This window comes from Oncorhynchus mykiss, chromosome 1 (assembly GCF_057628025.1).
Source record: "Oncorhynchus mykiss isolate SJ-2025 chromosome 1, ASM5762802v1, whole genome shotgun sequence".
Classification (NCBI taxonomy): domain Eukaryota; kingdom Metazoa; phylum Chordata; class Actinopteri; order Salmoniformes; family Salmonidae; genus Oncorhynchus; species Oncorhynchus mykiss.
In genome coordinates, this window is record NC_143022.1 from 80,831,769 (window position 1) to 80,903,857 (window position 72,089).

The 72,089-nt window shown below is 43.4% G+C and overlaps 3 protein-coding genes across 5 annotated transcripts; 2 read left to right on the top strand and 1 right to left on the bottom strand.

Annotated features, from left to right (window-relative positions):
• Positions 1-19,094: 19,094 nt before the first annotated feature.
• Positions 19,095-36,196, bottom strand: tbc1d12a (TBC1 domain family, member 12a). The gene is made up of 13 exons (XM_021612662.3): positions 34,001-36,196; positions 31,326-31,458; positions 29,381-29,502; positions 29,044-29,126; positions 25,989-26,106; positions 25,322-25,428; positions 24,996-25,076; positions 24,754-24,848; positions 22,919-22,990; positions 22,602-22,730; positions 22,146-22,255; positions 21,709-21,967; positions 19,095-20,853 (listed from the first exon to the last, which is right to left on the bottom strand). Exons 1-13 carry the CDS (start codon positions 35,452-35,454, stop codon positions 20,785-20,787), a joined length of 2,832 nt encoding a protein of 943 aa, XP_021468337.3. The 5' UTR covers positions 35,455-36,196; the 3' UTR covers positions 19,095-20,784.
• Positions 36,197-48,229: 12,033 nt separating this feature from the next.
• Positions 48,230-49,683, top strand: LOC110522259 (dopamine receptor D1.S). Its single transcript, XM_036976388.2, has one exon. The coding sequence runs from the start codon at positions 48,230-48,232 to the stop codon at positions 49,565-49,567; it is 1,338 nt and encodes a 445-aa protein (XP_036832283.2). The 3' UTR covers positions 49,568-49,683.
• An 8,334-nt stretch (positions 49,684-58,017) lies between these two features.
• Positions 58,018-59,962, top strand: LOC110529971 (fibroblast growth factor-binding protein 2). 3 transcript variants are annotated; one of them, XM_090183664.1, is made up of 3 exons: positions 58,115-58,213; positions 58,291-58,459; positions 58,922-59,962. In XM_090183664.1, the coding sequence occupies exon 3, from the start codon at positions 59,029-59,031 to the stop codon at positions 59,653-59,655; it is 627 nt and encodes a 208-aa protein (XP_090039790.1). In that variant the 5' UTR covers positions 58,115-58,213; positions 58,291-58,459; positions 58,922-59,028; the 3' UTR covers positions 59,656-59,962. The 3 variants fall into 3 exon arrangements, with proteins under 3 accessions (XP_021468349.2, XP_090039790.1, XP_021468359.2); XM_021612684.3 differs by having other exon boundaries at positions 58,116-58,213; positions 58,291-58,340; XM_021612674.3 differs by lacking the exon at positions 58,291-58,459 and having other exon boundaries at positions 58,018-58,213.
• Positions 59,963-72,089: the final 12,127 nt, after the last annotated feature.

The following is a 72,089-nucleotide window of genomic DNA, read 5'->3' on the forward strand; positions in this document are numbered from 1 at the left end:
CAGATTTGGTTCAGTAATACCATAGGCGTATGGCTCTGCATATAGGTTGCAACCTTATCCTTAACCTTATTCTTACAGAGGCGCACAGATGAAAGAGGAACTCTAAATCCGCAGGAAGGCATAAACATTTTTATCAATATCAAAAGTTTTAATTTGAATGATACGGATGGGCGTATCTGTGTGCTTTGTGTCAAGTAAGCTAATCAGTATTACTATTATCCAGCTCAGATTCACAGTAATTATATCTATCTGAAGGCCAGGTCCTTGCCCAAAATATGTGGGCCTTGTTCTAGGTCAGCTACAGGTCAAGATTTAAACAGTCTCCATTTTGCAAAATACTTTTTTGGCTCCGAGTTAGAATTCTTAGCAAACAGATTATTCAATTAAAGCAGGCTGCTTAAGATGTAGTAAAAACATAAAACTATAAATTCATAAATGCAATTAAAGACAAAAAAAGTGTCTGAAAACATTACAGCTGATCATTCCTTTGAGGTTGATTTTGCGTGGCTTTAAGTCACAACACTGAATATGCAATATTTCAATGTTACCAGAAACTGAGTAATGCTCAAAACCTGTACTCAAAATACACCTAAATGTTATTACTGTAATTGTGATATTATTATTATTGTGATATTTAAGGATGATAGTCTAATCATAAAGCCATGCGAATCAGCATGTATCATAAGGATTTTCTCTTTCACTAGTACACAGATTTAGACTATGGCAACAAATAATCAAGTTCTAATAAGAGGGACTCGACCTTATTCACTGAGGCCAGCCCCTTATTCTCCCAGCCAGGTGTACCAATGTCTATATCTAAAGGATGGAGTCATATATGGAGTTGCATTATGGTTGTTGTTAACCCCTACTCCTTCAGACATACAGGAGACAGTGGCGGTCCTACCCAGCAGGCAGAGGGGAACATTACCTTGTCCCGACCTTGTTCCGCCCTTGTGGCCTAGACAGACAAATCCCCAAAGATTACATGTATAAAGCAAGAGGGTGTGTGCTTGGTTCAAAAGTACACCACCACACAAGATCACAAGAGTGTGAGGCCTACTGTCAAAGCAGTGTTTTTCAGCTGGGGTTTAATCACATATTTCCTTGATTGGTTCATTCTTGGCTCATCCATTCTCTACACTTCACCAACAGGATGCTCTCCGAAAAATGCAGGGAAAACACTGTTCCAAAACTATTTATATTAAACTGTGAATGACAAGACTTGAAAACTCATGGAGCCTACTGGCTCAGTAGCTAAACTAAATACAATTTAAAATGCCAAAGGTCCACTAGGGGCTCTTCAACAGGCTTACAGCACTGAACTACGTGCTGCCCTGGCCTGAATGGGCTGGATGCTGTGAGAGCGGTATGCTTGGCCCCTCTCAGCCAGTCAGAGATGGTTGTGAACTCTGGGGGAATCCGAGACTGATTAGGCCATGTCCCGGCGCCGTCATTAGCGCACAGTGGAGACTCAGCTTAATGGAGAGACACATCGTCGCTAATTGCCTCAATTTGGATGAAGCCTTGTGACAGCTCTATGGTGAAGAAGGGCACACACAAGGTCAATTGTCTTGCGATGGAATACTAAACTCATTTCTGATGTGTTATGACTGACCAAGCAGACGCTTATGAAGAAGGAAGGGTCATTATTTTAGAGTTCAGAGTGTACTTCACAACAGAAGGCTCTTTCCCCCTCAACGAACCATTTTAATTTATCAAATCATATCATTTCAACTTCCGTAATCTTGATGTCAAGTTTGTCAATTTGACTCTATACACATGAATTGTTTATGAACAAGTAACATACAGATAAAGTACAAGACAAGCAGTTGACGAGTTCACGATCAAACAAAAATACCACCAAATTCAACAAATGGAATAATAATGGTTCCTTTATACAAAAGATTATTGCCACCCAAGACATTTTTATAAATAAAGAACACCAAACTTAACCTCTAATACTACATATATATATATATATATATATATATATATATATATATATATATATGTAGTATTAGAGGTTAAGTTTGGTGTTCTTTATTTATAAAAATAATATATATATACAGTTGAAGTCGGAAGTTTACAAATACCTTAGCCAAATACATTTATGTCAGCTTTGCACACTGTTTTATATACAGTTGAAGCCGGAAGTTTACATACACTTAGGTTGGAGTCATGAAAACTCATTTTTCAACCACTTCACAGATTTCTTGTTAACAAACTATAGCTTTGGCAAGTCGGTTAGAACATCTACTTTGGCAATAATTTTTCCAACAATTGTTTACAGACAGATAATTTCAATTACAATTCACTGTATCACAATTCCAGTGGGTCAGAAATGTATATAAACTAAGTTGACTGTGCCTTTAAACAGCTTGGAAAATTCCAGAAAATGATGTCATGGCTTTTGAAGCTTCTGACTATTTGACATAATTTGAGACAATTGGAGGTGTACCTGTGGATGTATTTCAAGGCCTACCTTCAAACTCTGTGCCTCTTTGCTTGACATCATAGGAAAATCTAAAGAAATCAGCCAAGACCTCAGAAAAATTGTAGACCTCCTCAAGTCTGGTTCATCCTTGGGAGCAATTTCCAAATGCCTGAAGGTACCATGTTCATCTGTACAAACAATAGTACGCAGGTATAAACACCATGGGACCACACAGTCGTCATACCGCTCAGGAAGGAGACTCATTCTGTCTCCTAGAGATGAACGTACTTTGGTACGAAAAGTGCAAATCAATCCCAGAACAACAGCAAAGGACCTTGTGAAGATGCTGGAGGAAACAGGTACAAAAGTATCTATATCCACAGTAAAACGAGAACTATATTGACATAACTTGAAAGGCCGCTCAGCAAGGCAGAAGCCACTGCTCCAAAACTGCCATAAAAAAGCCAGACTTTGGTTTACACCTGCACATGGGGACAAAGATCATACTTTTTGGAGAAATGTCCTCTGGTCTGATGAAACAAAAATGGAATTGTTTGGCCGTAATGACCATCGTTATGTTTGGAGGAAAAAGGGGGAGGCTTGCAAGCCGAAGAACACCATCCCAACCGTGAAGCACGGGGGTGGCAGCATCATGTTGTGGGGGTGCTTTGCTGCAGGAGGGACTGATGCACTTCACAAAATAGATGGCATCATGAGGAGGAAATTGATGTGGATATATTGAAGCAACATCTCAAGACATCAGTCAGGAAATTAAAGCTTGGTCGCAAATGGGTCTTCCAAATGGACAATGACCCTAAGCATACTTCCAAAGTTGATGCAAAATGGCTTAAGGACAACAAAGTCAAGGTCTTGGAGTGGCCATCTCAAAGCCCTGACCTCAGTTCTATAGAAAAGTTGTGGGCAGAACTGAAAAAGCATGTGTGAGCAAGGAGGCCTACAAACCTGACTCAGTTACAACAACTCTGTCAGGAGGAATGGGCCAAAATTCACCCAACTTATTGTGGGAAGCTTGTGGAAGGCTACCCAAAATCTCTACTATTATTCTGACATTTCACATTCTTAAAATGAAGTGGTGATCCTAACTGACTTAAGACACGGATTATTTTTTACTAGGATTAAATGTCAGTAATTGTGAAAAACTTAGTTTAAATGTATTTGGCTAAGGTGTATGTACACCTCCAACTTCAACTGTATATATACACTGCTCAAAAAATTAAAGGGAACACTTAAACAACACAATGTAACTCCAAGTCAATCACACTTCTGTGAAATCAAACTGTCCACTTAGGAAGCAACACTGATTGACAATAAATTTCACATGCTGTTGTGCAAATGGAATAGACAACAGGTGGAAATTATAGGCAATTAGCAAGACACCCCCAATAAAGGAGTGGTTCTGCAGGTGGTGACCACAGACCACTTCTCAGTTCCTATGCTTCCTGGCTGATGTTTTGGTCACTTTTGAATGCTGGCGGTGCTTTCACTCTAGTGGTAGCATGAGATGGAGTCTACAACCCACACAAGTGGCTCAGATAGTGCAGCTCATCCAGGATGGCACATCAATGCGAGCTGTGGCAAGAAGGTGTGCAGCGTAGTGTCCAGAGCATGGAGGCGCTACCAGGAGACAGGCCAGTACATCAGGAGACATGGAGGAGGCCGTAGGAGGGCAACAACCCAGCAGCAGGACCGCTACCTCCGCCTTTGTGCAAGGAGGAGCAGGAGGAGCACTGCCAGAGCCCTGCAAAATGACCTCCAGCAGGCCACAAATGTGCATGTGTCTGCTCAAACGGTCAGAAACAGACTCCATGAGGGTGGTATGAGGGCCCGGCGTCCACAGGTGGGGGTTGTGCTTACAGCCCAACACCGTGCAGGACGTTTGGCATTTGCCAGAGAACACCAAGATTGGCAAATTCGCCACTGGCGCCCTGTGCTCTTCACAGATGAAAGCAGGTTCACACCGAGCACATGTGACAGAGTCTGGAGACGCCGTGGAGAACGTTCTGCTGCCTGCAACATCATCCAGCATGACCGGTTTGGCAGTGGGTCAGTCATGGTGTGGGGGTGGCATTTCTTTGGGGGGCCGCACAGCCCTCCATGTGCTCGCCAGAGGTAGCCTGACTGTCATTAGGTACCAAGATTAGATCCTCAGACCCCTTGTGAGACCATATGCTGGTGCGGTTGGCCCTGGGTTCCTCCTAATGCAAGACAATGCTAGACCTCATGTGGCTGGAGTGTGTCAGCAGTTCCTGCAAGAGGATGCTATGGACTGGCCCGCCCGTTCCCCAGACCTGAATCCAATTGAGCACATCTGGGACATCATGTCTCGCTCCATCCACCAACGCCATGTTGCACCACAGACTGTCCAGGAGTTGGCGGATGCTTTAGTCCAGGTCTGGGAGGAGATCCCTCAGGAGACCATCCGCCACCTCATCAGGAGCATGCCCAGGCATTGTAGGGAGGTCATACAGGCACGTGGAGGCCACACACACTACTGAGCGTCATTTTGATTTGTTTAAATGACATTACATCAAAGTTGGATCAGCCTGTAGTGTGGTTTTCCACTTTAATTTTGAGTGTGACTCCAAATCCAGACCTCCATGGGTTGATACATTTGATTTCCATTGATAATTTTTGTGTGATTTTGTTGTCAGCACATTCAACTATGTAAAGAAAAAAGTATTTAATAAGAATATTTCATTCATTCAGATCGAGAATGTGTTATTTTAGTGTTCCCTTTATTTTTTTGAGCAGTGTATATTAATATATATATATATATATATATATATATATATATATATATAGTGCATTCGGAAAATTTACAGACCCCTTGACTTTTTTCACATTCTCAAAAATGTATATAAAAAAAACAATCCTCATCAACCTACGCACAATACCCCATAATGACAAAGAATAAAACAGGTTTTTACATTTTTGCAAATGTATTAAAAATAAAAAACAGAAACACTTTATTTATATACATTTCCAGACTCTTTGCTATGGCACTTGAAATTGAGATCAGGTGCATCTTGTTTCCATTGATCATATTTGAGATGTTTTTACAACTTGATTGGAGTCCACCTGTGGTAAATTCAATTGATTGATTTGAAAAGTCACACACCTGCAAATATAAGGTCCCACAGTTGACAGTGCATGTCAGAGCAAAAACCAAGCCATGAGGTCGAAGGAATTGTCCGTAGAACTCCAAGACAGGATTGTGTCGAGGCACAGATCTGGGAAGTGTACCAAAACATTTCTGCAACATCGAAGGTCCCGTAGAACACAGTGGCCTCCATCATTCTTAAATTGAAGAAGTTTGGAAACACCAAGACTCCTCCTAGAGCTGGCCGCCTGGCCAAACTGAGCAATCGTAAGAGAAGGGCTCATGAAGCCCTGCTTGGAGTTTGCCAAAAGGCACCTAAAGACTCTCAGACCACGAGAAACATGATTCTCTGGTCACCTTCCAACAGGACAATGACCCTAAGCACACAGCCAAGACAACGCAGGAGTGACTTCGGGACAAGTCTTTGAATGTCCTTGAGTGGCCCAGCCAGAGTCCGGACTTGAGCCCAATCAAACATCTCTTGAGAGGTCTGAAAATAGCTGTACAGCGACAGTCCCATCCAACCTGACAGAGCTTTAAGAGGATCTGCAGAAAAGAATGGGAGAAACTCCCAAAATACAGGTGTGCCAAGCTTGTAGCATCATACCAAAGAAGACTCGAGACTGTAATCGCTGCCAAAGATGCTTCAACAAAGTACTGAGTAAAGGGTCTGAATACTTGTGTAAATGTGATATTTCATGTTTTAATTTGTAATATATTTGCAACAATTTCTAAAAACCTATTTTTGCTTTGTCATTAGGTGTTATTGTGTGTAGTTTTATGAGGGGATAAAACGATTTAATCAATTTTAGAATAAGTCTGTAACCTAACAAAATGTGAAAAATGTCAAGGGGTCTGAATACTTTCTAAATGCACTGTATATACGCAGTGCCTTCATGAAATATTCATACCCATTTACTTTTTTCACATTTTGTTACATTACAGACTTATTCTAAAATTGATTAAATATTTTTTTCCTCATGAAACTACACACATTTTGTTGTGTTACTTGAATTCAAAATGTATCAATGCCTTATAATGACAAAGTGAAAATATGATTTGAGAAATGTTTTGCAAATGGATTGAAAATGAAAATGAAAAATCGAATTTAAATAAGTATTCATACCCCTGAGTCAGTACTTTGTGGATGCACCTTTGGCAGTGGTTACAGCTGTGAGTCTTTCAGAACTTTCCACACCTGGACTGTGCAACATTTGCCCATTATTATTTTCAAAATTCTTTAAGCTCTGTCAAATTGGGTGTTGATCATTGCTATTCAACCATTTTCAGGTCTTGCCATATATTTTCAAGTAGATTTAAGTCAACACTGGAACTCAGCCACTCAGGAACATTCACTGTCTTTTTGGTAAGCAACTCCAATTGTAGATTTGGCCTTGTGTTTTAGGTTATCGTCCTGCTGTAAGGTGAATTAATCTCCCAGTCTCTGGTGGAAAGCAGCAGGTTTTCCTGCATGATTTTGCCTGTGCTTAGGTCAATTCCATTTATTCTTTATCCAGAAAAACTCCCCAGTCCTTATTAACGATTACAAGCATACCGATAACATGATGCAGCCACCCCTATGCTTGAAAGTATTGAGAGTGGTGCTCAGTAATGTGTTGTATTGGATTGGCCCCAAACTAAACACTTTTTATTGCCTTGCCACATTTTTTGTAGTATTACTTTGGTGCCTTGTTGCAAACAGGATGCATGTTTTGGAACATTTGTAGTCTGTACAGGCTTCCTTCTATTCACTCTGTAAATTAGGTTAGTATTGCAGAGTAACTACAATGTTGTTGATCCATCCTCAGTTTTCTCCTATCACAGCCATTCAACTCTATAACTGTTCAAAAATCACCATTTGCCTCACGGTGAGGTGCCCTTTGCGAGGCATTTGAAAATCTCCCTGTTCTTTGTTGTTTAATCGGTGTTTGAAATCCACTGCTCGACTGAGGGGCCTTACAGAAAATTGTATGTGTGGGGTACAGAGATGAGGTAGTCATTCAAAAATCCTGTTAAAAACTATTATTGCAATCACACTGAGTCCATGCAACTTATTATGTTACTTGTTAAGCACATTTTTACTCCTGAACTTATTTAGGCTTGCCATAAAAAAGGGGTTGAATACTTACTGACTCAAGACATTTCAGCTTTAAATGTTTAATTTGCTAAATAAACAAAAAACATGATTCCACTTTGACATTTTGGGGTATTGTGTGTAGGCCAGTGTCAACGCATCTACATTTAAAACATTTTAAATTCAGGCTGTAACACAACAAAATGTGGACAAAGTCAAGGGGTGTGAATACTTTCTGAAGGCACTACTGTCAGGTGCGTGAATGAGGACCCAAAAGCGAATTAACAAAACAGAGTTTCTTTAATGACGAAACACACGTAGGCTCAGATGGACAGGCAGATTCCGACAGGACAGGACAAGGTTAGATGAACAGGCAGATTCCGACAGGACAGGACAAGGTTGCAGCAAACACGACGATAGTCTGGTTCAGGCATGAGTAACACAAACGAGAATCCGACAAAGACAGGAGCAGAAACAGAGAGAGATATAGAGACCTAATCAGAGGGAAAAAGGGAACAGGTGGGAAAAGGGGTGAACGAGGTAGTTAAGAAGACAAGGAACAGCTGGGGGAAAGAGGGGAAGAAAAGGTAACCTAATACGACCAGCAGAGGGAGACAGGGTGAAGAGAAAGAACAGGAACAGGACACAACATGACAATACATGACAGTACCCCCCCACTCACCGAGCGCCTCCTGGCGCACTCGAGGAGGAAACCTGGCGGCAACAGAGGAAATCATCGATCAGCGAACGGTCCAGCACGTCCCGAGAGGGAACCCAACTCCTCTCCTCAGGACCGTACCCCTCCCAATCCACTAGGTACTGGTGACCACGGCCCCGAGGACGCATGTCCAAAATCTTACGGACCCTGTAGATAGGTGCGCCCTCGACAAGGATTGGGGGGGGGGGGGGGGAAGACGAGCGGGGGCGCGAAGAACGGGCTTAACACAGGAGACATGGAAGACCGGGTGGACGCGACGAAGATATCGCGGAAGAAGAAGTCGCACTGCGACAGGATTAATGATCCGAGAAATACGGAACAGACCAATGAACCGCGGGTTCAACTTGCGAGAAGCTGTCTTAAGGGGAAGGTTCTGAGTGGAGAGCCAAACTCTCTGACCGCGACAATATCTAGGACTCTTAGTTCTACGCTTATTAGCAGCTCTCACAGTCTGCGCCCTATAACGGCAAAGTGCAGACCTGACCCTCTTCCAGGTGCGCTCGCAACGTTGGACAAAAGCCTGAGCGGAGGGGACGCTGGACTCGGCGAACTGAGATGAGAACAGCGGAGGCTGGTACCCGAGGCTACTCTGAAAAGGAGACAGCCCGGTCGCAGACGAAGGAAGCGAGTTGTGGGCGTATTCTGCCCAGGGGAGCTGTTCTGACCAAGACGCAGGGTTGCGAAAAGAAAGACTGCGTAAGATGCGACCAATAGTCTGATTGGCCCGTTCTGCTTGACCGTTAGACTGGGGGTGAAAGCCGGAAGAGAGACTGACGGAAGCCCCAATCAAACGGCAAAACTCCCTCCAAAATTGAGACGTGAATTGCGGACCTCTGTCCGAAACGACGTCTGACGGAAGGCCATGAATTCTGAAAACATTCTCGATGATGATTTGTGCCGTCTCTTTAGCAGAAGGAAGCTTAGCAAGGGGAATAAAATGAGCCGCCTTAGAGAACCTATCGACAACCGTAAGAATAACAGTCTTCCCCGCTGACGAAGGCAGTCCGGTGACAAAATCTAAGGCGATGTGAGACCATGGTCGAGAGGGAATGGGAAGCGGCCTGAGACGGCCGGCAGGAGGGGAGTTACCGGACTTAGTCTGCGCGCAGACCGAACAAGCAGCCACAAAACGACGCGTGTCATGCTCCCGGGTGGGCCACCAAAAACGCTGGCGAATGGAAGCAAGCGTACCCCGAACGCCAGGGTGGCCGGCTAACTTGGCAGAGTGAGCCCACTGAAGAACGGCCAGACGAGTAGGAACGGGAACGAAAAGAAGGTTCCTAGGACAAGCGCGCGGCGACGGAGTGTGAGTGAGTGCTTGCTTTACCTGCCTCTCAATTCCCCAGACAGTCAACCCGACAACACGCCCCTCAGGGAGAATCCCCTCGGGGTCAGTGGAGGCTACTGAAGAACTGAAGAGACGAGATAAAGCATCAGGCTTGGTGTTCTTAGAGCCCGGACGATAAGAAATCACAAACTCGAAACGAGCAAAAAACAGCGCCCAGCGCGCCTGACGTGCATTAAGTCGTTTGGCAGAACGGATGTACTCAAGGTTCCTATGGTCAGTCCAAACGACAAAAGGAACGGTCGCCCCCTCCAACCACTGTCGCCATTCGCCTAGGGCTAAGCGGATGGCGAGCAGTTCGCGGTTTCCCACATCATAGTTACGTTCCGACGGCGACAGGCGATGAGAAAAATACGCGCAAGGGTGGACCTTGTCGTCAGAGAGGGAGCGCTGAGAAAGAATGGCTCCCACGCCCACCTCTGACGCGTCAACCTCGACAACGAACTGTCTAGAGACGTCAGGTGTAACAAGGATAGGTGCGGATGTAAAACGATTCTTGAGGAGATCAAAAGCTCCCTGGGCGGAAACGGACCACTTAAAGCACGTCTTGACAGAAGTAAGGGCTGTGAGAGGAGCTGCCACCTGACCGAAATTACGGATGAAACGACGATAGAAGTTCGCGAAGCCGAGAAAGCGCTGCAGCTCGACGCGTGACTTAGGGACGGGCCAATCAATGACAGCTTGGACCTTAGCGGGATCCATCTTAATGCCTTCAGCGGAAATAACAGAACCGAGAAATGTGACGGAGGAGGCATGAAAAGTGCACTTCTCAGCCTTCACAAAAAGACAATTCTCTAAAAGGCGCTGGAGGACACGTCGAACGTGCTGAACATGAATCTGGAGTGACGGTGAAAAAATCAGGATATCGTCAAGGTAAACGAAAACAAAGATGTTCAGCATGTCTCTCAGGACATCATTGACTAATGCCTGAAAGACAGCTGGAGCGTTAGCGAGGCCGAAAGGAAGAACCCGGTATTCAAAGTGCCCTAACGGAGTGTTAAACGCCGTCTTCCACTCGTCCCCCTCCCTGATGCGCACGAGATGGTAAGCGTTACGAAGGTCCAACTTAGTGAAAAACCTGGCTCCCTGCAGGATCTCGAAGGCTGAAGACATAAGAGGAAGCGGATAACGATTCTTCACTGTTATGTCATTCAGCCCTCGATAATCTATGCAGGGGCGCAGGGACCCGTCCTTCTTCTTAACAAAAAAAAACCCCGCTCCGGCGGGAGAGGAGGAGGGGACTATGGTACCGGCGGCAAGAGCTACAGACAAATAATCTTCGAGAGCCTTACGTTCGGGAGCCGACAGAGAGTATAGTCTACCCCGGGGGGGAGTGGTTCCCGGAAGGAGATCAATACTACAATCATACGACCGGTGTGGAGGAAGAGAGGTGGCCCTGGACCGACTGAACACCGTGCGCAGATCGTGATATTCCTCCGGCACCCCTGTCAAATCACCAGGCTCCTCCTGTGAAGAAGAGACAGAGGAAACAGGAGGGATAGCAGACATTAAACATTTCACATGACAAGAGACGTTCCAGGAGAGGATAGAATTACTAGACCAATTAATAGAAGGATTATGACAAACTAGCCAGGGATGGCCCAAAACAACAGGTGTAAAAGGTGAACGAAAAATTAAAAAAGAAATGGTTTCGCTATGATTACCAGAGACAGTGAGGGTTAAAGGTAGCGTCTCACGCTGAATCCTGGGGAGAGGACTACCATCCAAGGCGAACAAGGCCGTGGGCTCCCTTAACTGTCTGAGAGGAATGTCATGTTCCCGAGCCCAGGTCTCGTCCATAAAACAGCCCTCCGCCCCAGAGTCTATCAAGGCACTGCAGGAAGCTGACGAACCGGTCCAGCGTAGATGGACCGACAAGGTAGTGCAGGATCTTGAAGGAGAGACAGGAGTAGTAGCGCTCACCAGTAGCCCTCCGCTTACTGATGAGCTCTGGCTTTTACTGGACATGAAGTGACAAAATGACCAGCGGAACCGCAATAGAGACAGAGGCGGTTGGTGATTCTCCGTTCCCTCTCTTTAGTCGAGATGCGGATACCTCCCAGCTGCATAGGCTCAGCACCCGAGCCGGCAGAGGAAGATGGTAGTGATGCGGAGAGGGGGGCAACGGAGAACGCAAGCTCCTTTCCACGAGCTCGGTGACGAAGATCAACCCGTCGCTCAATGCGAATAGCGAGTTCAATCAAGGAATCCATGCTGGAAGGAACCTCCCGGGAGAGAATCTCATCCTTTACCTCTGCGCGGAGACCCTCCAGAAAACGAGCGAGCAAAGCCGGCTCGTTCCAGCCACTGGAGGCAGCAAGAGTGCGAAACTCAATAGAGTAGTCTGTTATGGATCGATTACCTTGACATAGGGAAGACAGGACCCTGGAAGCCTCCTCCCCAAAAACAGATCGATCAAAAACCCGTATCATCTCCTCCTTAAAGTCCTGATACTGGTTAATACACTCAGCCCTTGCCTCCCAGATTGCCGTGCCCCACTCACGAGCCCGTCCAGTAAGGAGGGATATGACGTAGGCGATACGAGCAGTGCTCCTGGAGTACGTGTTGGGCTGGAGAGAAAACACAATATCACACTGGGTGAGGAACGAGCGGCATTCAGTGGGCTCCCCAGAGTAACACGGCGGGTTATTGATTCTGGGCTCCGGAGATTCGAAAGCCCTGGAAGTGGCCGGTGGATCGAGGCGGAGATGGTGAACCTGTTCTGTGAGGTTGGAGACTTGGGTGGCCAGGGTCTCAACGGCATGTCGAGCAGCAGACAATTCCTGCTCGTGTCTGCCTAGCATCGCTCCCTGGATCTCGACGGCTGAGTGGAGAGGATCCGAAGTCGCTGGGTCCATTCTTGGTCGGATTCTTCTGTCAGGTGCGTGAATGAGGACCCAAAAGCGAATTAACAAACAGAGTTTCTTTAATGATGAACACACGTGGGCTCAGATGGACAGGTAGATTCCGACAGGACAGGACAAGGTTGCAGCAAACACGATGATAGTCTGGTTCAGGCATGAGACACACAAACAAGAATCCGACAAAGACAGGAGCAGAAACAGAGAGAGATATAGGGACCTAATCAGAGGGAAAAAGGGAACAGGTGGGAAAAGGGGTGAATGAGGTAGTCAGAGAAGACAAGGAACAGCTGGGGGAAAGAGGGACAGAAACGGTAACCTAGTACGACCAGCAGAGGGAGACAGGGTGAAAGGAAAGGACAGAAACAAGACACAACATGACAATACATGACACCAGCCCTGGATGGGACAAATACGCTTATTTTTCTCCCAGAAATGAGGTGGAAAGGACCAGGGATAAGCTGTTTTCGCGTGAGGAGCACTGAGGACCATGGAATGAGTGGATCTGACAACAGAGAGGAGGGCTGTATGTTTTTCTCTTCGGAGACACCAGTGGTGGCACGTTCAACCGCTGAACCTGCTGGCCAATCACCTCCTCCCGTTTGGCCTGTCACCCTACATCAGCAAGGTCAGAGGGCTAGGCGCCTCGCAATTAATGAGGCGGCACTGTCTCAGCTACGTAACAAACTCAACTAACTCCACTAAAAGTTCATGTCACATAAAACTACATGTAAAGCAATGTAAAGTGTATCTAACCATGCCCTCTGTTTAAAAAAAAAAAACTTTGATCGGTATCTATAACATGGACGGAAAAAAATAAGATCAGTTTTATTAGACAAATAAGCACACAATTCCCCGTTGTAACTGTTCACCCTTGTAATCAGATCATGCTTCATGAGGAGTCAGGAACAAAGGGATGCAAATTCAAATTAAATCTGCAACGGGGTACTTGGCCGTTTGATCGCTGGGCCCTTTCATGCACTTTAATCACTCCTGACAGCCCTTTCTAACAGATTCTGTGACAAACTTCTCAATTTTACTTGGGATTTTTGAACTTTACTTGCTCCTCCGGGTCTGTCAAACAATTCAAATCAATGACCCAATTGACCAGTGGGTCCCTTGTTGATAACCTCAATGAGCTCTATGTGCCATTCATTGTGTGAGGGAAAATGCTGATAGCCTTTTCTGGTAATTAAACATTCATTTCCCGCTGAATACAAACACTGGGTGGCTGATTCACATCAAATGTGGGGACCTCCACTGCACTGTAGCAGAGCAGAGCCGCAGGTGCAGGGGGGACCGCGCGACCCCAGACTTTCCCACATACTGGACAACTCATTAGGTCATCGTAATAAGGAAGCACATTTTGTTTTATCAAAAAAATCTCATTATTTCTTCAACAAAGACGCACAGTGACCTAATTGATGCCGTAGCTGCCCCCTTGTTATCTGAATATCCTTTATATAATGCCTGTCTAATTGCAACTTTGAGCTAACTACTTCCGCGCCATTCTGTGCACATATTTTACCCGTGCAAGTGTAAGGGGAGCTAAAGAGAACTGGCCTGGACCTCACCCACTCCTTTCCCCATGATATATGTGCGAGTGAAGCAGAAACTCTGCCATGTTTTGCAGCTCAGTGGTGCATTCTGTATTCCACAATAAAGTATATGTATCTGAATACCAATTTTGTGAAGGAAATTATTTCTAAATTATGGATTTAAGGGGTTGCAACTGTTTACTTTCTAAAATCGTTGATACTTCCACCCGACAACGCCCCACCACTACGCCTTGTTCTCTGTCGGTAGTCTGCCGCTGTGCGTGTCAGCGTGATTTCGGCAGGACCCCTCTCTCTCTCCCCTGGTAATATGAATGCTAATCCTGTGGAGGCCTTGGCTGGTCAGCTCCATCCTTGAGTAGGGGGTCAGTGGGGGGCCGAGGGGGCAAGTGGACTCGTGGATGGGGAGGAATCTAATAGCACCTCTCTAGTAGGGGCTCAGGATATTAAAGCAGGAGGATTAAGAGGGTTAGACAGGGCACAGTGCCCCCCACCCTCAGCGTGAGAGGTATGCTGAGCTCTCAAGTCTCACATGGTTACCATTCAGATTAGGGAAAGACTGCTAAAAAGCGAGGATGAGAAGGTGGAGAGGAGAGGGGAGGGGAGGCTGCTCTGACCTATGGACCCTACAACAACCATCTCATCATCTGCTCTCTGATTCACACCAGTCAGTCCGTCGAAGCCCAGAGCTGGCGCAGTGAGCTGTTTGTCTGACAGGGCACAAAGAAGACTGATGGAACACGTAAAGACACCGGGCTATAACAGAGGACACACACAGAACTCCCCTATTAATAATGAATTGCATTGAAAAAAAAATGCATAGAAAATTCATGGTTGCACCAACTCTGGGGTTCAAACTTGAATGTGTGTGTCTGGTTGGTATGACAGAGAGTGAAGGATAAGCTGATTAAAGCCTTTAAAGCGGCAGGTCTGAGTGCTGCTCGGCCGACGCCTCCTCTTAAGCCTCTGACTCTCATTCAGCCTCATGCTCCCGAGCACAGAGGAAAGACATGCACCATCTCTGAATCATCTTCCTATTGATCTCCCATCAGAGTAAAGAGGGGCATCCATGACAACTGAAACACACAAACACATAGCAACCCTGTCTCATTTTCTTCAACCATTAACGTCAGCGCTGACTACCAGCTTTGCGATGGTGTCAACAACAGCTTTAATGGCAGTGACATATTCCTGCATTTGTGCGTCACACTGTGGATTGGTGTATAGTATGTATCAAGTTTCTCAATTAAACTGCGTGTTGGTATTAGAAAATGTCACATAGAACATAATAAAACAGGAAAGTGATACCCATGAATGATTCACGTAATAGAAATCATTGAACAAATTACACATGCAAAACCCTTCTCATAACAAGTGACACAGTTAAGTAATAGCCTAGTCAATGTAATGTCTAGAGCCCAAATTGTGACATAATAAAATACCAATTATAGCAGTGCAAGGATCTTTGATTCAACAGAAAATTGAGAATCAGGTTCTCATACTATTCCACATTAGCCACATGGGTGGTTCCAAGAACAGACTTTAATTTTCAGTCATGGACGTCAATTTGTCTGGTCCAACTGTCTTTAACAAACACCTTGATGTCAACTCAAAGGCCTTGACTGGGGATCACCTCCACTCTCGGAGTTGATGTCCAACTTCAAAGTAATAAGCTGAAAGGCAAAACCTCTCAACCATGAGATACGACAATAAAGATGATCAGTGCACAAGTCAGACCACACACATCTATATGAAGCCTGAGGAGGAGGAAAAGCCATTCCATTATGGGGGGCATCAGCCAATATACAGTTGAACTCAGAAGTTTACATACACTTAGGTGGGAGTCATTAAAACTCGTTTTTCAACCACTCCACACGTTTCTTGTTAACAAACTATAGTTTTGGCAAGTCGGTTAGGACATCTACTTTGTGCACGACACAAGTAATTTTTCTAACAATTGTTTACCGACAGATTATTTCACTTATAATTCACTGTATCACAATTCCAGTGGGTCAGAAGTTTACATACACTAAGTTGACTGTGCCTTTAAACAGCTTGGAAAATTCCAGAAAATGATGTCATGGCTTTAGAAACTTCTGATAGGCTAATTGACATCATTTGAGACAATTGGAGGTGTACCTGTGGATGTATTTCAAGGCCTACCTTCAAACTCAGGGCCTCTTTGCTTGACATCATAGGAAAATCAAAAGAAATCAGCCAAGACCTCAGAAAAAATTGTAGACCTCCACAAGTCTGGTTCATCCTTGGGAGCAACTTCTAAACGCCTGAAGGTACCACGTTCATCTGTACAAACAATAGTACGCAAGTATAAACACCATGGACCACGCAGCCGTCATAGATTAATGTACTTTGGTGCGAAAAGTGCAAATGAATACCAGAACAACAGCAAAGAACCTTGTGAAGATGCTGGAGGAAACAGGTACAAATGTATCTATATCAGTAAAACAAGTAAAACAAGTCCTATATCGACATAACCTGAAAGGCTGCTCAGCAAGGAAGAAGCCACTGCTACAAAACTGACATAAAAAAAAGCCAGACTACGGTTTGCAACTGCATATGGGGACAAAGATCGTACTTTCTGGAGAAATGTCCTCTGCCTGATGAAACAAAAATAGAACTGTTTGGCCATAATGACCATCGTTATGTTTGGAGGAAAAAGGGAGGCTTGCAAGCCGAAGAACACCATCCCAACCGTGAAGTACGGGGGTGGCAGCATCATGTTGTGGGGGTGCTTTGCTGCAGGAGGGACTGATGCACTTCACAAAATAGATGACATCATGAGGAGGAAATTGATGTGGATATATTGAAGCAACATCTCAAGGCAGGAAGTTAAAGCTTGGTCACAAATGGGTCTTCCAAATGGACAATGACCTCAAGCATACTTCCAAAGTTGAAAGAAAAATGGCTTAAGGACAACAATGCCCTGACCTCAATCCTATAGAACATTTGTGGGCAGAACTGAAAAAGTGTGTGCGAGCAAGGAGGCCTACAAACCTAACTCAGTTGCACCAGCTCTGTCAAGAGGAATGGGCCAAAATTCCCCCAACTTATGGTGGGAAGCTTGTGGAAGGCTACCCGAAACATTTTACCCAAGTTAAACTATTTAAAGGCAATGCTACCAAATACTAATTGAGTGCATGTAAACTTATGACCCACTGGGAATGTGATAAAATAAATTAAAGCTGAAATAAATCACTTTACTATTATTCTGAGAATTCACATTAAAATAAAGTGGTGATCCTAACTGACCAAAGACAGGGAATTGTTTTACTAGGGTTAAATGTCAGGAATTGTGAAAAACTAAGTTTAAATGTATTTGGCTAAGGTGTATGTAAACCTCCGACTTCAACTGTACCTATCTTACAGTATAGCTTATGGTAGGTACATGAGTCCTGACTGCCTGGAAAGACCAACTAAGGACATCTACACACCATATATGCATTGTATACACACACCATATATATATATATACACACACACACACACACATACATACGCCATATACAAAACCAAAACACATTTATATCAACAACAGATTGGTAGGTCAGAGGTAGAAAAGAGAGCAGCAGTGTGTGTGTGTGTGCGTGCGAGCGAGAAAGAGAGAGGAGGCAAGAGGGAGACTAATTAATGGTCAACATTCTCCTTCCTGTCCCCAGGGGTTGGGTGGATCACTCATCTCCAGGCTCTCCCCAGGGAAGAGCAGGGAAGGGGGCTGTGGCTTTGCCCCCCTACCCTACCCAGTCTACCCCATATCACTGGATCCCTCACTGGAGACATATCCCCTAACAGCTCCAAGTGAGCGTATGACTGTTACTGTAAGAAGTAGAAAGAGACAAGAAAGGCATCCTGCATGTGGCAAACATTACATTGTACGTGGTATCACTTTATTTTCAGAGTAGTCTACACCTTTGCCAATTACATTTACTCAACCAAAAACATACACGATAACATACAGTACAGTATCTTCAGAAAGTATTCATACCCCTTGAGTTATTATACATTTTGCTGTGTTACAGCATCAATTCAAAATGGATTAAATGTATATTATTTCTCACCCATCTACACACAATACCCCACAATTACTACAATGTTGATCCATCCTCACTTTTCTCCTATCACAACCATTAAATTCTAACGGTTTTAAAAACCATTTGCCTCATGGTGAAATTCCTGAGCGGTTTTCTTCCTCCCCGGCAACTGAGTTTGGAAGAACGTCTGTATCTTTGTAGTGACTGGGTGTATCCACCATCCAATTAATAACTTCACCATGCTCAAAGGGATATTCAATGTCTGTTTTTAATAACCCATCTACCAATAGGTCCCCTTCTTTGCGAGGCAATGGAAAACCTTCTTGGTCTTTGTGGTTGAAATTCACTGCTCTACTGAGGGACCATACAGTATGTGTGGGCTACAGAGGTGAGGTAGTCGTTAGAACATCATGCTAAACACTATTGTTTCACACAAGTGAGTCCATGAAACTTGTGACTTGAGCAAATATTTACTCCTGAATTTATTTTGGCTTGCCATAACAAATTGGTTGAATACTTATTGACTCAAGACATTAACTTTTCATTTATTAATTTGGAAAACATGATTCCACTTTGACATTATGGGCTATTGTGTGTAGGCCAGCAAACACTTTATATTGAAAATTCAGGCCGTAACAAAATGTGGATAAAGTCAAGGGGTTACTTTTGTCATGCAGGGGATGTTCAGTGACATTGGCAGGCTCTTATGTTATACTCCCCCTGGTGGATGTATCCAACCCCTACATAGAATTGCCTTACCATGGCATGGCCTTTCCATTTCCTTGGCAACTGTAACCAGACACATACATGATTATTAGAAAATGCAATTAACTGTGTTTTGGAATTTTTTTCAAATAAATTAGATCAGATAGTGTAGTGTCTTACAAAAATGTTTTACTTAGAAAAAAATAAGGAAAAACAAACCCCACACAGCAATTCTGTTGCCCAGATATTTATTTACACATTTAACTAGTGGCCATTTACGAAAGAGATATTTTTTACATTACATATACAGTACCAGTAAGGCATATGAAAACTGTACAATTGTAAATTGGACAAAAACAAGCGGAATGATTATTTTACATGAAGCAATGCTACAACTTAAATAGTATGCATACAGACCAAATGTCAATCTTAAAATAAATCAAACATCTTGCAAGAATGTTGTTCTCCTTCTCCACTACTTTCTAAATATCTAATCAAAGCACTGTACTATCAGACATCACCAACTGTAGATTTAACTCAACATAAAGCGGTTATTCAAACCTGTTTCTCCAAAAACACTGCATCATGTGGCCCTTGAGATTCATATTGCACTTTTATTTCAAAATTATCCCCCCCCCTCTTCAGGGCTTTATTTAAAAGGCCCAGTGCAGCAAAAAAACATGATTTGCCTGTGTTTTATATATGCTTCCACACTACGAGGTTGTGATAATTACAATAATGCCCTTTTAGTGTTAGAGCTGTTTGAAAAGAAGGCCTGAAATGTCAACCTGTTTTGGTGGGATGGAGTTTTGGCCTGCCTGGTGACATCACTAGTAAATTTGTTAATACACCAATAAGAAAGAGAGTTCCAAACCCCTCTGCCAATAACAGCTACTATTCCGTTTTCCCCTCACTCAGACCACTCCCAGAGACTGCTATCAAAATTCTTCCTCGAGAAATTGCTCTTTGTTAAGAAGCTATCATTTTTTTTTACTATTTTAATTGAAAACAATCACAGTAAAGTACTTCATTGTTACCCAGAAATGATTTGATATTGAGATCAAAATGGCTGCATTGGACCTTTAAACTAACTTAAGAGCACTCAGATTCAATAGTTTTTCAAAAGATTTCACCAAGTCGCTCCTTGATTTACCGTTGGTATTTCCTATTCCAGAATCACTGTTTGCCAAGGGTCCTGTTGAATTAGTGAACACGAGGAAAATACTGTATGTGTATACCATACATTAATACATACAAATATAGGTACATATGTTTAAGTTCATATTTACAAACACTTAGTCGTGGAGAAATTTGGTATAACCTAAAAACAAAAAGAGACAAGTACATTTAACAGCTTTACAATCTGAAAGTATAACATATTTCTGACCAGACTATATGGGTGAGTCAGTGGTTTCATGGTCCACCTAAGGCCTGTTTATAATGCTGTTATTATGTGAGTGTGTGTGTGCATGTAGAGAGATATGTAGGGACAAAAATGGACATATACTTAATGTGCGTAGTGTACGCAAACCAATGGAGTGTTGATAGGAGTTTTGGGAACTCCTTATAGCCACTTGCCGTATGCGCAATAACAATGACAGAACTCTCCCGGCCTAAAGTATTTTCCACCAGATTTCATCAGTCATAGTTGCTAATGGTTCTCTGATGCACCAACATTCATTTCAGTCACACTTCTGATGCCATTTTGTGTGTGTGTGTGTGTGTGTGTGTGTGTGTGTGTGTGTGTGTGGAGATATGTAGGGATGTGTTGCCACCTCCCAGTATTACATCCATTTGGTGTCCATTTCATAACCAAGCAAAGCATTCCTGTTGCCTTAGCAACAGTCCCCAGAAGAAATCCAAGTGCGTGTGTCACAGATTCAGAAACACATTGGGTAGTGGGGTTCGTGTGTCTAAACCGTTAGCTTCTTGGAGCCGGACTGTGGTTGGCCATTTCCTTACTGCCATCCTTCATCAATGCAGAGAAGACCTAATGGAAATATGTACATGTAAAATTAAATACATAGAGTAGTTCTACATATCCAACAGAAGGTACTGTTGATACAAAAACAAAGCAAAAAACATACAAGCTTCCCTCTCCTCATCTGTTTTCTTCCTTAACCACTAATATTTAAAGACTATAAGAGATTAAGCAACATGGTAAAAAAAAACTACCCAGGAGTCCTCTCCCCTACATAGCGCGCCAGCTTGTACACCTAAAAATTGGAAATGAGTTACCCCTGGTTCGTTCAGCTATCCCTATGGGGGAAATTAATGGGGATGGAATGGGGTTTTGGGATAAAGCCGAAAAAAAGGTTTGAAGCTTAGGAGATCTTATATGTTTTGTTCTGAGATAATATCAGTCAGTTAACATGACCTTTATGAATCATGACACCTTTGTGTGCTTGTTTTCATTACATCCACACATAAAAATTCACAAAACGTGACGTTAGCTGATGAAGATTATCTCTAGAACCAAAACGTATAAGACCTCCTAAACCTGTGTTCATCAGACATTATATTCGCCGTTTATCCCAGAAACCCATTCATTTCCCCATAGACTTTGGCCGACAAGTCATTGAGGAGTTTGCCTCTGTTAGTGCCTACAAAAAGACGCCATTATTATTGCTCTCTATCCGTTGTCATGAAGGGAAGATGAAGGGGAAAGGAAGCCTTTGGAGAGCACTGACACCACCCCATCTTAGCACTGATAAAACCCATCCACAGCAGGCCCCACTTCATAAGTCATTAAATAGATGCCCACTTTTCAAACATTTAATTGGAATTCCAGTTTACTTCTGCTCCACAGGTCAGACTATAGAATCAGACAGTGGGTCTAACTGACCTGGCCCCACTTGCGGTTGCTGCTGAGCATCTGTGTGGCAGTGATGCAGCTGAACAGGTTGTCAGCGGCCATGTCATCAGGCAGGCGGGTAAGGAACTGGGCCATATGGATGAAGTCCATCTGCAGTAGGACCTCCTGGTAGAGGCGCAGGATGCCCAGGCCTGTCCGGAACAGACACTCCTCCCCGTCCCGACAGAACACGTCCCACACGCGACACGCCACATCCAATGGCAACGACTTACTGTACAGGGTGAAGATCCTGCAGGAATGGACCGAGACACACAGAGGTCAACAACGGTTCATCGGCGAGGTGAAGCGAAGCACATGCAAAGGTCACTTTATGAACTGACAATGAATAGAAATGGACAAAGTCTTGAACCATTTTACTTTAGTTCAAAGAGGGCAAGCACTGAAGTGTCATGTTGTCCTGCACTCACCAGTCTATGAGATAAAGGTCAGGGGTGAGGTTGTTGATCTGAAAGTGATTGAACAGCCGTGGGAGGTTCTCTTCAAAGAACACCTCAAAAGCAGCGAAGTATTTCAACATCTGAAAACAAGAGGAAAAAAGTTTTACACCATGGAAACAACATTTATTCATTCAGCATTATAAACTGGGTGTTTCAAGCTCTGAATGCTGATTGGCTGACAGCCGTGTTATATCAGACCGTATACCATGGGTATGACAAAACATTTATTTGTACTGTTCTAATTACGTTGGTAACCAGTTTATAATAGCAATAAGGCATCTCAGGGGTTTGTGATATATGGCCAATATACCACGGCTAAGGCACTCCACGTTGCTTTGAGCGTAAGAACATATTGGCCATATACCACACCTCCTCAGGCCTTATTGCTTAATTCTCTCAGGACAAAAGGTGTGTATGTGTCAGTACCAGGTCGTGGTCCACTCTGAAGAAGGCCATCTGACAGGGCTTGTTGAGCAGGTTCGCAAAAGCGATGAAGGCGTCAGCTTCCTCCAGATTCAGGATTAGCACTGCAGCGATGAAGGACATCCCCTGGACCTGGAAAACACAAGGAACGCATGTCTTAGTTCAATTTTATTTTTCACCAAAATAAACAGTTCCATTAAGAACAGAATCCAATTTAATTGCAGACGTGGGGAGAAATCAGTTCACGGGACAAACATTTAGTCAACGTGGATTGAGAGAAAACACAATTATCTAGGATAAATGAAGTGTTTGCTACTTACATAGCCCACGTCTGGTCTATAACACGTATACGCCCCCAGAACACTGTGCAAGAGGTCATGATAGGGCCCACCCTATAGGGAGAGTAGTCAAATTAATGTCTTCTCTTTTTACTTGAGGTTTATATTGCTTTTGCATATGAACCAAGATGTTCAAATAAACCTAACACTGACCAAACAACAGTGGCACATTCAATGTCAACACCAGGAGATCCAGCAATACAATGAGAAGAATACATTGAAGAACAAAAGCTTCCACACACCACAACAACACTGGGATAGAAACAGCCATGGACAGTATAAGGGTTCTGTTTTATAGTGACAACCACAGAGATATCAAGCCTCTGAGATCAGGTACTGTATTGGTGATGAGAGGAGAGACCTACAGTACCAGTCAAAAGTTTGGACACACCAACTCATTCAAGGGCGTTTCTTTATTTTTACTATTTTCAACATTGTATAATAATAGTGAAGACATCAAAACTATGAAATTAAAACACATGGAATCATGTAGTAACCAAAAGTAGCCACAGCTTTGCACACTCTTGGCATTCTCTCAATCAGCTTCATGAGGTAGGCAGCTGGAATGCATTTCAATTAACAGGTGCCTTGTAAAAAGTTCATTTGTAGAATTTCTTTCCTTCTTAATGCATTGGAGTCAATCAGTTGTGTTGTGACAAGGTAGGGGTGGTATACAGAAGATAGCCCTATTTGGTAAAAGACCAAGTCCATATTATGGCAAGAACAGCTCAAATAAGCAAAGAGAAACAACAGTCCATCATTACTTTAAGACATGAAGGTCAGTCAATACGGAACATTTCAAGAACGTTTAAAGTTTCTTCAAGTGCAGTCGCAAAAACCATCAAGCGCTATGATGAAACTGGCTCTCATGAGGACCGCCACAGGAAAGGAAGAACCAGAGTTACCTCTGCTGCAGAGGATAAGTTCATTAGAGTTACCAGCCTCAGAAATGACAGTCCAAATAAATGCATCACAGAATTCAAGTAACAGACACATCTGAACATCAACTAACTGTTCAGAGGAAACTGCATGAATCAGGCCTTCATGGTCAAATTGCTGCAAAGAAGCCACTACTAAAGGACACCAATAAAAAGAAGACTTGCTTGGGCCAAGAAACACAAGCAATGGACATTAGACCGGTGTCCTTTGGTCTGATCAGTCCAAATGTGAGATTTTTGGTTCTATCTCCACATGTATGGTTCCCACCATGAAGCATGGGGGTGGTGGTGTGATGGTGCTTTGCTGGTAACACTGCCTGTGATTTATTTAGAAATCAAGGCACACTTAACCAGCATTATGCAGCGATATACGCCATCCCATCCGGTTTGCGCTTAGTGGGACTATCATTTGTTTTTCAACAGGACAATGATCCAACACACCTCCAGGCTGTGTAAGGGCTATTTGACCAAGGAGGAGAGTCATGGAGTGCTGCATCAGATGACCTGTCCTCCACAATCACCCGACCTCAACCAAATTGAGATGGTTTGGGATGAGTTGGACCACAGAGTGAAGGCAAAACAGCCAACAAGTGCTCAGCATATGTGGGAACTCCTTCAAGACTGTCGGAAAAGCATTACAGGTGAAGCTGGTTGACAGAATGCCAAGAGAGTGGAAAGCTGTCAAGGCAAAAGGTGGCTACTATGAAGAATCTCAAATATAAAATATATTTTTGATTTGTTTAACACTTGTTTGGTTACTACATGATTCCAAGTGTTATTTCATAGTTTTAATGTCTTCACTATTATTCTACAACGTAGAAAATAATACAAATAAAGAAAAACCCTTGAATGAGTAGGTGTCTAAACATTTGACTGTACCTTCTGAAAAATAAAGAGAGAGGGGAAGGTCCTGGAGATGTCCAGCTTTATCAGGTCCAGACTTGACTCTCTATCCGCCTGCAATGATCCAGAGTCTGTTTTGGAGAAAAAAAATCATGCAAAAATACAATTAGCTTTTTGATAATGATCAATAAACAAAGCACAAAACGTGTTTCTAACTTGTTTTAAATAATGATGGGGCTTATTCTTGCTCTGGGTCTTTGTGTTGCCATGGTACCTACCTTCGGTCTCGTTTTCAGAGCTGGTCTCACTGAAGCTCTTCCACCTCTCCTTAGCCCGAGACAGAAATATCTCAAACAACTCTACAATAGCAGACACAATCAACAATACTGTGGTTAATTATAGTTTATCCAGATTATATACTGCTACTGGTCGTTCAACAGACTATGTGGGCGGTAGGATGGCCGTCATTGTTATAGTAGGCAACTGCTTAGATTGTATACATTAAAAGCTGCTGTAACAGTGAATATTAGCAAACAGGCTGTGAGAACGGAGAGGGGGGGGGGGGTTTGGATAGACAGCATTAAGTAGAGTGTTGTGTTTTTACCGGGGGTGATGTTGAGCTCGTTGCCGATGGCCAGGCTCCAGACACGTCCTCGGACGCTGGGAGGAAGGCCCTGCCACCAGAGCTCTCTGACCCGACGCGTGTTACGCCTGCCAGGGGACACAACACACGTCTATCATTCCGGAGGAACTTTAACCGTGTTAAAACTATGGTAGAGTATCAGAATAGTCTATATATGTCAGTGGAGGCTGCCGAGACAACGGCTCATAATAATGGCTGGAATGGAGAGCATGGAATGTTTTCAAACACATGAAAACCACGCGTTTGTTACCATTCCATTTATTCTGTTCCATTACTATGAGCTGTCCTCCCCTCAGCCGCCTCCACTGTTCTATGTACATTTGACAACACAACCCATTTCAGCTTCTGGTAGTCCTTTGTTTCAAGTGAAAATAATGTTCAGGAGGATCATTTGTGACAAATCAAGATGTCTGCTGTAGCTCAGTTGGTAGAGCATGGCACTTTCAATGCCAGAATGGTGTGTTTGATTCCCAAGACCACCCATATGTAAAATGTATGCACGCATTAATAAGTTGCTTTGTATAAAAGTGTCTGCTAAATGGCATATATTATATATTATCAAGTGTTTGTGCTGGACGATAAAAGGCATTAAAACGGTACTGATCCCCTCAGTGTAGGGAATACTGACATGCAGTCCCAGTTTGGCAGGACGTCATTGTTCCAGATGACCATGGCGTTGGCGATGCTGTCCTCCTGTTTAAACCTCTCCTTCATCTGACGCTTCTTCTTCTGGGCCTCCTTCAGCTCTGACAGAGAAAATAGAGAGAATGGGTTAAGTGTGTGTTAAAGTTCAATTTAACTTCATGGTCCCAATTGGTTTGGCAGCAAAGGAGCATAAAAACAACATTCAACATACATTTGAAGTGGGAAGTGTATATACACCTTAGCAAAATACATTTAAACACAGTTTTTCATCATTCCTGACATTTAATCCAAGTAAAAAATCTGTTTTAGGTCAGTTAGGATCACCACTTTATTTTAAGAATGTGAAATGTCAGAATAATAGTAGAGAGAATGATTTATTTAAGCTTCAATTTCTTTCATCACATTCCCAGTGGGTCAGACGTTTACATACACTCAATTAGTATTTGGTAGCATTGCCTTTAATTGTTTAACTTGGGTCAAACATTTTGGGTAGCCTTCCACAATAAGTTGGGTGAATTTTATCCCACTCCTCCTGACAGAGCTGGTGTAACGGATTCAGGTTTGTAGGCCTCCTTGCTCACACACGCTTTTTCAGTTCTGCCCACACATTTTCTATAGGATTGAGGTCAGGGCTTTGAGATGGCCACTCCAATACCTTGACTTCGTTGTCCTTAAGCCATTTTGCATCAACTTTGGAAGTATGCTTGGGGTCATTGTCCATTTGGAAGACCCATTTGCTGCCAAGCTTTAACTTTCTGACTGATGTCTTGAGATGTTGCTTCAATATATCCACATAATTTTCCTCCCTCATGACGCCATCTATTTTGTGAAGTGCACCAGTCCCTTCTGCAGCAAAGCACCCCCACAACATGATGCTGCCACCCCCGTGCTTCACGGTTGGGATGGTGTTCTTCGGGTTGCAAGCCTCCCCCTTTTTCCTCCAAACATAACAAGGTCATTATGGTCAAACTGTTCCATTGCTGTTTCATCAGACCAGAGGACATTTCTCCAAAAAGTATGATCTTTGTCCCCATGTGCAGTTGCAAACTGTAGTCTGGCTTTTTTATGTCGGTTTTGGAGCAGTGGCTTCTTCCTTGCTGAGTGGCCTTTCAGGTTATGTCGATATAGGATTCGTTTTACTGTGGATATAGATACTTTTGTACCTGTTTCCTCCAGCATTTTCACAAGGTCCTTTGCTGATGTTCTGGGATTGATTTGCACTTTTCGCACCAAAGTACGTTCATCTCTAGGAGACAGAACGAGTCTCCTTCCTGAGCGGTATGACGGCTGTGCGATCATCCGGTCAACAACATTATCAACGTGCTGACAAAAACAAAAAAGAGCAACATATTACCACCGTCATACTCATCCCTAGCCTATCACAGTCTCTTCCCAGTATTTAAAAAAGCAATGGCCACAGGGGCGAAGGAGTGCTTGTACCGGTTAGTCTTAACAGTGGGGCTCTATACTGGGAGCCAGAGAGTAGGACCTGGGGCCAGTTGCATAAAACGTAAGTTAACGCCCCCCTTATCTTATCCCTTAAAAGTTTCCTTAACTGTAACACAGTTGCACTAAACATTTTAAGGAGAATTTCCCCCTTAAATTAAGTGAAACCGTTAAGGGTGCCCATGAGGTCCCTTAACGGCTTCATTCAGTATGGATTTCAATGTAAACAGCATTTGTGGAGGTGAATGTTGCTTTCATCTGCCCTGGTTACAAAAGGAAAACGTCCAGCAGCTAGCTACTTAGATAAACAATGGAAGGTACGCAATCCATAGCTACAACACGTGTTACTATCTTCTGTATCGTTTCGCCCCTCTTAAAATGCAGAAGCTCTATTTTTTCGATATCGCATAATAAATGTGATCTCTTCAATGAGACCTTCAGTCAGTGAAATCAGGTCCCCTCCATAGTAACCAGTGACTCTTTCTGCCGTACATTCCCTCAAAGTACCATAAAACCCTTAAGTTATGCCCTTACCTAAGGAAATGTTTGAGCGGCTCTATGCAACACCCTTAAAAAAATTCTTAAACCCTTAAATCTGCATTGCATGTTGTTTGGGGTTTTAGGCTGGGCTTCTGTATAAGCACTTTTATTATTATTATTTACTTAACTAGTCAAGTCACTTAAGAACAAATTCTTATTTAATATAACGGCCAATCCCGGACGACGCTGGGCCGATTGTGCGCCGCCCTATGGGACTCCCAATCACGGATGGATGTGATACAGCCTGGATTCAAACCAGGGACTGAGATGCAGTACCGTAGCCCGCTGCGCCACTCGGAAGCAGAGATTTAAGTACATTTGATTTGATGTTTTATGCAACTGGGCCCTGGACTTCATGGTGTAGGGGGGGTGGGCACAGTCAGACAGGATGGATTCAGTCTTCCTCACCACTTGTCTGTTGTTCAGATCAGACAGACTCCTCTGCTGGACTCCCCATCATCTTACTGCCCACTTTCACTATTCTAGATAGATATTTTTTGCTTTTACACCATGGTTGACGTACCAACAAATCATAGAAAATTTTAATACAGACTACGTATGACTTATAAAACAGTCATCAAGGTCCTGTCGACCGGGAACTTTGGCAGGTTTCCAGAGACAGAAAATGCACTGCTGGACTTTCATACACATAAGTGTTACACTCAAAGTTCAATGTATTATCAATAATTTTGCCAAGATACTTGTAGTTGTCTATAGTGTCTACCACCTGGCCCTTAGTGTTCTGAAATCAATACACATACTAAATCTTTGGTTGTCACATTCAGTTGTAAGAATGCACTGGCACACCAATGCACTAAATCATCAACAACAAGGCTGTGGGCAGTTTCATTAGCATGAAGGAGACGGACTATTAGAGTCATCCTCAAACTTCAATATCGGTTCTCTTACTGGCTACGACAATCAACAGTGTACAGGATATAGAGGAGCGGTGAGAGGACACACCCCTTTGGGTGTTGTTGATGACAGCTCCCTGACAGGCACAGTCACCCTCTGGGTGTGTGTAGACAGTTAAAACCGTGGTTAGCACATACCTCTCCTCTTGGCTCCTGCCACCATCTCGTCATACTCTTGTTTGTGACGCATGGCCTCCTCAACAGACTTGGCAGGAAGGTTCCTGAACAGAGGGGACGAGATGGATGCCTTCAGAGAGAGGTGTGTGGTTTGGGCATACACACGGGCCATACAGAGTATCAGGAATTACATGTGCATGGTGTTTGGATAAGATTAATGTGCATTCCAGGAAAACAGGCCATCCCCCTGTATGAGGGCACTGCACTATACACAATCAATCACACGGGATGTGTACCGAGGGAGTAGCCAACCAGAGGATTCAAAAAAATACAAAATAAAATAAAATTAAACACTCACGATGGCCTGTCCTCTAGTATCAGAGCTGTGGTAGACAACGGCTCAAACTCCAGGTTTTTCCGCCGCGCTGCAGAGAGCTGGACCTGGGAACCTGGAGCTGGTCCAACCTTCACCGGGTACTCCTTTACATAGAAACACAGGAAACAAGGGGACAAAAACATGTTTACAATGAGGTTTTAAAACCCACATGTAGGCTGTTCTTCACTGTGGTCTACAATCAAATCAAATTGTCCCATGATTCGTAAACAGGTGTTGACTAACAGTGAAATGCTTACTTACGGGCCCTTGCAAAAAATGCAGAGAGAAAAAATTTAATAATAAATAAATAAATATTAATAACACGAGGAATGAGTAATGATAACTTGGCTAAAAACACAGGGTAGCAGTACTGAGTCCGATGTGCAGGGGCACGAGGTATATATGTACATATAGGTAAGAAAAAGTGACTAGGCAACAGGATTGATAATAAACTGTAACAGCAGCGGGTGTGATGAGTCGAGAGTTATTGCAAAAGGGATCAATGCAGACAGCTAAATAGTTAACCAGGACTAACTATTTAGCAGTCTTATGGATTGGGGGTAGAAGCTGTCCAGGGTTCTGTTGGTTTTAGACTTGGTGCATCGGTACCACATGCCGTGCGGTAGCAGAGAACAGTCTATGACTCCTTTTATGTGTGGATGGACCAGTTATTGTACATAACACACCAGTGTTCATCCATCAACTACGGCCCATCTTTGCTCCTGTAGAAGGCAGCCTAATGGCTATGGGAGGCAGGGCTGTCAGGGCTAGGGACATTCTGTAGGCTTAATAGTGTCTACTTTGTCCTAGGCCTTTTCTGCACTGTGTGTGTGTACGTACGTGTGATAAAAAACCTCATTCATAGACCCGGGTTAACCACAGGACAACAGATCTTTTATGAGGTTAGTCTGGATGAGACATAGTTATCATTCATCACCCCCACCCCGCTGGAGTTGGTTCCTCTATGCGTGATGTTCTCCCTCTCCCACAGTTAGTGTAGTCATGGATAATGCTTCTATTGTCATGTGAAGCAGGTAGGCAGAAGTACATCTGGTAGTCTGATGGGCGAAACATATTTTCTATAGTTCCATGCAAAAAGATGGTGAATAATATTTAGAAAAAAGGCATCCCATAGTCCCTGATTAAAGAGATTGTGATTAGGTGTTGATTCAGGCTCAACTGTCTGGAATATGATCCTGATGAAACAAAAACCAGATGTATGTCAGTATATTGTAGTTTACTACTTTGTTGTGGAATGGGAATAGTCTAAGTGTAACATCCTACTTCTTGCCTTCATCATTATTCATTGAGCTTCAGTCTCAGTTGACCGCATCTGTAAACAAGCACCCAGTGTGTCTCTGTCTCAATCTCATTTAGAGCAGCTCAGAATCCCACCTGACTTGAGCATGGTAGGAATGCTAACCCACTCAGCGCAGTGCCGGGGTGCACATCCTCCATAACAGTCAGAGGAAGAGGGCCAGTGAGGAGTAGGGAGGGTGAGCTGTCAGAGACACCGCCACACAGCATGCAGAAGTGTGGTTAGGGGGGCAGAGTAGCCAGCTGGGGTCTCAGCTGCAGACTGCAACAGCAGAGCAGAGAGACAGCTACACACCATCCCCCACCACCACTAGTGGTTTAACCAATAACGCCCTTTCATCCAGACACCCACTCCTGTCCCTTTGCCTCAATTCCCACCTGTTGCAGACATACACACCACCACCAGAAGCATCACAACAGAGACATTCAATGGACATTTCCATTCCATTAGTTTGAGTTGGTAATTCCTACAATGTTAAGAGTTCTAGAGTTTGGATACCAGATCATTTATATGACACCAGACCAACACAAATATATCTTGATCTTCATTCATTTTTATGGGTAGAACTCAAACAGGTTGTGGTTGAGTCCGATATAGAGTGATACTAACCTGCTGGATGGTGAAGGAGTCTTTAGGATCTTTAGTAGTGTTCTCCCTCAGGGGAACCTTTCCAAACAACCTCCACCCAGGAGCAATCTGAGAAGGTGGCTTTGGCTCTTTGGGCTTCCTAGAAAACAGGTTTCTGGAGGAGAGAGAGTGACAAATATTTAAAAGAAGAGACAGACATATCTGGAAGGAAAATGTACATGGTGAAAGAGGGTGGTACAAATCTCAGGGAAGTAGAGGATGGAAAGAAGGGTGCTGAGCAATGAAAAGATAACATGTACACACATGCTCGCACAAACACACAGTCCCCTGAGGTTCCCAGGTTTTTATCCTGCCCTGTGTACCGTAAGTGTGTGAAGAGTCGGGTTGGGCCATCAGCGAAGCTGCAGTGATATGAGAGAGTTTCTGGCTGTCTGCTGGGTGGAGTGAGTGTGTGGTACAATGGGGGCCAGGTCAGCCATGTTTGTTCTTCCCTTGTTGTGAAGGAATTCAGAAAGGCACCCTCCCCAAGGTCGTGTTGCTACGGATTGTTGGATACAGTACATCAGTGATAACTCTTATACAAACGTGATCCAGGACACAGTCCATCATCTAACATCCTCAAACACCTGAAGATTATGATCATCATCGTCATCCCAACCATGCCATCATAATCACCTCAGTGGAATCAAACATAAGAATCCAGCACCACAAACCAGTATTTCCTCTAATGCTGTGCACACAGGCAGTGGGACAGAGTGAGCCGTAGATCACTTGTTATTCATTTCAAAGTGATCAGCAGTGTGGTACAAACAAGTTAATTCCATCTGCAAACATGGATTCTGGTTGGATGAGGACGTTGACAATGATGGATGAGGACGTGCTCGTTGCTAGCTCAGCGTAGTACTAGGTGTTAGCCTATGCCTCCTCATAATGACTAAATGGCAACCTTGACTATCAAGAAGTGCAAGACACACAGTACCAGCAACACCACAAGTTATGAGTGTGTGCAGTGCTCACAAGAACCTTTGAGCTCAGTATCGATTGCAGTTAACATAGGATAATTGAACGACGTGCTGTGGCGATGCGTCTTACGCAGCCTGTAGCCTAACGGAGGTCTAACTTTAGTACTGTAGCTAGGAACCCTGTCCCTGCGCCACACCAAATGACAGGTTCCATTTCTCCGGGCCATGGATAAAAGATCTAGGAGCTGTGGGGCTGAGTAGCACAGGGCTCAGCCACAACACTCCTCACAGCACCTGTCACAAGCAGCTCTCTGTCATTAGACAACATTCTCACAAGTTAAGGAGGGGGTTCAGTTCGTTACGGTCTGGTCTGCATACAGGACGAAGAAAGTGCTTTGGAGATTTTAGTTTAGGAGGACTATGCCGTGTGTATAATAAGCTTTAATAGAGAACTGCTACAAAGGCCTATCCTATATAGCTAGGCCTAGCAGTGATGACTTTCTAGAATAAGAGAGTGTCTCCACAGCATTGCAAGCAACTCAAAATCAATACTCTGAAATTGAATTGATTCAGCTCCAATAGTACAGTACTTTTATAGGGGTGAGAGTGGGGTAGGCGGGAGGGTAGCAGAGAGATCGAGACAGATAGAAAACATTTTCTCTGCAGTCTCATTGCTTGTTGTAGTATGAAATCCAGGCAATAAAGAGGTAGAACACCGCAATTCTCTCCAACATTACCCTGGGCTGCAGGAGAAACTGGAGGCCTGCAAATCTCATGAAGTCAACGCATGGAGGGAATAGTGTTACAGGTAGATGTTGTGTTGTACAGGATGTCTTATCCAGCTGTCAGGCTTCAGATTATATTTATCCTAGCTGATATTAAAATGCTTCCTGAGTTTAAAGTCTCTTTGCTGTTCAAGCATTTTTGCTTTAATGGCACAAAACAATGACCCAGATGCCTTGTGCTTCATCAACCTGTTCATCTGTAGAAGTTGGACGACATGGGCTAATTTCATTCACAAGCTACACATCCACCCTCCTGTCAAACCCACATTAGCAGGATGATGATCATGAGGAGTTGTGATCGCTTTCTCCAGTCTGCTGCCTTGCACTGTAACGAACATGAAGGCGCACCAGATAAACAATGACATTGACCAGGCCTGCAGGTGCTTGAATAGATGCTCTCAGTAATTATGCATGGGCCTAGGATTGCAAAATTCCATTAACTTTCAAAACATATTTTTTCCAGAAATACAGGATTTCCTGCTCATCACCTCATAATTCCAGGAATTCTCATACCAGGATTTCTGGAAAACTGGTTATTTGGGGAAAGTTACCAGAATTTCACAACCCTACAGTATGGGCAGAGTCACTACAAAACATGGTCATTATGGATAACCAGCTACAGTAATGAGCTGCTGGAAAAGGGTAGTTGGCTGCTTGTAGGGTAGCCCATCAGTCTCATTAACTATAAATGGCACTGTGGATGCCATCAGAAGTCTAACCCCTAAGGAGATAGGCCTCGCTTAACTATTGCTTAGTCTACCATATCCTTTATTACCACAATAACTGACTAATATCCATTACTACTCTCAACACATGCTCACTATGGTAATTCAACATATGGCATTCCGAAATAAGATGTTTCCCAACACGTGTATGCGTGGGTTTGTTGTAGTGGTGGTGAGGGAGTGTGTGTGAGCAAGTGCAGTGATGGTTACGCTTTTCATATTACCTGGTGAAAAAATCTGAGATTCCAAACTTCTTAGAAGAGGACAGAACTGTCGACCCGTCGGGGAGTTTCTCTGGGGCACTTTGACGACGACCGACATCATAAGTGTTTCTAGAGCAGTCCGCACCCCCCTCATCTCCAAATAACATGTCCCCATCCTCCGGGCTGAGAGGGGTGGCATCACAGCTGAGAGAGACTGTGATGTTTGGGTTAGTCCTGAGGCTGAGAGGCCTAGCTGGGAGACTGCACTCACTCAAATCCTCTCTCATGCTGGGTTCTGTGTTTGGACTGTTGGTGTTTTCAGAAAGTGTTGACGGAGAGGGAGACGGGAGTTTGGCACTTGATTCTGAAGGGACACCCTCAGAGTCCGGAACACTACTCGCTGCATCGGGGGGCTTGGCAGCTGCTGGGGGAGCTCCCTCTGGGCTGCTATGCCTCAACCCCGTGCTGTTTCTCTCACATAATGCAGGTGATGACTGGATGTTTTGGAGCTGCAGATTAGAAGCATGCACCACGACGACATCAAATGGAACATTTGTGGTTCTTTCTGAGGAAACAGCATCCAAATCACATGTGGCTTCAGTGTTTACAGTATGCAGGCCACCATTTGCTACATTTACTTCCATGACAGAGCAGTCAAGTCCTTGGCATAGCAGTCGGTTGCATGTGTCCATCTGGCTACAATAATCAGTATCCACATCTGTAGACCAATCATCATTTGATAAATAACAATCCATATCCCCATTGGCCATTTTCATGTCCAAATCAACAGAGTCCGTGAAAGTGTAATTCTGTTGAGGGTTGTCTATAGGCCTACATGACAATGGAGAGAGAGATGGCGGCTGTGGCCCTGGCTCCATATTAGAATCCCCCTCGTTCAGTGTACCCGAGTTGGAATCTTGAGTCTCCCCCTCATAATCCAGTTTTCCCCGCTGTGAAACACGAGCCAGCTGCAGTAACATTCCGTTCCCCTCCTCGTGTCTGTAGGCGCTTGCGGCTGTGTCTGAGCAGGAAAAGGGCCCCCCGTTCCCCCCTCCGTCAGCTTCCGACCCGACCATCAGCTGAACCGATGACTCAGTAAATCCATTAAATCTGTGGTCGTTCGGGTGCGGTGGGTCGTTGCACAGGTTTGAAATTACACCGCTTTCATGCATCTGAATGGGGAGACAGTCTGCAACCAAATCCCGCATTATTGTATTCCCAACTCGGACGTTCTGCGATGGTAACACGACACATTCAACGATTGGACTCTTCCCATTGCTGGCTATATAAACATAACCTTTCCCCGTTTGACCCTCATCCGCCGCGCATACTCGGCTTCTGTTGTCGATCAATGGGCGAGAGGTTGCTATTATATTACAGTCGGCATGTGAACCGTAAGATTTACCTGCCTCTTCATTTTCGTTGACATCGACGGGCAAAACAAGAACCACATCTCCATGTTCTGCTGTTTCCATTTCATGTACCCTCCGCGAAGCTGGTTATAGCTTCGGACATAAAATCCTGCAGCGTCGCCCTCTCGGACGTCTGAGCTCCCAGTCTTCGTTGTTCTTTGAGAGCGTGACCATGTTTTGTAGTCTGTCGTTTTTAATCTGGCAGACCCACAAAAACAGCATACTGTTTTGATGAACGTTTGGTCAAAATAACATTTCAATCGGGCCTGTGCTGTAACAGATTAATGCAATCCCTATGTACCAGTCAGCAGCACTAATACCACAACCAGTAGCCATTTTGAAGTGTTCATTACGTCACGTCTTTCCGGACTCGCTAAACCCAAAAGTCAGATGTCTTGGATACGAAGTGACATCTTCTTTTGAGAAAGCGTAATTACATATAGGAATAAACCACAGGCTACATACTCTGTGGAATAAACTTGCATGATATTTTTCTGTGATAGCCTATTGATATAGCTAGCCTACCTTTTTAAATAGTTGAACCAAAGACAATAACCTTTTGGTTGAATAGTGGCCATATTTAGGCTGGATTGTATTTTTATTTTATAGAGGGAAAATGGAGTTATGTATTTGAGTGTGATACCAATTAATCGTCTGAAAGTTGCCCACGTTTGCTCTGTCTCTCTCGTGCTCAAGTTCTCGGTGGAACCGCCAGGGGACGTTGTGACCACGCTTGAAACACGACTTTAAGTGCAGTAGGCAAAGGCCAAATAAACTCAGCAAAAAAAGAAACGTCCCTTTTTCAGGACCCTGCCTTTCAAAGATAATTCGTAAAAATCCAAATAACTTCACAGATCTTCATTGTAAAGAGTTTAAACACTGTTTCCCATGCTTGTTCAATGAACCATAAACAAGTAATGGACATGCACCTGTGGAACGGTCATTAAGACACTAGCAGCTTACAGATGGTAGGTAATTAAGGTCACAGTTATGAAAACTTAGGACACTAAAGAGTATTTTCTACTGACTCTGAAAAACACCAAAATAAAGATGCCCAGGGTCCCTGCTCATCTGTGTGAACTTGCCTTAGGCATGCTGCAAAGAGGCATGAGGACTGCAGATGTGGCCAGGGCAATAAATTGCAATATTCGTACTGAGACAGCTAAGACACCGCTACAGGGAGGCAGGACGGACAGCTGATCTTCCTCGCAGTGGCAGACCACGTGTAACAACACCTGCACAGGATCGATACATCCGAACATCACACCTGCGGGACAGGTACAGGATGGCAACAACAACTGCCCGAGGTACACCAGGAATGTACAATCCCTCCATCAGTCCGTAATAGGCTGAGAGAGGCTGGACTGAGGGCTTCTAGGTTGTAAGGATGTCTGGTGGTTGTCCTCACCAGACATCACCGGCAACGTCGCCTATGGGCACAAACCCACTGCCGCTGGATCAGACAGGGCTGGCAAAAAGTGCTCTTCACTGACAAGTCGTGGTTTTGTCTCACAAGGGGTGATGGTTGGATTCGCATTTATCGTCGAAGAAATGAGCGTTACACCGAGGCCTGTACTCTGGAGCGGGATCAATTTGGAGGTGGAGGGTCCGTCATGGTCTGGGGTGATGTGTCACAGCATCATTGGACTGAGCTTGTTGTCATTGCAGGCAATCTCAAGACATCCTCCTCCCTCATGTGGTACCCCTCCTGCAGGCTCATCCTGACATGAACCTCCAGCATGATAATGCCACCAGCCATACTGCCCGTTCTGTGCGTGATTTGCTGCAAGACAGGAATGTCAGTGTTCTGCCATGACCAGCGAAGAGCCGGGATCTCAATCCCATTGAGCACGTCTGGGACCTGTTGGATCGGAGGGTGTGGGCTAGGGCTATTACCCCGAGAAATTTTCGGGAACTTGGGGGCCAAATACAACCACGGGCCGCCAGTTGGGGAACCCTGCCATATAACATTCTAAGTGTTAGGCATATGTAAGGGTGTAATTATTTTAGTACATAAATGCAAGAGGTTCTCACAGTATCTTGGCTTATTTACTCTTCTGTTTTCATGAGCCCTTTTTGTTTTTGGAATTAATAGAATGGTTAGAGTTGGTAATAACAATGTAATCACAATACTGTGGGTTCCTTTTACACAAAATAAACCCCTTTTTAGAGTTCAAAATTGCAATGCATACAATAAATGCCTCACGTTTTATGAATGAACCTTGACTCTGTTGCCTACTTTTAGTAACACAGAACATAGACGCCAAGACAATAACATTGAAGCAAAATCCTGTACACAATGAGTGTATGACTTAACCTATGGAACCGGTTCCATAAACATTGAGCAAAAATTACCCCCCAAAAAATAGTTAACTTTGCTTTAGCAATAAGAAGGCTTCACTATTATCACAGAGTATCTACTATTGTTTTGGTTCCCTCCATTTGTATTAACTCTACCCATCATCTCGCTACTCCACCTCCAATTTTAGTTCACCCTTCAAAGAGACTTTCCGCAATCCTCTATTTACTATCCTCAGTAATCGGTTGTCCTTTATTCATAACCTTACACATACGGTGCATTCAGAAAGTATTCAGACCCCTTGACTTCTTCCACATTTTCTTACGTTACAGCGTTATTTTATAATTGATTAAATTAAAAATGTTCCTAATCAATCTACACACAATACCGCAAAATGACAAAGTGAAAACAGGTTTAGACATTTTTGCAAATGTATAAAATATAAAAACAGAAATACCTTATTTACATAAGTATTCAGACCCTTTGCTATGAGACTTGAATTTGAGCTCAGGTGCATCCTGTTTCCACTGATCATCATTGAGAAGTTTCTACAACTTGATTGGAATCCACCTGTGGTAAATTCAATTGACTGGACATGATTTGGAAAGACACACATCTGTCTATATAAAATGTCCCACAGTTTACAGTGCATGTCAGAGCAGAAACCAAGCCATGATGTCAAAGGAATTGTTCGTAGAGCTCCGAGACAGGCTTGTGTTGAGGCACAGATCTACGGAAGGGTACCAAAAAATGTCTTCAGCATTGAAGGTCCCCAAGAACACAGTGGCCATCATTATTAAATAGAAGAAGTTTGGAACCACCAAGACTCTTCCTAGAGCTGGCCGCTTGACCAAACTGAGCAATCAGGGGAGAAGGGCCTTGGTCAGGGAGTTGACCAAAAACCCGATGCCCACTCTGACAGAGCTCCAGAGTTCCTCTGTAGAGATGGGAGAACCTTACAGAAGGACAACCATCTCTGCAGCACAACACCAATCAGGCCTTTATGGTAGAGGGGCCCAGACAGAAGCCACTACTCAGTAAAAGACACATGACAGTGTGCTTGGAGTTTGCCAGAAGGCACCTAAAGACTCTTAAGACCATGAGAAACACGATTGTCTGGTCTGATGAAACCAAGATTCCTGGCTTAGGAAGGCCACCAAATATTCTGACATTTCCATCCCCAATTACAACATTTTTTGACAAGATAGAACTGCCAAAGGGGGCGGAGTTGCAATCTACTGCAGAGATAGCCCGCAGAGTTCTGTCATACTATCCAGGTCTGTGCCCAAACAATTCGAGCTTTAAAAATACACCTTTCCAGAAATAAGTCTCTCACCGTTGCGGCTTGCTATAGACGCCCCTCAGCCCCTAGCTGTAATCTGGACACCATATGTGAATTGATTGCCCCCCATCTATCTTCAGAGTTCGTACTGTTAGGTGACCTAAACTGGGATATGCTTAACACCTGGCCATCCTACAATCTAAGCTAGGCCCTCAATCTCAAACAAATTATCAAGGAACCTACCAGGTACAACCCCAAATCCGTAACCATGGGCACCCTCATAGATATCATTCTGACCAACTTTCCCTCTAAATACACCTCTGCTGTCTTCAACCAGGATCTCAGCGATCACTGCCTCATTGCCTGCGTCCGTAATGGGTTTGTGGTCAAACGACCACCCCTCATCACTGTCAAATGCTCCATAAAACACTTCAACGAGCAGGCCTTTCTAATTGACCTGGCCCGGATATCTTGGAAGGATATTTACCTCATCCCGTCAGTAGAGGATGCCTGGTTGCTTTTAAAAAGTGTTTTCCTCACCATCTTAAATAAGCATGCCCATTCAAAAAATGTAGAACTAAGAAGAGATATAGCCCTTGCTTCACCCCAGACTTGACTGGCCTTGACCAGCACAAAAACATCCTGTGGCATACTGCATTAGCATCGAATAGCCACCCGCGATATGCAACTTTTCAGTGAAGTCAGGAACCAATATACACAGTCAGTTAGGGAAGCTAAGGCTAGCTTTTTCAAACAAAAATTTGCATAATGTAACACTAATTCCAAAAAGTTTGGGGACACTGTAAAGTCCATCGAGAATAAGAGCGCCTTCTCCCAGCTGCCCACTGCACTGAGGCTAGGAAACACTGTCATCACCGATAAATGTACGATAATCGAAAATCTCAATAAGCATTTTCCTAAGGCTGGCCATGCTTTCCACCTGGCTACCCATACCTCGGCCAACAGCTCTGCACCTGCCGCAGCAACTTGCCCACGCCCCCCCTGCGCTTCTCCTTCACCCAAATCCAGAAAGCTGATGTTCTGAAAGAGCTGCAAAATCTGGATCCCTACAAATCAGCTGGTCTAGACAATCTGGACTCTTTCTAAAATTATCTGCTGAAATTGTTGCAAACCCTATTACTAGCCTGTTCAACCTTTCTTTCGTATCGTCTGAGATCCCCAAAGATTGGAAAGCTGCCGCGGTCATTCCCCTCTTCAAAGGGGGAGACACTCTAGACCCAAAATGCCATAGACCTATATCGGCCCTGCCTTTCTAAGGTCTTCGAAAGCCAAGTTAACAAACAGATCACCGACCATTTCGAATCCCACCGTACCCTCTTCACTATGCAATCTGGTTTCCAAGCTGGTCATGGGTGCACCCCAGCCACGCTCAAAGTCCTAAACGATATCATAACCGCCATCGATAAAAGACAGAAATGTGCAGCCGTCTTCATCGACCTGGCCAAGGCTTTCGACTCTGTCAATCACCGCATTCTTATCGGCAGACTCAATAGCCTTGGTTTCTCAAATGACTGGCTCGCCTGGTTCACCAACTACTTCTCAGATAGAGTTCAGTGTGTCAAATCGGAGGGCCTGTTCTTCGGACCACAGGGTTCAATTCTCAAGTCTTTTTCTCTGTATATATCAATGATGTCACTTTTGCTGCTGGTGATTCTCTGATCGAACTCTACGCAGACGACACCATTCTGTATACATCTGGCCCTTCTTTGGACACTGTGTTAACTAACCTCCAAACAAGCTTCAATGACATACAACACTCCTTCCGTGGCCTCCAACCACTTTTAAATTCTAGTAAAACTAAATGCATGCTCTTCAACCGATTGCTGCCCGCACCTACCCGCCTGACCAGCATCACTACTCTGGACGTTTCTGACAGAATGTGGACAACTACAAATATCTAGGTTTCTGGTTAGACTGTAAACTCTCCTTCCAGACTCACATTAATTATCTCCAATCCAAAATTAAATCTAGAATCAGCTTCCTATTTCACAACAAAGACACCTTCACTTATGCTGCCAAACATACCCTCGTAAAACTGACTATCCTACCAACCCTTGACTTCGGCGATGTCATTTACAAAATAGCCTCCAACGCTCTACTCAGCAAATTGGATGTAGTCTATCACAGTGCCATCCGTTTTGTCACCAAAGCCCAATATACTACCCACCACTGCGACCTGTATGTTCCCATTGGCTGGCCCTCGCACATATTCGTCGCCAAACCCACTGGCTCCAGATCATCTATAAATCTTTGCTAGGTAAAGCCCCACCTTATCTCAACTCACTGGTCACCATAGAAGCACCCACCAGTAGCACGTGCTCCAGCAGGTATATTTCACTGGTCATTCCCAAAGCCAACACCTACTCTGGCCGCCTTTCCTTCCAGTTCTCTGCTGCCAATGACTGGAACGAATTGCAATAATCACTGAAGATGGAGACTCATATCTCCCTCTCTAACTTTAAGCATCAGCTGTCAGAGCAGCTTACCGATCACTGTACCTGTACACAGCCCATCTGTAAATAGCACACCAAACTACCTCATCCCCATATCTTATTATTTTTTTTGTTGCTATTGTCATGACGTTTTTAGTAGGTTGACCCGCCCTTGTTTTGTGCTGGATTGTCTTTATGTTACGTGTGTGCGTTTTAGGTAGAGGTGGATTTATTTTCTTAACTTGGCACCCTGTGTTTTTTGGGTTGTCACGTTGTTGTCCGCGCCCTGTATTATTGGGCTTATCATTTTGTGTGCCGAAGTAAAGAGCACTTTTGCACAGTGGAACTCTCTGCGTCTGATTCCTTCACCCACCTAGTCCCGCGTGACAACTATGGCCTATTTATTGCCTTACCTCCCTAATCTTACTACATTTTCACACACTGTAAATAGATTTTCCACTGTGTTATTGACTGTACGTTTGTTTATCCCATGTGTAACTCTGTGTTATTGTTTTTGTCGAACTGCTTTGCTTTATCTTTTCCAGATCGCAGTTATAAATGAGAACTTGTTCTCAACTGGCCTACCTGGTTTAATAATATATCTATATTTTTTAAAGATTGTACTCTTTGGCCTGAATGCCAAGCGTCACGTCTGGAGGAAACCAGGCACCATCCCTACGGTGAAGCATGGTGGTGGCAGTATCATGCTGATGAGATGTTTTTCAGCACCAGGGACCGGTAGAGTAGTCAGGATCGAAGTTAAGATGAAGGTACAGAGAGCAAGGTATAGAGAGGTCTTTGATTAAAACCTACTTCAGAGAGCTCAGGACCTCAGACTGGGGTGAAGGTTCATCTTCCAACAGGACAACAACTCTAAGTACACAGCCAAGACAATGCAGGAGTGGCTTCGGGATAAGTCTCTGAATGTCCTTGAGTGGCCCAGCCAGAGCCCAGACTTGAACCCAATCGAACATCTCTGCAGAGATGGGGGGGGGGGGTAATCAATTTAAGAATAAGGTTGTAGCATAACAAAAATGTGCAAAAAGTCAACAGGACAGAATACTTTCAAAATGTACTGTAGGTTATGCTTATTCATATACATTCTATATATAGGACAAACAAAATTTCACAGGCAGTAGTGGTGACTAGGCACATTTTTAAACAAGGGGCCATTTTAACATCTCCAAATAGAAACAAGCTGTGATGAAACTCATTGTCCATTTAGGTTCTCTACCGGCTTGAAAATGTTTTGCCAAATATCTCACCATTCACACGTTATACTGTCCAAGGCATTAATGTCCAATAATTTAAGCTAGTATAATGTTAATCACTAGGCCTAAAGTACCAGTCAAAAGTTGACACACCTGGTCATTCAATAGTTTCTTTATTTTTACTATTTTCTACATTGTAGAATAATAGTGAAGACATCAAAACTATGAAGTACGTCACGGTCTTCCTCCTCTTCATCTGAAGAGGAGAGGCGAGAAGGATCAGAGGACCAAAATGCGGCGTGGTATGTGTCCATAGTGAATTTTAATAAAGAAAACACTGAACACTGCAACACTATACAAAAACAATAAACCAATGACGACCGTGAAGCTACAAATGAGACCTGTGCTGACACAAGCCACTAACATAGAAAATCACCCACAAACAAACAGTGCAACCCAGGCTACCTAAGTATGATTCTCAATCAGAGACAACTAATGACACCTGCCTCTGATTGAGAACCGTACTAGGCCGAAACATAGAAATCCCCAAATCATAGAAAATCAAACATAGACTGCCCACCCAACTCACGCCCTGACCATACTAAATAAATACAAAACAAAGGAAATAAAGGTCAGAACGTGACAACGTAACACATATGGAATCATGAGGTAACCAACAAAAAAAAAGCGTTAAACAAATAAAAATATATTTTACATTCTTCAAAGTAGCCACCCTTTGCCTTGATGACAGCTTTGCACAATCTTTGCATTCTCTCAACCAGCTTCACCTGGAATGTGGAGCGATGGGTATCGATGCTTCGAGGGTGACTGTGGATGTGTGCAGAGGGTCCCTGGTTCGAGCCTGGCGAGGGGACGGACTGAAGGTATACTGTTACACTTTGGTGCAATTCTTCACAAGTTGTGGCATATTTTCACAGCTCTTAGTACAAAATTCAAAACAGATCATCAAAACTCTAAGAACATTTTCTATTGCTTAAGTGCAACACACAAAATCACAGTCATTTCACCAAACTGAATCTGTGTTTCATCTAGAAATCCACGTTTCACATTGCAATACATGTTCATATGAATTAATTGCCTTTCACAATGCAATGCTCTCTTTTACTTTTGATATGATTCTCTTCTCATTTGTTAAAATACATTTTACTATTACTTAATTTGACTGCTCTTAATTGATAAACCTATAGATTTTAAACTGGTTTGTCTACTACAGAGTTTGAAAAAACACCAGTCTTTACATCTGGGAAGAGGCAACTTCGGGAGTTCCTCTGTCCATAGTCTATGTTCTTTTGCCCATCTTAATCTTTTATTTTTATTGGCCAGTCTGCGATATGGCTTTTTCTTTGCAACTCTGCCTAGAAGGTCAGCATCCCGGAGTCACCTCTTCACTGTTGACGTTGAGACTGGTGTTTTGCGGCTACTATTAAATGAAGCTGCCAGTTGAGGACTTGTGAGGCGTCTGTTTCTCAAACTAGATACTCTAATGTACTTGTCCTCTTGCTCAGTTGTGCACCGGGGCCTTCCACTCCTCTTTCTATTCTGGTTAGAGCCAGTTTGCGCTGTTCTGTGAAGGGAGTAGTACACAGCGTTGTACGAGATCTTCAGTTTCTTGGCAATTTCTCGCATGGAATAGCCTTCCTTTCTCAGAACAAGAATAGACTGATAAGTTTCAGAAGGTTCTTTGTTTCTGCCCATTTTTATCCTATAATCGAACCCATAAATGCTGATGCTCCAGATACTCAACTAGTCTAAAGAAGGCCAGTTTTATTGCTTCTTTAATCAGAAAAACAGTTTTCAGCTGTGCTAACATAACTGCAAAAGGGTTTTCTTATGATCAATTAGCCTTTTAAAATGATACACTTAGATTAGCTAACACAACGTGCCATTGGAACACAGGAGTGATGGTTGCTGATAATGGGCCTCTGTACACTTGTGTAGATATTCCATAAAAAAATCAGCCGTTTCCAGCTACAATAGTCATTTACAACATTAACAATGTCTACACTGTATTTCTGATCAATTTGATGTTATTTTAAATGGACAAAAATATGTGGTTCTCTTTTCAAAAACGAGGACATTTCTAAGTGACCCCAAACTTTTGAATGGTAATGTACATGTGGGTCGGAGTAAAAGTGACTAGGCAATCAGGATATATAATAAACAGAGTAGCAGCAGCGTATGTGAAAGTGTGTCTGTGTGAGTGTTGCGTCAATATGCATGTGTGTATGTGTGTGTTAGCGTATGTGGTTTGTGTGTGTGTGCGTTGGAGTGTTAGTGTAGTATGTGTGAGTGTGTGGGTAGAGTCTAGTGCGTGTGCATAGAGCCAGTGCAAGGGAGTCAATACAAAACAATTAAAGATAAATAAATAATAAAGGGGTCAATGTAAATAGTCTGAGTAGACATTTGATTAGCTGTTCAGCAGTCTATGTCTTGGCAGTAGAAGCTATTCAGGTGCCTTTTGGTCCCAGACTTGGCGCTCCGGTACCGTTTGCCATGCCGTAGCAGAAAGAACAGTTTATGACTTGTGTGGCTGGAGACTTTGACCATTTTTAGGGCCTTCCTCTGACACGGCCTGGTATAGAGGTCCTGGATGGCAGGGAGTTCGGCCCCAGTGGTGTACTGGCCCGTACACACTACCCTCTGTAGCGGCTTGCGGTCGGATGCTGAGCAGTTGCCAAGTGGTGAAGCCAGTACACCACTGGGGCCGAACTCCCTGCCATCCAGGACCTCTATACCAGGCCGTGTCAGAGGAAGGCCCTAAAAATTGTCAGTCATGAGTCCAGTCAAGATGCTCTCAACTCAGCTGTATATTTTTTTCTTCACAACTGTTGTTTTTTTTGGATCATAGTAGTTCCTTAGTGATATGGACACCGAGGAACTTGAAGCTCTCGACCCGCTCCACTACAGCCCTGTCGATGTGAATGGCGGCATGTTTAATATGGTCTCAATCAAATGCTCCATAACCTATAGCATGCCTGGGCAATTCCAGTCCTGACTACAATAATCACCTTATCATGATCTTCAGTTTAGAATGCAATTTGATTAAATTAGCTGTGTTTGCTAGGGATGGAGAAAAAGTGTGAAACCAATCAGGCCCTCGAGGACTGGAGTTGTCCACCCCTGGCCTATAGGCTATGAAGTGCATGCTCAGAGAAGCACCGTTATATCTCTAAGATAGCTGCTCATGTGCTGAAAGTAGGCAAATATGAGTAAGAATAATTAATTTCAAACATCTTCATTTTAATTAGACTTTACTAACCACAAGAGGGCTTTGTGTTGGAGACTATTTATTCCTATTTAAGTGGGCTAAGTCAGGTTGAAACTGTGTTTCTTGGTAGTCTTAAACAAATCTACTTTGAAACAAAAGTATACACCTCACACACATGGTTATAGAGTTCTGATTATATAAAGTGATCTTTAACAGCACCTTTGCCCGCGATGCTTTATGCTAGAAACAAGCTGTAAATTACCCAGGAAAGATGTGACTCAGATGCATGGGGATATAATTAGTTTGTTTCTTTGAAATTCAGAGGCTGAGTTACAACCTTCTATATCCAAGGAGACAAATACATTGACTTTGCTTGGAAAGTAATCTAATTCTGTCAAATCAAATCAAATCAAATGTATTTATATAGCCCTTCGTACATCAGCTGATATCTCAAAGTGCTGTACAGAAACCCAGCCTAAAACCCCAAACAGCAAGCAATGCAGGTGTAGAAGCACGGTGGCTAGGAAAAACTCCCTAGAAAGGCCAAAACCTAGGAAGAAGCCTAGAGAGGAACCAGGCTATGTGGGGTGGCCAGTCCTCTTCTGGCTGTGCCGGGTGGAGATTATAACAGAACATGGCCGAGATGTTCAAATGTTCATAAATGACCAGCATGGTCGAATAATAATAAGGCAGAACAGTTGAAACTGGAGCAGCAGCACGGTCAGATGGACTGGGGACAGCTAGGAGTCATCATGTCAGGTATTCCTGGGGCATGGTCCTAGGGCTCAGGTCCTCCGAGAGAGAGAAAGAAAGAGAGAATTAGAGAGAGCATATGTGGGGTGGCCAGTCCTCTTCTGGCTGTGCCGGGTGGAGATTATAACAGAACATGGCCAAGATGTTCAAATGTTCATAAATGACCAGCCTACATGAAACACAGCCCTTATGAGTGTTTCTAAAAATCCCATATGGGAAAAATGTATGGTGAAAAAACGATTGGAACCATTTCCTTGTTTGACTGCTAGGTTTTATGGGAATTATGATTCATACTGTGGTACTCTATTTCTCACATGCAGCCTGATCCAATCAGACTGAAATGATTACTAAGGCAGAACAGTTGAAACTGGAGCAGCAGCATGGCCAGGTGGACTGGGGACAGCAAGGATGTCAGGTAGTCCTGGGGCATGGTCCTAGGGCTCAGGTCCTCCGAGAGAGAGAAAGAAAGAGAGAAGGAGAGAATTAGAGAACGCACACTTAGATTCACACAGGACACCGAATAGGACAGGAGAAGTACTCCAGATATAACAAACTGACCGTAGCCCCCCGAAACATAAACTACTGCAGCATAAATACTGGAGGCTGAGACAGGAGGGGTCAGGACACACTGTGGCCCCATCCGAGGACACCCCCGGACAGGGCCAAACAGGAAGGATATAACCCCACCCACTTTGCCAAAGCACAGCCCCCACACCACTAGAGGGATATCTTCAACCACCAACTTACCATCCTGAGACAAGGCTGAGTATAGCCCACAAAGTCCTCCGCCACTATCAGTTGATTAAGATATTCCCTTTTTGTACAATAGAAGATGCTAAAACCCAGACAGCTTTTAGGGAAACACGTGTGACCTTCTCTCGTTGGGTTAAGCCACAGAAGAAGATTAGCTAGCAGTTAAAGCTTAAATTTTTTTTCATTGGTAGGCCCACTCTGTCTGGGGTGAAAGGTTAGGCCTACCTTTTTACATGTACCATGCTCAGATTCCTAATGACTTCTCAAATGTAATTATTTGCAAACAGGGACAGTTTTGTTGCAAACATGACACACTGATTTGGAATTGGAGAAATATGATAAGATGAACGCATTGTCCTATCTCTCTGTCCATTCTTAGCCTGTAATTTTGATAATTTGTGTAGTATTAAAAGAGATTCTGCTAATATGTAAAATGATGTAGAATTGCATGAAATGTTTGGGAAACCTGTTGTAAGCTACAGATATGTCTGCCAATTAACTGGATGAGCTGACCACTGGTGATAATTTTGTCTCACGGTTAGTGTCATCCTTGAGATGTCCATACCCCTTACCCATACCCAACCCCCTTTACATTGCAACTTCAATGGGGTGACGTTAGAGTTGTGACGTTCCAAGGATACCGTTTAGACTTTTCAATTGTCTCACCTGCTATGAGTCATAGCCTATCACGAGAGAGGGAAGCAACCGATAGTTTTGGACGTTTTCTGTAGCCTCCTTTAGTCCATTTGAATTGATCAGGTTTTGGAAGCTGTCCGCTATATGAAAATAAAGACAGTGAACAAATACGTGGTTCAATGTGAAATCGAAGCGTTTCTACCCAAAGACAGAAAAGTGCAAATGGAAAACTATACTGGAAATGAAACTCAAGTTCGTTCGGAATCGGACAGCACAGACGAGGAGACTGGCGGGAATGGCGTGCGCGCGCTAATTGGATGCATTTTGTTTCTCCTCATTGTGTCGACACTGCTGGGGAACATGCTCGTGTGCGCTGCGGTAGTTAAATTCAGGCACCTCCGGTCCAAGGTAACCAACTTTTTCGTGATTTCTCTGGCGGTGTCTGACCTCTTCGTTGCCGTCCTCGTGATGCCATGGGAGGCAATATCTGAGGTGACTGGCACCTGGCTGTTTGGTAGATTTTGTGGCATCTGGATAGCTTTTGACATAATGTGCTCGACGGCATCTATTCTTAATCTGTGTATCATAAGCGTGGACAGATACTGGGCTATAGCTAGTCCTTTTAGATATGAACGGAAAATGACCCACAGAGTTGCATTTATCATGATTGGAGTGGCGTGGACGCTGTCAATTCTCATCTCCTTCATACCTGTCCAACTGAACTGGCACATGGCCGACGAGGAGACGTCAGCGGGATACTTTAGCAACCACTCTGAGAATTGCATAGCAAACTTGAACAAGACCTATGCTATTTCCTCATCACTGATCAGTTTCTATATCCCAGTGGTCATCATGGTTGCCACTTACACGAGGATTTACCGTATTGCGCAAACGCAGATACGGAGGATATCCTCCTTGGAGAGAGCCGCGGAGCAAGCGCAAAATAACCAACACCCAAACGTTTGCGCGCACGAAAACGCATTAAAAACCGCTTTTAAAAAGGAAACAAAAGTGCTAAAGACCCTCTCCATTATCATGGGAGTTTTTGTGTTTTGCTGGCTGCCTTTTTTTGTCCTAAACTGCATGGTACCTTTCTGTGACCCTCCGTGTGTAAGCGACACCACGTTTACAATTTTCGTTTGGTTTGGTTGGGCCAACTCTTCGTTAAACCCTGTCATTTACGCATTTAACGCGGATTTCAGAAAAGCCTTTACAACTATTCTGGGCTGCAATAAAATTTGCTCAAGCAATACAGTGGAGGCTGTTAATTTCAGCAATGAATTGGTATCCTATCACCACGACACAACGCTCCAAAAAGACGCACAAGTCTTGATGGCCACACAGCATCCTCACGCAATCGCGAACGTGGGAGAGGACACAACCCCACTGTCCGACAAAGTTTCTCTTATCTCAAACGCATCTCGCAATCACAAGAACACGTTGCTGCCAGCCATCGTCCAATTCCAGTGTGACGGGGAAATTTCACTGGATACCATAACGCCATTTACTTCAGCCGGAGCCATGGAATGCGACTCAATCCCTGGTCAAATCCACGATTAGAATATTGCCCAATTAATTGTAGGTTATGATTAATTGAAGTATTGCATTCTTGATTTGTTTATTTAAAATTATATTTTATTGTAAGATCATTAACTTATTTTATGCCGTGCGTAAGTCCGTGCGTAATGTTTTAATAGCTTTATTATCTCACTGATCGGCATCGACACATTTATGCTGTGATTCTTTTAAATAGGCATGTCTTGATAAATGAAGGAATTCACAAAGAAATGTTAGCCTAGTTTTAGTCTTGCCACTACACACATTTCTAATTTATGGGACACAATTGAATGAATAAGCGATGTTGTGTATTGTACGAGAGGATATTCATGACATTTTGTTTGTGAATGCTTTTTATATTCATGACAAAATACTTGCTTTAATTCATGAGAATGGTGGTGGCATTTCTGTAGTCAAGTAGCTCTCAGACTTGGGAGTAATCTATTTATCAGCAATATTGGTAAAATAATTATTCATAAAAAGGCAATGATTTTGGTTTTAAGTTGAAATGTTTAAGCAGATATATAATAATAGAAACATAACTTGACATTATTATGTTGTGAAAATAGCTGTAAAAATGTCTTGCAATCTCTTTGCCACCTTTTACTAAAGTTAAGTCAAGTCATATTTTCTTTAAAATGCATTTCACAATGTCTCAAAACATTCTAGAGAAAATGAATGACAAAATATAAAATACAACATTTGTAAATGTAATATAAGTTGAAAAAATATGTAGAACAGATTATGTTCTCGCCATGTCACTTCACTATAATTGTATGATGCATCTGTCTTCTGTATAGTTCCTGACAACACCATGTAACCCATGGTAACTGAACCACATCTTCCCCTCTGATAATTGCATCTATTTTTATTTTATGATTATTTTAGTGTCTTAAGCTGCTCTGCAGTATTGGGAGATAGAAAATAGTATAGTGAGCCCTAATCCAAACTCCAATGTCCCCAAATGTTATCAAAATACAATTTGGAATATGATCTAAATTATCTCCCCTCAAAGCCATTGCTTCCTATGAATCTAATATGAACACATAGGCCTATGTAGCCTACTGTTCCAAAAATGAACACATTTCACTTCACATCTGTTTTTTAAAAAAATACTTCAGATTCCTGAGAGCATCAAATTACACCAGCGCCCCTTTCATCTTCACAGGACAAAGGGTTGAAAAACAAAAGCAGTATCCAGGACACTGACCTGGTGAACCGCATGGCAGGTGTGTGGAGTGGAGTCGACTGGACACACACACACACACACACACACACACACACACACACACACACACACACGAGTGTGTTTCATAGATACACAAGCCGGCCAGGATAGTGGTGGTGGTGGAGTAGCCTCAGCTACTGTAATGTCATACTACCATCTCATGTTATTAGTGGTGGTATTTCAGCATATTAATATGACATTATCCTCCTCTCACCTCCCCTTCATTTAGCTTTCCAAATGGCTGCAGACATTTAATGAGACATTTCAGAGACCGTAATTAGTTTTACCATTTTGCAGTTTGACATTTTAGCATGGACTCATGCAGTGACTTGATCAAAATATAGAATTTTAAAATCTTATTTTTGGGGGGTTTGCATTACCATTGATATTATATCTTTAGGAAGAGCACGTGGAAAACGAACTTAGGCAAAGAGAAATAGATCAAACATGCATACCTGAGCATATATAGCCACACATACAATGGTACACACAAACTACTTTAATAATTTTTCCATTGCAAGATGAGCAAATTTAGGCATGACATGCCAGCAACAAACGCTGACACTACACATCCAAGTATATCTGACTAAATTATGAAGGACAAGCATTGTAATTTGAATTCCAAAAAGTAAGTGTGGAAGAGGTAAAAATAAATATTGTTATCTATCAACAATGACAAGCCACTGGGGACTTACAACTTGAATGGAAGATTACTGAGGATAATAGCGGACGATATTGCCACTCCTATTTGCCTTATTTTCAATTTAAGCCTACTAGAAAGTGTGTACCCCCAGGCCAGGAGGGAAGCAAAAGTCATTCCGCTACCTAAGAATAGTAAAGCCCCCTTTACTGGCTCAAATAGCCGACCAATCAGCCAAAATTGTGTTTGACCAGATACAATGCTATTTTACAGTAAACTAATTGAAAAACTTTTAGCACGCTTATAGGGAAGGACATTCAACAAGCACAGCACTTAGACAAATGACTGATGATTGGCTGAGAGAAATTGATAATAAAAAGATTGTGGGGGCTGTTTTGTTAGACTTCAGTGTGGCTTTTGACATTATCGATCATAGTCTGCTGCTGGAAAAACTTGTGTTATGGCTTTACACCCCCTGCTATATTGTGGATAAAGAGTGACCTGTCTAACAGAACACAGAGGGTGTTCTTTAATGGAAGTCTCTACAACATAATCCAGGTAAAATCGAGAATTCCCTAGGGCAGCTGTCTAGGCGCCTTACTTTTTTCAATCTTTACTAACGACATGCCACTGGCTTTGAGTAAAGCCAGCGTGTCTATGAATGCGGATGCCTCAACACTATACATGTCAGCTACTACAGCGACTGAAATAACTGCAACACTTTACAAAGAACTGCAGTTAGTTTCAGAGTGGGTGGCAAGGAATAAGATAGTCCTAAATATTTGTAAAAGTAAAATAATTGTATTTGGGACAAATCATTCACTAAACCCTGAACTTCAACTAAATATTGTAATAAATAATGTGGAAATTGAGCAAGTGAAGGTGAGTAAACTGCTTGGAGTAATCCTGGATTGTTAACTGTCATGGTCAAAACATATTTATACAACAGTAGGTAGATGGGGAGAAGTCTGTCCATAATAGCGCTGCTCTACCTTCTTAACAGCACTATCAACAAGGCAGGAGGAGAGATTGACTTCATCACTGCTTGTATTTATGAGAGGTATTGACATGTTGAATGCACCAAGCTATCTGTTTGAACTACTGGCGCACATCTCGGACACCCATGCATACCCCATAAGAGGTCTCTTCACAGTCCTGAAGTCCAAAACAGACTATGGGAGGTGCACAGTACTACATGTAGTCATGGCTCTATGGAAATCTATTCCACAACTGATGCAAGCAGTAAAATTAGATTAAGGAACAGCTAAAAATAAACCTTATGGAACAGCGGGACTGTGAAGCAACACAAACGTAGGCACAAACACATGCACACACACACACACATCCACACACACACGATAACATACGCACTATACACACACGTACACATGGATTTTGTATTGTAGATATGTGGTAGTGGTGGGGTAGGGGCTGGAGGGCACACAGTGTGTTGTGAAATCTGTGAATGTATTGTAATGTTTGTAAAATTGTATAACTGCCTTCATTTTGCTGGACCCCAGGAAGAGTAGTGGCTGCCCTAGGCAGCAGCTAATGGGGATTCATAATAAATACACAACTGAAAGGTTGCTAGTTCAAATCCCAGAGCCGACAAGTTGAAAAATCTATCGATGTGCCCTTGAGCAAGACACTTAACCCAAATTGCTCCAGGGTTGCTGTTCATAATAGCTGACCCTGACTGTGATCCCACTCAGAGTGTGTCTCAAGAGAGAGTTGGGATATGCAGAAAACACAGGACAAATATAAGCACCCACCAAATTATTATTATTATTATACACACACTTCTCTCTGTGCCCCTTTGTGTCTAATGAATCCCTACACACATCATTTCTAAAAACATCTGCAAAATAATCAGATCCAATTTATGATTGTTATAATAAACCTGAGTATTTCACAAATCTAAAATTAACCAGTCCTTTGTATGATTTTATCAGTTACCACCAAACTTTCTCTCTCTCTTGCTCTCTCTCACTCCATTTTCTTCATAGACTGTAAATATGTGATATTTCTATCTTTTCACAAGAACACTGACCTTTAAGACACAGCTCACATGGTACCTGTCTGAGGTTTACTATACTAAAGCACAGGATGTCTGCCTGCATCAGAAAAGGTGACCCCCCCACCATCCCACCCCGAAATGACATACAGATGAATGAGCTGAAATTCTGGCCGAGGATAGAAACTAAAGTGCTATGTGCTGCAAAGGTTCATCAGCTGTAGAGTTACATTCTGAAAGTGTCTGTGCATTTGAACAATGTTACATTTATTTGGTGAAACATCTCAGGCCAGTCATGAATGCAAAGAATTGATCATGTCTCGGAATGAGGTTGTATCAATTTAGATAGTCCATCACAATGGTGCACAGCCACAATGTTATTTTCAGTCTGTTTGGCTCTATGGGAGATAACTAAAATACAATTAAGAAGACTATTGTCCAGAAATATTCTTTCATCTTGTAATCAACTAGACCATTCACTGTCAGTATGAAATCATTATTTAATTTCTGTTTTCAAGGTAGAAATGTTTTAAACACACATGCACACACGCATGCAGGCAATCATCCACATACATTTTACCCATACCTGAGGGAGAGTAAGGATTACACATTATTATGGCTTTGTTGACTGAATTCCATCAGTCCAGAAATTGCCATGTGTGAGAGGGTCCCTGTTGTGACCAAACACAGCTAATACTGGGTGACATGATTTCAGCCCGAGGAGAGACTTGCACACGTTGCCTCATCAGAAAATGTTGTTCTATAAAATACCATAGATACTATACTTTAGATGTGCAAACTTATAAAATTACGTTATTGTTGTAACCCGTTGTTGGTGCATTATTTTCCCGTGTCAGAATGGGAAGGGGCATTAACCCCTTTCCTAGCTTAAAGACCCCGACTAGACAATCATTACTTCTCTCTGTAGTTGGAACGGTGCTATGCCAGAATGTGGACACCGCAGAGCCGGTGCGAGATATGGCTCAGAAAATGTACCTCAGTCCAGGGATGGGAGATGGAGCTGTACTCCTAATTATCCCAAAATGATGAATGATGAATTGAGAAGATTAAAATACTGCTAGTTTTTTTATTAACCTGACTTTTTCGTCCGCATGCTAGGCTAACTAATGCTAAAGCGACCCGTTGGATTCGACAACACTTCCGGTAGCTAGGCTCTACTTTCCTCAACGCTAGGTGTCGTATTTTTATGGAATCCAATGGGAATTAGCTATTGCATTGGTGCCTATGGTAGAGCCACCCGTTATGTAGACTGGAATTGTCACCGTTGTTTTCAATGGTAAAAGGCCATTCAAAGAAATCTTCATAATCCACAATCTTTGACTTCAGTCATGTTTATTTTACATTTACATCGTGTGACCTCCTGCAGAGGCTGTTAATCAGAGGCTTGTTAGCCACTAATTATGGCCAGCCTCATTCTGTTTCCATAATGATGACAAATGGTTTCTCAGGTGGTCTGCTGGGACAAGAGATAGTGGGTGTGGTTGATTATATCTGTAAAGCCAACCTGATCTCAGGACAATTCGAATGATTTGGGACGTTATTTCTGCCCCTCCATTTAGTATGATATTATGTGACGTTATATTACGTTGTGTTGCATTACGAATGGAATAGCGGTCATATAGATTGAAGGATGTATAGTATCATCCGTTATACCCGGTCGTACAATACCATACAATATGGAGGACGTCTTGCTCTGAGGCCAGGCTGCTTGTTGTGTTAGCATTTGTGGATAATGTTAGTGGCTAGCAGGTTAGGTGAAACTAACATATCAGATTAGGCTACTATGGTTAAGGTTAAGTCAAGGATTAGCTAACATTTCCTAAATAGTAGCAAAACGCTTGTGGTTAGCTAAAGTTGCTAATCAGCTAAAGTTGTCCCTGATGTGATTCAAACAGGTGACCTTTGGCTTGCTATACAGCCTTAATCGACATCATCATTGCCCAGGAATATGTTGTTGAGGTTTAACTGCCTTGCTCAAGAACAGAACAGCAGTTTTAACCACCTTGCCAGCTCTGGGATTTGAACCAACATGCTGACTTTCATTTCTGTCTTATGTAATCAGGGCCCAGTTTCCTGATAATGATTAAATTTAGGCTTACAAGTGAAACATGCAGAGAGAACATTCTTTAAGTGTATCATTTTTTAAATGTTTTATTTACCCCCCTTTTCATGGTATGCAATTGTTAGTAGTTACTGTCTTGTCTCATCGCTGCAACTCCCATACGGACTCAGGAGAGGCGAAGGTTGAGAGCCATGCGTCCTCCAAAACACAACCCAATTGAGATTTTCACTGGACAGATACTTTAAAACTGCAACATTTTCTCTCAGCCTAGTGGCAAAATGTATTTAGTAGCACAAAATTATACATAATTATTATATATATATATATATATATATATATATATATATATATATATATATATATATATATATATATGTGCAACATACAAGAATTTAAAAGATTTTGCTGAGTTACAGTTCATATAAAAATTCCCCCCCAAAATATAGATTTATTTTTGGGGGGGTGGGGGGGGAATCTACCACTTATCCTTCCACTTACACAGTTTCTTTCAAATACCCCCCCATATACCCCTTAAGAGAGGCATAATAAGTGATGTCAAACTGTGTAGAACTGCAGGAAGTGCGTTTCTTTTTTTATTCGCCCTTGACACACACACACACACACACACACACACACCTCAAAAAGAACCAAGTGAAGTGTTTCATGTTATGACTTTAGAATGGATTGACAGTGCCACCATACCAGTGCACTTTTGTCTAGACGCGTGACAGGATAGCAAAGCCAGGCCATCAGTCAGTATGTCTGTGTTCTTCTTTATGCAATTCAATGAAGCAGTGATTACTAGGTGTCGCAATGGAAATTTGTGCTGAGGGCAATCTTCATTGTATTTACATACACTATGGTAACTTTGCTGCAGAGCACGGTGCTTCTCCCCTGCTTCACAATTAGATTCCCTCTGTCATTAGGGTCCGAGGGGTGACGACAGAGGCACCGCTCGGAGCCTCAATCAGTGTCTAATCACAGTCAATGGTTTCTTAAAGGCAGTCAGCTAGCAGCACATTGATTGCGAACATCTCTCGACAACAATTTAATGGAGATTGGTCTTCTCAAACCTCCCGCCTCGTCAAGGACTCTCTCAGTGTCATCAGCAGAGTGAAGGGAAAGATTAAGCTTGAAGGAAGGACAGAAAAAAGCTAATATAATCAAATTTCTAGAGAAACGTAACTTGCAGGCCAACTTAACACCCTGTTCACACATTTTGTTTTTGCAGAATTCTGCCGACGTGTGAACGTGTGAATGCAGCAATGGCGTCTGCAATTTCTCTCCTCAAACCCACATGTGTAGGCCTAGCTATGTTGCTGTGTGTCAACGAGCGGTGGCTGTTTTCCCCAATTCAATATGGTGTCTTGCTTGGGAATATTGAGACACTGAATCCCATTCACCTTTCAAGAATAAACACACCACTAGAGGGGGTGAGTGTTGCTCTGTCTTCAGCTGCCTTATACTGCTATTCCCTATCCCCCACTATCTCTCGATAAAAGACTGACTATTGGTTGTTGACAAATACAGGAACATTTTGGGGAAAGTCAATAGCCTATGTTATATACTGAATGAACTGGATAGACGTCTTTGTTAGCAATTAAATAAAAATGGTCAATTAGAATGTGTCAAATGATTTATGAGAAGACTGAGGGGAAGAAAGGGCTCACGGATGTACAAACAAGTTCTTGTTGTGTACATTTGACCACCTGGAAAAACGATTGGACTTGGATACTGTATTGGGCACACAAACATTATCATGTATCATACATGCTAGTGTCAACGCATGCATGGACACAGGAGATATACACACAATAACCACATAGCTGTTCTCTCTGCGCCAACATAACTGACACCTCTCATTCTGTGCCAGCAAAGAGGGGAGCACAAGGTATACAGAGAGTACCACCGAGGGTCTAGGTTGGCATGGACTCAGCCTCTGGCAGTGGAGTGGAACACATTATCACTTAGTGTGAGCTTTTAAGCCTTTGGCCATTCATTTGCCAAGTTCCCACAAGTGACTTTTTCTCACCAGGTTAATCTGGATGCATACTGATAAACTGAGAATATCCTCTTGTCAAAAGACCTGGAATAAAGACCTGGATTGAAATCATATATACAGTATGCTGGCAGAGTGGGCTCTGCCAACATACTGTATATATACAAGTATATTGAATGATTGTACAAAATAAATTGCCATTATCACAGTACAGTCACCATGGTCTTCAATGCTCTTGAAAATACATTATGTTGAACATAATCAAACAAATGCATTCTCCACATTCTCTCTACATTGTTCACTGTACTGTCACTCAATGTGAGAGCTGCTTAAGAAGTCCGTGTGTTGCCCGGAAACGTTGGCAAGTGTGTACATTGTCTTCTTAGCCGTGAAGAGGGGGTGTGTTGAGTATGGGTGTGTGTGAGGCAACACGCCATGACCCAAACTCCACCTCCCACCAAAGCCCCACACACAGATAATACAGTCTTTAGGCAGGGGGTTGAGAGGGGTATTGTTACAGTAGGAGGGGGCCTGCTTAAGGGTGGTCTGGGCAGACCCATTTATGCCCTGAACACTCCCCTCTCTACCCCTCCCCATTCTCCTTTATCCTTCTATAACCCTTTTTTTACGCAAGCGTCCCGGGACCCCGCATTTTGAATAGCAGCAAACACTGGGTCTCCACATGGTAAGTGCAACCTTTAGATACCAAATACCCAATGTTGAAACTGGAAATAATTTGATTAGTACAATTTGTTTTTGCAGGCAGGTGGACTGTATGCTTGCTGTGCATGCATATTTTTTTCATGCTACTTGTAAGTAAAAAAATTCTGAGCCGACTTGGGGGTGTTTGTTTTGGTGCATGTCTTTGTTTTGTAGCAGTATATTGGATCACTCCAATATGGTTTCCTTCGCACGGCAGGATACACTCAAAGTAAGGATTTTCAGAGTAGTCCTGTGTAAAAAGCATGAGCTGATTCTTACTCAAAAATGTTTGTAGAGGTGATTTTTATACGGATTAGTCCCGTGCACCAGGTAGCAATGCAGTTTTGGGCTGAACCCCCAAAACCCGCAGCTATCTATAGCTTAGAGCTGAAGCTTTCCTCCCTCATTGATTTAATGAGGTGTAAAAAACAAAACAAATTATATTATGATTAATTTAAAAGGTGCACTGAAAATAAACATAGATGTTGTAAACGTAACATTTGTTATGAATGTGTTTTTAGTTACTCATTTTTGCACAGCTTTTTGGGGTATTCTAAGCAGGGAACATAGCAAAATGTAGTGAAATTTCTCGTGTTTTTATGAAAAGAAAGAGAATGGGTTAACTATGTAAGGTGTGTTTAATTCACTCATGTTTCACTTTGTTTTGCCTCTCCTTTATCACTCCCTGCAGGTATTTTGATTGTGGCGCGTCCGATTTTCGTTTCATTCGGGCGTGCTACTGATGCTTGGCTGCATTTGAATATAGAACCCTTCAAGTAGCAGTAATCACCCCGAGCCATGAGATTCCTGTGGCTTCTGTTCTTCCTCCTGTGCCTCCCTGTCCTGCCCAGCACTGAGGCCAAACGCCAGAACTCCGACAACAAGATGTCGCAGCCCCCACCACCACCACCAGCAGGCAAAAAGCCCAAGAACTCTGTCCCCAGCTCAGGAGGGTTCAGCACAAAGGTTGGCCACAACTGTACCTGGGATACGTCCGGGGAGGGCGTAGTGAACTTGCTCGTCAGCTGTAGATCCGAGGAGCAGACCTACTGGTGCCGCTACACTGGACAGCCAGACCTGTGCCAAGCCTACAGTGACAGGAAAGCACAGGTCAGGCATTGGAAACAATTGGTGGGCAAGCTGAAGAAGAGGAGGAGTGCGTGCGACGGTGAAAAGGTGCTGAAGACCCGCTCATGCAAGGCCCCCATGGAGTCGCACATGAAGCTCAAAGAGAAGGGGAAAGGCAGAGGCAAGAAGGATTCAGTGTCCCTGGTTCCGGAAATGGTAGAGAAGGAGGAGAAGAAAGAGGATATGACTCCGTTGTTAGAGGAGAGGGAGGTGAACGACATGGAGCCAGTGGAGAATTATTGTGCCGAGGGATGGCATTCTGTCTGCTCATTCTTTGTAAGTTTTTTTGAAGGTTAAAGTCTTTGTATGGTTTTTGTAAGATAAAAAAGGGACAAAGCTGATGAACTCACCTCTGTATGCGGGCTTACTTCTTTGCTAGGTAAACAAAAATGTTTTTGTATAAAGTGATATAGAGCCTAAATGTAGGCTGCAGAGATTTATTTGTGTTTATTTTATTGTGAAACTAATCTTATTTTCTACAGACAATATTTGCTACTGTTCATTTGTAGTCACTAGACTTGTATCAGATTTATATTTTTTAACTTTAACACAGCATACAAAATTCTACCTGTGAATAAACATACCGTACCATATAACCATTTAACAGTTGTTCGACTCATTTAATAAATCAACACAGATGACATGGTTCTTTTTTTTTTACAAGTTGTTAATTAGTAGGACTATATGGATGATATAGTTGCCTGGTATTTCTATTGTCTATTATATTTGTGCTATTATAAGTACTATTCCAGGAGCTGGGGAAATACAGTAATACTGTATTCAAAACACAATAATATTGACCAGATCTTTGTGCTGTAGTGTTTACACTTGATGATAACAAATCAATTGTAATCAACATGAATAGGATAATCATGATAACCTTTTATGTATTTTCCACCTAGTTCATCCCTTAAAATTGTTGCAATCCCAGCGACATATTAGTTGCCAGAAAATAAATCATCTCTCGAGCCATCATTTGTTTTTCTTTACCAAAACTATGTCAACATAACACAGAAAATGCAGTTCTTAAAAATTGCCAACCCTGCTGATCAACAGATTATTTTCAAGTCTTTGTAAGTAGTGAAACGTAGGGTCACGTCTGTGAGACCTCGTGAACAGAACTTAGAATAGACATAATGAAAGAGTTAATTGAAAATATATCTTGGGAACCTGTTGTGATTTGTTTCTGAGGTGATACTGACATGTCTCCTCTTGTGACACATTGAATATCCACATTTTCACAATTGATTGCATGCTCTCCGTGAAATAAATCAGTATTATGACTACAGTAATAAGTGGATGTTTATAAATAGTTCCCCGAAAAAATCTAAAAGTACAATCTTATTTATCTGTGGTTCTATCATGACTTTCTTATCCATGATTGGATTGAGATTATCTTCATGAGACAACTCAGTGTGGCAGTCAATTGAAATACTGTCTGTCTGGTCCAGAGTTGCTTTGTGTGTAAGCCATTGTGTTATGTGGTAGCCAGTGGCCACAGTCCACAGACAACACACATCCCATTGTGAGTTGCCAATGCTAGCAGATGGCAGGGGGTACCTCCTGGCACTATATTGGGTCCCACACTATTTTCACATTAGACTCAGTTACAAACAATTCAATGAAAGAAACAAATCGTTTTTTTTTTGTTGTGTTGTGACAGGGATAGAAGTACAGCTAAGCTGTTTAAGTCTCCTATTTTGTTCAGGTTAGCAACGCAAACAAAACAAAATAACTTGGACTGATTATACCAACCAGAGCCACAGAGTTCTGCCTAAAAGTCTCACTGTGCTTTTGTGTGTGTGTCCATGTGTGGTCTCTGTGAAATGTATGTGATGATGATGGCCAATTCGAAGGTGGGTTTGTAAATAGAAAGAGGATGGGCTGACAGTCATGGTGGGATTCATCCCGCCTGAACCAGACTTTTCCTACAGGGAATTGATACTCTTCCCTGTCTGTGTCTTTCTGTCACAAAACTGTCCTCCATAACTCTCTGTCTGAGTAACATACTGATTACGCACCTCTGAAAGCAGTACATGTGATGTTTATTTCAAAGTACATTGTTGTTTGGGTCAGCAACTCAATCCCAATCAACTCACACTAGAGATATAACCGTTTGTTCCTCGGGCCTAAATCATCTGCAAAACGTGATGATATTCCTTTGATAGCGCAGCCCAGCATGCCTCCAACCTCTCTAAACCCTTCATTTACATCTGTAGCACCAGTGGTGTAGTGGAGTGTATACCCAGGTATACGGCGTATACCCACTTATTTTCAGTAGGCAATGTGTATACTCACTTCTTAATCCCCACCAATACGTATCAATGAAGTGTAGTGGAGGTATCAATTAATACACTCTTAGAAAAAAAAGGGTTATTTGGCTGTTCTCATAGGAGAACCCATCGAAAAAAACGTTTGGAACCCGTTTTTCTAAGAGTGTAGGAATGATGGAACAGATCTGAATGTTTAGCTTAAAATGTTGATAAACTATTATTTATTCACATTTTAGGCGCAGCAATGTACACACGGCAGTAGGCCTATGCGTGAATGTTCCAAAATGCAATTTGGGGGGAAAACATCGTTCTAAAATGCGCACCGCACATGCAAGCAGTTTCATGTACAGAGATGGAAATATCTGATAGAAAGAGGCGGGAGAGACGCAACGACTATCATGGGTTGCTAATATGATTAGAATAATGTCTTTGACTGCTAGACAATGAAATAAAGTTTAAATATTTTGTCTGTAGGCTACTTTGAGGCAATGTAAGACATGCCTCATAATATGAAGTAAAACGTCCAGGTTTCAAACAATGAAGGAACCGGAAAAATATAGCAGTGCTAATGATAGACCTAACCGTCTTCTGATAGATGGAAAGGCTTTCCCCAAAAACGTCTTATTAAATATTAACTAGCTACATAGTCACCCTTACTGTAACGATTCTCTTCTTGTGAAGTAGAGGCGGACCAAAGCGCAGCGTGGTGGTTGTTCATTGTATTTATTGACGACACTATACATGAACAAACTAACGGAAAAAAACAAGAAACGTGAGAACTCAAAACAGCCCTGTCTGGTGCAAACACAAAAACAGGAACAATCACCCACCAACACACAGTGAAACCCAGGCTACCTAAATATGGTTCCCAATCAGAGACAATGACGAACACCTGCCTCTGATTGAGAACCATATCAGGCCGAACATAGAACTAGACCAAAACATAGAAAAACAAACATAGACTGCCCACCCAACTCACGCCCTGACCATACTAAATAAATACAAAAACAAAGGAAATAGAGGTCAGAACGTGACAGTACCCCCCCCCAAAGGTGCGGACTCCGGCCGCAAAACCTTGACCTATAGGGGAGGGTCTGGGTGGGCGTCTGTCCGCGGTGGCGGCTCTGGCGCGGGACGCGGACCCCACCTCGCCATTGTCTCAGTCCGCCTTATTGTCCGCCTCCGTGGCTTACTCACCATGCCCACCCCTCTCAATGACCCCACTGGACAGAGGGGCTGCTTGGGACAGAGGGGCAGCTTCTCGGGACAGAGGGACAGCTGCTCGGGACAGAGGGACAGCTGCTCGGGACAGAGGGACAGCTGCTCGGGACAGAGGGACAGCTGCTCGGGACAGAGGGACAGCTGCTCGGGACAGAGGGACAGCTGCTCGGGACAGAGGGACAGCTGCTCGGGACAGAGGGACAGCTGCTCCGGGCGGAGGGGCTCTAGCGGCCCCTGGCTGACTGACGGCACTGGCGGCCCCTGGCTGACTGGCGGCCCCTGGCTGACTGGCGGCACTGGCGGCCCCTGGCTGACTGGCGGCGCTGGCGCTGGGCTGACTGGCGGCACTGGTGGCCCCTGGTTGACTGGCGGCACTGGCGGCCCCTGGCTGACTGGCGGCACTGGCGGCCCCTGGCTGACTGGCGGCACTGGCGGCCCCTGGCAGACGGGCGGCATTGGCGGCTCCTGGCAGACGGGCGGCACTGGCGGCGCTGGGCAGACGGGCGGCACTGGCGGCGCTGGGCAGACGGGCGGCACTGGCGGCGCTGGGCAGACGGGCGGCACTGGCGGCGCTGGGCAGACGGGCGGCGCTGGCGGCGCTGGGCAGACGGGCGGCGCTGGCGGCGCTGGGCAGACGGGCGGCGCTGGCGGCGCTGGGCAGACGGGAAGCTCCGATGGCGCCGGGCAGACGCGAAGCTCTGGCAGAGGCGCCGGGCAGACGGGAAGCTCCGGCAGAGGCGCCGGACAGGCGGGAGGCTCCGGCAGCGGCGCCGGACAGGCGGGAGGCTCCGGCAGCGGCGCCGGACAGGCGGGAGGCTCCGGCAGCGGCGCCGGACAGGCGGGAGGCTCCGGCAGCGGCGCCGGACAGGCGGGAGGCTCCGGCAGCGGCGCCGGACAGGCGGGAGGCTCCGGCAGCGGCGCCGGACAGGCGGGAGGCTCCGGCAGAGGCGCCGGACAGGCGGGAGGCTCCGGCAGAGGCGCCGGACAGACGGGAGGCTCCGGCAGAGGCGCCGGACAGGCGGGAGGCTCCGGCAGCGCTGGAGAGGAGGAAGGCTCTGGACGGATGGGCCGGAGAGACAGCCTGGTACGGGGAGCTGCCACCGGAGGGCTGGGGTGTGGAGGTGGTGACGGATAGACCGGGCCGTGCAGGCGCACTGGAGCTCTTGAGCACCGAGCCTGCCCAACCTTACCCGGTTGAATGGTCCCGGTCGCCCTGCCAGTGCGGCGAGGTGGAATAGCCCGCACTGGGCTATGCAGGCGAACCGGGGACACCGTGCGCAAGGCTGGTGCCATGTAAGCCGGCCCAAGGAGACGCACTGGAGACCAGATGCGTAGAGCCGGCTTCATGGCACTTGGCTCGATGCCCACTCTAGCCCGGCCGATACGCGGAGCTGGAATGTACCGCACCGGGCTGTGCACCCGCACTGGGGACACCGTGCGCTCCACAGCATAACACGGTGCCTGCCCGGTCTCTCTAGCCCACCGGTAACCACAGGAAGTTGGCTCAGGTCTCCTACCTGGCGTAGCCATACTCCCTGTTAGCCCCCCCCCAAGAAATTTTTGGGGGCTGACTCCCGGGCTTCCATCCACGACGCCGCGCTGCCTCCTCATACCAGCGCCTCTCCGCTTTCGCCGCCTCCCGTTCTTCCTTGGGGCGGCGATACTCTCCTGGCTGAGCCCAAGGTCCTTTACCGTCTAATTCGTCCTCCCATGTCCATACCTCCTCGCGCTGCTCCTGCTGCTGCTTTCTCCTTTGCCCATTACCACACCGCTTGGTCCTGTTGTGGTGGGTGATTCTGTAACGATTCTCTTCTTGTGAAGTAGAGGCGGACCAAAGCGCAGCGTGGTGGTTGTTCATTGTATTTATTGACGACACTATACATGAACAAACTAACGGAAAAAAACAAGAAACGTGAGAACTCAAAACAGCCCTGTCTGGTGCAAACACAAAAACAGGAACAATCACCCACCAACACACAGTGAAACCCAGGCTACCTAAATATGGTTCCCAATCAGAGACAATGACGAACACCTGCCTCTGATTGAGAACCATATCAGGCCGAACATAGAACTAGACCAAAACATAGAAAAACAAACATAGACTGCCCACCCAACTCACGCCCTGACCATACTAAATAAATACAAAAACAAAGGAAATAGAGGTCAGAACGTGACACTTACCTTCCTGACATAATGGTATCATGATTATTTGCATCAATCAAATGGACCATTTATTTAGCAAAATCCATCTCATGTGCTACAGAAATAGCAAATCAAACAACATTGCTAGGTGCCTGCACAATTGACTTAAAAGATAACTACTCTCAAAAATACAACATTCTTAGATTTTTCCCAGACCTCAAAAGTGGTCTCCTGATGTGGTTCTAGCATTGTTATGGGCTTAGAAAATAACAATTTGTTATTTTCTGTTAACAAAAGTGGGACTTTGAGAAACAAAACCTGAAAAAAATTGTGAAAATCGTAAACCTGTGAATTTCAGACTCAGTTTATCTGTTTCAATTGCAGACCTACTATTAACCTACTACACAGTACAGCTTGGGTTGGCCTGACTGTGAAAGACTAAAGTCATTCAGATTGTATGTCACTGTTTCTCATAGAATTTGCCACACAGAACGCCTTTCCTTCGCTGGGCGGCCGTTTGGAAAAATGTTGGCAAAATTAGAGTATACCCACTTCTCCAGGCACCACTACACCACTGTACAGCACATACAGTACCAGTCAAAAGTGTTGACACACCTACTCATTCAAGGGTTTTTCTTTATTCTTTACTGTTTTCTACATTGTAGAATAATATTGAAGACATCAAAACTGTGAATTAACACATATGGAATCATGTAGTAACCAAAAAAGTGTTAAACAAATAAAATATATTTTAGATTTTAGATTCATCAAAGTAGCCACGCTTTGTCTTGATGACAGCTTTGCATTCTCTCAACTAGCTTCACCTGTAATGCTTTTCCAACAGTCTTGAAGGAGTTCCCACATATGCTGAGCACTTGTTGGCTGCCTTTCCTTCACTCTGCGGTCCAACTCATCCCAAACAATCTCAATTGGGTTGAGGTCGGGTGATTATGGAGTCCAGGTCATCTGATGCAGCACTCCACTACTCTCCTTCTTGGTCAAATAGCCCTTACACAGCCTGGAGGTGTGTTGGGTCATTGTCCTGTTGAAAACAAATGAGAGACCCAATAGGCACAAACCAGATGGGATGGTGTATCGCTTCAGAATGTTAAGTGTGCCTTGAATTCAAAATAAATCACAGACAGTGTCACCAGCATAGCACCCCCACACATCACTCCTCCTCCATGCTTCACGGTGGGAACCACATATGCAGAGATCATCCATTCACCTACTCTGCGTCTCACAATGACGAGGCGGTTGGAACCACAAATCTCAAATTTGGACTCATCAGACCAAAGGACAGATTTCCACCGGTCTAATGTCCATTGCTCCTGTTTCTTGGCCCAAGCAAGTCTTATCTTCTTATTGATGTCCTTTAGTTTTGTTTTTTGTTGTTGCAGCAATTCGACCATTAAGGCCGGATTCACACAGTCTCCTCTGAACAGTTGATGTTGAGATGTGTCTCTTACTTGAACTCTGTGACACATTTATTTGGGCTGGAATTTCTGAGACTGATAATTCTAATGAACTTATCCTCTGCAGCAGAGGTAAGTCTGGTTATTCCTTTTCTGTGGTGGTCCTCATGAGAGGCAGTTTCATCATAGCGCTTGATGGTTTTTGTGACTGCACTTGAAGAAACTTGAAAAGTTCTTGAAATTTATGTGATTGACTGACCTTCATGCCTTAAAGTAATGATGGACTTTAATTTCCCTTTGCTTATTTGAGCTGTTCTTTCCATAATATGGACTTGGTATTTTACCAAATAGGTATATCTTCTGTATACCACCCCTACCTTGTCACAACTGATTGGCTCAAATGCATTAAGAAGGAAAGAAATTCCACTAATTCACTTTTAACAAGGCACACCTGTTAATTGAAATGCATTCCAGGTGACTACCTCAGTAAGCTGATTGAGAGAATTCCAAGAGTGTGCAAAGCTGTCATCAAGGCAAAGGGTGACTACTTTGAAGAATCTATAAAATCAAATCAATTTGGATTTGTTTAACACTTTTTGGTTACTACATGATTCCATATGTGTTGTTTCATAGTTTTGATGTCTTCACTATTATTCTACAATATAGAAAATTGTTTAAAAAAAAGTGTGTCCACACTTTTGACCAATACTGTATATTATTAGGACACACACACACACACACACACACACACACACACACACACACACACACACACACACACACACACACACACACACACACACACACACACACACACACACACACACACACACACACCCAGTGCTTATATGCCTGTCTCAACCTAGGGTCCTGTCTTTAGACTCCTCTCCAGGGTGACTCTTCCCCTCTCCACAGTTGCTCCATTGTCCCTCATAGACAAAATAGAGCAGAGATGACTTGTATGCCTTGTATGCCGTGGGCAGAGGGCCACCCCCAGAAGCAGGGCTAAGGAAGAATCAGAATTCACTACTGTGAGTGACTTGGTATGCAGACAAACAGTGAACTCCAAAGAAGAAATGAAAGTCACACACTCCATTCTTAATTGCAATGTGATTAATTTTACTCTGCAAGAATGCCTACATTCTTTAAGCTTTTTCCATGCCATATTACACACCTCCACCAGCCCCCATTAGCAGGTCAATTATTATTTCATCCAAGCAAAGTTTTTACTGAGTTTCAACAGCAGCAACTTAATATGTCCTTATGTTTACAAGTGAAATGGGCTCTCCTATAATCACCAGGGGCAACTGACACAGACACACGTTTGCATCTGATGATGACAGAGAAATAATTGGCCGCAAATCCAGTCAATTTCCAGACTTGTGCATCCAATTACCAGATGCTTAAGATTGAACAGCAACCATGGCTGTGATTCAGTGGTTTAAATGAAAGCAAAGGGACGTTTGGAATCACACGTGACTCAAGATATCTGGCTGCACAGTTACACCCTGTTGTAAAGCCTTGTGTACCACTTACCAAATGTTTATGCTCATCAAATCATTCGATGTTGGTGTCATTGTGAAGCTAGTACCATTCTGGTAGGGTAGAGTGGGATAAGTTCAGCCAAATGGTTAGTTGAGCCACCACTTGTTTCTAGGAAACCATACACAAAATGAATAATGTTACCAAATATTTAGGAAGATATCATAATTTCAAGTAGTCTGTGAATGAAGAAACCACATGGAAAAAGTGGTAAATAAGTTAGGTCCAAAAAGCAGATTTTTCTTCACAAAGTCAAATGTGTTCTTGGGTTATAGGTTTCACAATACATTCTATCTAAACAAAGTAAATGCTTTTAAGATTGTTCTATACATCAGTTGGGGTCTCTATAAGCTACCAAATGAAGTCCTAAACCTAGCATGAAAGTGTATCCTTGTAGCTGTGTGGGCGGCAGGTGGCCTAGTGGTTAGAGCGTTGGAATCAGCTCAAATCCCTGAGCTGACAAGGTAAAAATCTGTTGTTCTGCCCCCGAACAAGGCAGTTAACCCAATATTTCTAGGCCATCATTGAAAATAAGAATTTGTTCTTAACTGACTTGCCTAGTTAAATACAAGAAAATAATAATAAAATAGTTTGCCTTCGGGTAAGTTGAGCCAATTGCCATTGGGCTAAGTTGATTGGCCACCATACCCCTTACAAATGATGATTACATTTTGCCTAGTATTTTTGCAATGTGTCATACATATGAACTCAAGACAGTGCATTTTTATTGTTACAGAGCAGACATCATCATGCCCCGTGTATACAAACATAAAACAAGCAGGGGCCTAGCCTTCCTAGAGGTTCTTGAGAGAGCAGCCAAGGAAGTGAGAGAAGGGAAGAAGTCCATTGGAGCAGCAGCAAGGATGAATAAATAGACTGAATGACACTGAAGAGGTACATTGACAACAAAGAAATGAACATGTATCTGTGAGAGTGTAATGGAGTAGCAGAGGCACACAAGGTCTTATCTGATGACATGGAGTCTGAGCTTGCTAAACATATCAATAATCAAATGCAGAGAACTTGCCTAACAAAATACCTGTCCGAAACAACTCATCAAGAAATGGATGGGTAAGTGATATTGAACAGAGAGATCTATATCTGAATGTAGGCATACATTTGAAGATGTTTTGAACTTCCCAAGTAGAAGTACAGTAAAGTACACACACTAAAGGGTAAAACATTACAAAATAGACAACTGCAAACTTCAAGGAGTAGGGCATGTCATCTGCCTCCCCTCTTACTTGAGGAACAACAGAGGAGCAATAGAGTACAAGTAAGATTTTGTGAGTCCCCCCCCACTATGCGATGTCAGGACTTACCTGGACCACCTCTTGAGATGTTCCTTTTTTTAAAAGTAAATCAAGTGTTACATGTAAGATGTGCCAAGAAACCACTTTTTTTGGACAAGCTATGTTTTCAAATCTGTTATGTTGACAGGGATACACAGAATCCTGAAATATACGTTGAGGTATTTGTTAGAAATAATACTATATTTCCCTTGACGGAGTGATGCTGAATGTAACAAATTGCTCAACCTACCACACTCTTCCCTACAAGTTTGATTGACAATCTGAAGGTAGTCATTGGTGACAAAGTGGTGGCCTAGGTGATTTCTAGTCCCTTTATTTTTGTCAGGCTGTGTTTTGTCGACTTGATCACATCTAGCAGGTGCTGCCATGAGCTTAAAATGTTTTTTTATTTTTATAATCTATGTTTATTGCTGATGATGACTGGGAATTTTAATTAATGGTCTCGTGATGATGTGGGATGCAGCTTTTCTTGAAGAAGATAATCAAGGAGACTTGCAGAGAAGTAATGAAAGTTCTATAGTTTACAGTCTTGTAAGTGTTCAACAAAACAGAGGCTTGGTTGTAATTTGATGTTGTGCATATTGTATTTTTGCAGTGAATGAAATGCAGGAATGTTAGACAAACATAACAAACATGCTGCCATTTTATTTAAAGCAATTTTCAAACATATGATCATGTTTTTCTTCTAAATAAATGCTTAGTATTCTCCAAACTCTTCTCAGCTTCACTTTGAGTGACTGCAGTGGCACTATAGACTATAGTGAGAGAGCCCTATTTTGAGAGCCACATCACGTTGGATGGAGCTAGAACACCACATGCAAATTAGTTATAGGCCTACATCTCCCAAAAGTGTAATCTTCCCCCATTTCTCTGGTCTCTTAAAGCCCTCTCCCATCACACCCTGTCCCATGCAATTCATAGGGTGTTAATTTGGCTGTCATTCAGTGCTCGTAAATGAAGTGCCCAATAGGCATGCTGCCAGTGTCCTGTCGCCCCCAGCCCCACACTCAGCACCTCCATGGTGGGCCTCTTTCTAAATGTCCTTGTCCTTGAGACATTCAGTTAGTCCCTCCAGTATTTTTTATTGCAAAATCAATAATTCCCCGCATATTATGCGAAAGCTTGCAAATTTGACCCATCACTGCACTATTTCCACATAAAACGGTCAAATCAGTGAGGAGATTTGATTAATCTGGCGCTGGTGTCCAGGTAGAAGTGTTTTGCACCGGGTGAAGCTGACCGCATTTGTTTTGGAACAGGGCTGCCATCTGGGCATGAGCCAGGTTCCCTTTCAAAGCCCACAGCGAAGTCAGGTCAAAACAAAAGTTAGGTAATGAGTACGATTTTGTGTTTTCACGTGCAAAAGTTATTGTTTTTGATGAAAACACTATCTGCATTCCCAATTAAAACTAGTTTGAAAATTCTGATAAATTTGATGAAAAATAGTATTTTTTATTTATATTTTTCTGGACGATGCACCATAATGCAGTGTTGACAACATGGCCGAGCGGCGAAGACTATGGTTTGATTTGAGAAAGGCGCTCCTCGCTCATTGTTTTTGCCTGTTCACGTCATGGGCTGTAGACTGTTGCCCCACGGTTCAGCATAATCGAATCTGACCCAATTTTATCGCATAAAACAGACCAATCACCGCAGTGCAAAAATAGGGCCCGCAATTTCAACCAATTTACCGCATAATATAGTTTGATCAAGCCACACGTCACCAAACTAGTTTGATATTTCGGGACAAATTGGACAAAGTCATCGCATTTTGCTATGCAAAATGTCAGAACTGCTGCAGCTAAATCAAGCATTTTTGCTGGCAAATATCACACAAAATAAATGCAATATCCTGGAGGGACTGTTCAGTAGGACAGAGCAGAAAGGGTAACATCTTTGATAGATCTGGAGAAAAGCTCAGATAAAAGATTCCCACATAAAGCAAAATGGACAGCAGATAGTTTAATATACTCCCATTAGTATACTACCCATTAGTATAGTACACTCCCACTACCCATTACCCACTCCCACTACCCATTAGTATAGTACATTTGAAAACGTTTCTTTAATCCTTTATTTGACTTCAAGAATGTCAATACTCATGTTTTAGTGTGAACTGCCCATGAAGATGTTGACATCTGCTGGAGGATATTACTCCCTACAGGTGTCTGTCCATCACCACTACTAAAAGACGAGTGGATTTACACACTTTCCGAAAGTATTCACAACCCTTTACTTTTTCCACATTTTCATGTGTTACAAAGTGGGATTCAAATGGATTGAATTGTCAATCGTTGTCAACGATCTACACAAAATACTATGTAGTGTCTTTTTTTAAATTTAATGGACAATAAGTAAGTTGATCATTGCTCGTTGATCAGGGGCGGCAGTGTAGCCTAGTGGTTAGAGCGTTGGACTAGTAACCGGAAGGTTGCAAGTTCAAACCCCCGAGCTGACAAGGTGCAAATCTGTCGTTCTGCCCCTGAACAGGCAGTTAACCCACTGTTCCTAGGCCGTCATTGAAAATAAGAATTTGTTCTTAACTGACTTGCCTAGTTAAATAAAAATTGCTAAACAGCCATTTTCAAGTATTGCCATTTTGCCAAGCTGATCAAAACTGTAACTAGGCCATTCAGGAACATTCAATGTCATCTTGGTAAACAACTCCAGTGTATATTTGGCCTTGTGTTCTAGGTTAACTTTCTGCTGAAAGGTGAATGTCTCCCAGTGTCTGTTGGAAAGCAGACTGAACCAGGTTTTCCACTAGGATTTTGCCTGTGCTTAGCTCTACTCAGTTTCCTTTTATCCAACAAAAATAAACCCTA

Bases quoted from the DNA above. Each gene is read 5' to 3' on its own strand.
- tbc1d12a (XM_021612662.3), bottom strand. From the start codon at position 35,454: ATGGAAACAGCAGAACATGGAGATGTGGTTCTTGTTTTGCCCGTCGAT. The intron at 29,127-29,380 runs GTGAGTGTTTAA...CCCTCTGTTCAG, and splicing joins ATACTAGAGGACAGGCCATC to GAACCTTCCTGCCAAGTCTG. The intron at 25,077-25,321 runs GTAAAAACACAA...CTGCTATTGTAG, and splicing joins CGAGCTCAACATCACCCCCG to AGTTGTTTGAGATATTTCTG.
- LOC110522259 (XM_036976388.2), top strand. From the start codon at position 48,230: ATGGAAAACTATACTGGAAATGAAACTCAAGTTCGTTCGGAATCGGAC.
- LOC110529971 (XM_021612674.3), top strand. From the start codon at position 59,029: ATGAGATTCCTGTGGCTTCTGTTCTTCCTCCTGTGCCTCCCTGTCCTG.